We start from the raw sequence: 72,089 nt of genomic DNA on the forward strand, positions 1-72,089 counted from the left end.
TTGATAATAGAAGTAAATTGGAAAGTTGTTCAAAATTGTATGTTCTACCTAAATCATGAAAGAAAAATGTTGTGTTTTATGTCCCTTTATTTGCCTTTAACAATCCATTTCAAAGCAGCAAGCTGCCTGTCAATAAGGGTTGAATGCAGCCACACTAAATTGTTGGTGTTTGTGCTAGACCCGGTATACACAGACTAGGATCACACAACAGGTTCTTTAGAGAGAGTTTGTTTATTGATGCATTGAATCGCTTGATTACAAACCTGGGCACCAGCTTTAATCCCTTAAGAACCAACGACGTACAGGGTACGTCCTACAAAACAATTGTCCTTAACAACCAAGGACGTACCCTGAAACATTTTTGGACATAAAGTGGGAGAAAGGAGGGAGGGAATTTCGATCTAAGGGATCTGGGAGGGGATGGGGGTTGTTTATTGAGAGGTGGAAGCTAAACTACGGAAAAATATGGAAACATTCCCAAAAATAACAATTTTATGGAAAACTGAGTACTGGCAGACATCTGCCAGTACCCAAGATGGCACACAGTAAGGTAGTGGGGGAGGGTTTGAGAGCTGTTTAGGGGGATCAGGGAGGTTGGGGGCTAAGGGGGATTCTACACAGCAGAATATGAAAATATGTGGAAAAAAAAATGTAAACATTTTTAGAAGATACCTTTTATTTTAGTACTGGCAGACTTTCTACCAGTACTTAAGATGGCGGGGACAATTGTAGGGTGGGGGAGGGAATAGAGCTATTTGGGAGGGATCAGGGGGTGGGATGTGTCAGGTGGGAGGCTGATCTCTACACTAAAGCTAAAATTAACCCTGCAAGTTCCCTACAAGCTACCTAATTAACCCCTTCACTGCTGGGCATAATACAAGTGTGGTGCGCAGCGGCATTTAGCAGCCTTCTAATTGCCAAAAAGCAATGCCAAAGCCATATATCTCTGCTATTTCTGAATAAAGGGGATCCCAGAGAAGCATTTACAACCATTTGTGCCATAATTGCACAAGCTGTTTGTAAATAATTTCAGTGAGAAACCTAAAATTGTGAAAAATTTTACTTTTTTTTTTTTTATTTGATCGCATTTGGCGGTGAAATGGTGGCATGAAATATACCAAAATGGGCCTAGATCAATACTTTGGGTTGTCTTCTAAAAAAATATATACATGTCAAGGGATATTCAGGGATTCCAGACAGATATCAGTGTTCCGATGTAACTATTGCTAATTTTGAAAATAGTGGTTTGAAAATAGCAAAGTGCTACTTGTATTTATTGCCCTATAACTTGCAAAGAAAACTCAGGACAACATTTAGAAACTATTTAGCATGGGTGTTTTTTGGTGGTTGTAGATGTATAACAGATTTTGGGGGTCAAAGTTAGAAAAAGTCTGTTTTTTCATTTTTTCCTCATATTTTATAATTTTTTTTATAGTAAATTATATGATATGATGAAAATAATGGTATCTTTAGAAATGGTGAGAAAAACGGTATATAATATGTGTGGGTACAGTAAATGAGTAAGAGGAAAATTACAGCTAAACACAAACACTGCAGATATGTAAAAATAGCCTTGGTCACAAACGGTCAGAAAATGGAAAAGTGCTGTGGTCCTTAAGGGGTTAAACAAGGTATCTTTATCAATCTTATGTTTCTGGGAGCTTAGAAATGCAAGAAGCTGGTTTTCATTATGTTCGTTTCATATTATGGCCCTGATGCTCGAAACATTCACAGTGTGGATACATATTTAAAAGGGGTCCATCGCGGGACTGAGATTACCAGTGAAGTATTTAAAACGGCTGACATCAGTGTCTGAAGGAAGTCTCGCCAAGAGGCATTTTACTATTCAACTCAGTGGGGGTTCAATCCTGGTGATATAGTCAAAGCAGCATTGCCACCTACATTTAAGATGTAATGTAAATGATCCATTTACACAGTATTGTATGGCAATACAATTTACATGTGTCAACAGAAACTTTTCTTACAATATTGGAAATATGATATCAATAACACACCTATAGGAGCTTAGGGGATTGTGAGTATATGATAGATATATAGCAATTATTATTTTTTTCTGTATTTTATTGTATAATGAACTAATATGTAGTAAAATATTTTATTACATATTGTATATTTTGCCTTTAGAGTGTTCTTTTCTTTAAGGAAGATTTTGCTTTCACCTTATTAATATTTCATAGAAGACAGTAACCTCAACTTCTGTTTTTATTTATGCACTGCAGATATAAGTTCTCACTGTTCTGAACGTGCTATACTTATATATAATATTGCAACGGCACTGTAACAAACTTGTTATATTTATAATATTGCGACCGCACTGTAACAAACGTGTAATTAATATAAAACACGCTTGTTACAGTGCGGTCGCAATAATGTTAAGTTAAAGCTGGTTATTTTTATTTTGCAGCTAACAGGATGTGTGTGTCTGTGGATGTGTATACCTGATCCTTATATAATGATTTTTAACAAGCTGCTAAACCAAACTCCCACTGTTTTTGGTGGACAATAGCACTCCTCACAAGCATAAAAAAATGTTTATTTCTTAGTACCGGAAAATCTGTTTTATTTATTAAAAAACAAACAAACTGTAAAGCAATTGTCCAAGTTCTGAACATAAACAAAACCTAGAATTTAAGTTATTTGTTTGTTCAACCATAATTTACTTATTATATATTGTTTTTTAGAGGACAAATATGGCTCTCTTTTAAAAAATGAGATTTTGAAATGTTATGTTTTCAAGCAATTTTACTGTGAATATCATAATCCTAATAGATTTTACTGCAATAAAACACCCATATACATATATATGATGTTATTTTGGTATAATATATTTCTTTACCTATATATATATATATATATATATATATATATATATATATATATATATATATATATATATATATATATATATATATATATAAATATATATATATACAGGGAGTGCAGAATTATTAGGCAAGTTGTATTTTTGAGGATTAATTTTATTATTGAACAACAACCATGTTCTCAATGAACCCAAAAAACTCATTAATATCAAAGCTGAATAGTTTTGGAAGTAGTTTTTAGTTTGTTTTTAGTTATAGCTATTTTAGGGGGATATCTGTGTGTGCAGGTGACTATTACTGTGCATAATTATTAGGCAACTTAACAAAAAACAAATATATACCCATTTCAATTATTTATTTTTACCAGTGAAACCAATATAACATCTCAACATTCACAAATATACATTTCTGACATTCAAAAACAAAACAAAAACAAATCAGTGACCAATATAGCCACCTTTCTTTGCAAGGACACTCAAAAGCCTGCCATCCATGGATTCTGTCAGTGTTTTGATCTGCTCACCATCAACATTGCGTGCAGCAGCAACCACAGCCTCCCAGACACTGTTCAGAGAGGTGTACTGTTTTCCCTCCTTGTAAATCTCACATTTGATGATGGACCACAGGTTCTCAATGGGGTTCAGATCAGGTGAACAAGGAGGCCATGTCATTAGATTTTCTTCTTTTATACCCTTTCTTGCCAGCCACGCTGTGGAGTACTTGGACGCGTGTGATGGAGCATTGTCCTGCATGAAAAACATTTTTTTCTTGAAGGATGCAGACTCCTTCCTGTACCACTGCTTGAAGAAGGTGTCTTCCAGAAACTGGCAGTAGGACTGGGAGTTGAGCTTGACTCCATCCTCAACCCGAAAAGGCCCCACAAGCTCATCTTTGATGATACCAGCCCAAACCAGTACTCCACCTCCACCTTGCTGGCGTCTGAGTCGGACTGGAGCTCTCTGCCCTTTACCAATCCAGCCATGGGCCCATTCATCTGGCCCATCAAGACTCACTCTCATTTCATCAGTCCATAAAACCTTAGAAAAATCAGTCTTGAGATATTTCTTGGCCCAGTCTTGACATTTCAGCTTGTGTGTCTTGTTCAGTGGTGGTCGTCTTTCAGCCTTTCTTACCTTGGCCATGTCTCTGAGTATTGCACACCTTGTGCTTTTGGGCACTCCAGTGATGTTGCAGCTCTGAAATATGGCCAAACTGGTGGCAAGTGGCATCTTGGCAGCTGCATGCTTGACTTTTCTCAGTTCATGGGCAGTTATTTTGCGCCTTGGTTTTTCCACACGCTTCTTGCGACCCTGTTGACTATTTTGAATGAAACGCTTGATTGTTCGATGATCACGCTTCAGAAGCTTTGCAATCTTAAGAGTGCTGCATCCCTCTGCAAGATATCTCACTATTTTTGACTTTTCTGAGCCTGTCAAGTCCTTCTTTTGACCCATTTTGCCAAAGGAAAAGAAGTTGCCTAATAATTATGCACACCTGATATAGGGTGTTGATGTCATTAGACCACACCCCTTCTCATTACAGAGATGCACATCACCTAATATGCTTAATTGGTAGTAGGCTCTTGAGCCTATACAGCTTGGAGTAAGACAACATGCATAAAGAGGATGATGTGGTCAAAATACTCATTTGCCTAATAATTCTGCACTCCCTGTATATATACACATATATATGATTGTTCATGTTTTCATCTATGTGTCTGCAACGGACTTCAATGCACTTGTTTATATGTCTATATATGTATACATATGTATTTATGCGTATATTTGTCTGTAAATACATATGTACAGTACACATATATATCAGTGATGTGCAGTCACTAGAGGCAGGTGAGGCAGCGCTTCACCTCTCATATGGACAAAAATATATTTTTTTTATTGGCTTTAAAAAAAAATTGCTATTTTTTCCCCCCCAGCATTTTTTTTTTTCACAGCTACATGTTGTGCAATGGAGAGGCACAAGCAGGTCTACCCACCATTACACAACATGCTGCGCCATCTACTGGATGAAAGTTTTTAAGATCATTGCATGGCCCATAACTGCTAATTTGAGGCAGTCCTATTTGGGCTGAACCAATCCAGTGAGAGGCATTAGTAAGTGGAACTTAGGGTTGGGGCTGGATGTTAAATCATATAAAACAAAACAAAAACGGAAAAAAAATACTTTCATTTATTTTGTTGCTGCCCTGTTCAGCTGTAAGCTTTTATTTAATAAAAAAGAGAGTTCTGTACTACCCCTCTAAGTGTAGTGGAATGTTCCACTGTCACTTCCTTAATACAGAGCAGCCAGGAAGAGATGCAGACTTGCAGTGTTTTAGCCACATTTTATTAAAGTAAGTTCTGCCACCTTAGATTTTGCTGAAAGGGATTCTGTTAGTGAAAATTATAATTTAATGAATGTGGTTTAGTGTTTTTTTTACTCTTTTACAGCAGTTTAAGGATCGTTTTTGTATTTTGTTTACTCAAAATTTACACCCTGCAGCTTGCCTCTGTACTTCACACTAATTTATAGTCTCACTTCATGAACTCTCTGTAGCTCTGCTGTTTTATTACTTAAAAATGCAGTGGTCCCTCTCCCCCCCCCCTTGTGTGTGTCTCTCTCTCTATCTATCCATCTCTCTCCTTAAGTGTCGTTCTCCCCCATGGTCTCTTTCTCTCTCTGTCTCTCTTCCTCCCCCTCTCTCATCCCTTATGTGTCTTTCTAACCCTCTGTGTGTGATTGTGTCTATCTCTCTTTCTCTAACCCTCTGTGTGTGATTGTGTCACTCTCTCTTTCTCTAACCCTCTGTGTGTGATTGTGTCTCTCTCTCTCTCTAACCCTCTGTGTGTGATTGTGTGTCTCTCTCTCTAACCCTCTGTGTGTGATTGTCTCTCTCTCTTTCTCTCTCTAACCCTCTGTGTGATTGTGTCTCTCTCTTTCTTTAACCCTCTGTGTGTGATTGTGTCTCTCTCTTTCTCTAACCCTCTGTGTGTGATTGTGTCTCTCTCTCTTTCTCTAACCCTCTGTGTGTGATTGTGTCTCTCTCTCTTTCTCTAACCCTATGTGTGTGATTGTGTCTCTCTCTCTTTCTCTAACCCTCTATGTGTGATTGTCTCTTTCTCTCTCTCTCTAACCCTCTGTGTGTGATTGTCTCTCTCTCTTACCCTCTGTGTGATTGTGTCTCTCTCTTTCTCTAACCCTCTGTGTGATTGTGTCTCTCTCTTTCTCTATGCCCCTGTGTGTGATTGTGTCTCTCTCTTTCTCTAACCCTCTGTGTGTGATTGTGTCTCTCTTTCTCTCTAACCCTCTATGTCTCTCTCCCCCTGTCTCTCTCTCCCTCTCCCCCCCCCGAGTGCTTTTCTGTGTTTCTGTCTACCTTTTATTTATTTAATTAATGAATTGGTAGTGCCACCTGATGGTGTGGCTTTATTTAAAGGGGTGGGGTCAAGCACCCCACCATCTTTAAATTTCACCAGCCGCCACTGGATCAAGACATTTTTATATTTACTGAATAATGAAATAATCTATAAGCATAATTTGCAGCATTAAAGTAAAAAGTATGTTTTAAACATATATTTTAATGGGCATGGATTTCTAGATCTCATAATCAGATCAAGCATTTTGTTATCTGGCAAGAGTTTCTGTTACAATCCTTTAGACTAAAAACATAATTTATGTAAGAATTTACCGGATAAATTCATTTATTTCATATTGGCAAGAGTCCATGAGCTAGTGACGTATGGGATATACATTCCTACCAGGAGGGGCAAAGTTTCCCAAACCTCAAAATGCCTATAAATACACCCCCCCACCACACCCACAATTCAGTTTAATGAATAGCCAAGACATGGGGTGATAATAAAGGAGCGAAAGCATCAACAAGGAATTGGAATAATTGTGCTTTATACAAAAAAATCATAACCACCACAAAAAGGGTGGGCCTCATGGACTCTTGCCAATATGAAAGAAATGAATTTATCAGGTAAATTCTTACATAAATTATGTTTTCTTTCATGTAATTGGCAAGAGTCCATGAGCTAGTGACGTATGGGATAGCAAATACCCAAGATGTGGAACTCCACGCAAGAGTCACTAGAGAGGGAGGGATAAAAATAAAGACAGCCAATTCCGCTGAAAAATAAATCCACAACCCAAATAAAAAGTTTTAATCTTTATAATGAAAAAAGCTGACATTATAAGCATAAGAATAAAACTGAAACAGCTGTCTGAAGTACTTTCTACCAAAAACTGCTTCTGAAGAAGAGAAAACATCAAAATGGTAGAATTTAGTAAAAGTATGCAAAGAAGACCAAGTTGCTGCTTTGCAAATCTGATCAACAGAAGTTTCATTCTTAAAAGCCCAGGAAGTAGAAACTGACCTAGTAGAATGAGCCGTAATTCTCTGAGGCGGGGATTTACCCGACTCCAAATAAGCATGATGAATTAAAAGCTTTAACCAAGATGCCAAAGAAATGGCAGAAGCCTTCTGACCTTTCCTAGAACCAGAAAAGATAACAAATAGACTAGAAGTCTTTCTGAAATATTTAGTAGCTTCTACATAATATTTCAAAGCTCTAACCACATCCAAAGAATGTAAAGATCTCTCCAATGAATTCTTTGGATTAGGACACAATGAAGGGACAACAATTTCTCTACTAATGTTGTTGGAATTCACAACTTTAGGTAAAAATTTAAATGAAGTCCGCAAAACCGCCTTATCTTGATGAAAAATCAGAAAAGGAGACTCACAAGAAAGAGCAGATAATTCAGAAACTCTTCTAGCAGAAGAAATGGCCAAAAGGAACAATACTTTCCAAGAAAGTAATTTAATGTCCAGAGAATGTCCAGAGAATGCATAGGCTCAAACGTAAAGCCCTCAAAACCAAATTAAGACTCCAAGGAGGAGAGATTGACTTAATGACAGGCTTGATACAAACCAAAGCCTGTACAAAACAATGAATATCAGGAAGATTAGCAATTTTTCTGTGGAACAGAACAGAAAGAGCAGAGATTTGTAATAAATCTTTCTAGATACAGATTTACGAGCCTGCAACATAGTATTAATCACTGAGTCAGAGAAACCTCTATGACTAAGCACTAAGCGTTCAATCTCCATACCTTCAAATTTAATGATTTGAGATCCTGATGGAAAAATGGGCCTTGAGATAGAAGGTCTGGCCTTAACGGAAGTGGCCAAGGTTGGCAACTGGACATCCGAACAAGATCCACGTACCAAAACCAGTGAGGTCATGCTGGAGCCACCAGCAGTACAAATGAACGCTCCATTATGATTTTGGAAATCACTCTTGGAAGAAGAACTAGAGGCGGAAAGATATAAGCAGGTTGAAAACTCCAAGGAAGTGTCAATGCATCCACTGCTTCCGCCTGAGGATCCCTGGACCTGGACAGATACCTGGGAAGTTTCCTGTTTAGATGAGAAGCCATCAGATCTATTTCTGGAATCCCCCACATCTGAACAATCTGAAAAAACACATCTGGGTGAAGAGACCACTCTCCCGGATGTAAAGTCTGGCGACTGAGATAATCCGCTTCCCAATTGTCTATACCTGGGATATGGACCACAGAAATTAGACAGGAGCTGGATTCCGCCCATGCAAGTATCCGAGATACTTCTTTCATAGCTTGAGGACTGTGAGTCCCACCTTGATGATTGACATATGCCACGGTTATGACATTGTCTGTTTGAAATCAAATAAATGGCTCTTTCTTCAGAAGAGGCCAAAACTGAAGAGCTCTGAGAATCGCATGGAGTTCCAAAATATTGATTGGTAATCTCGCCTCTTGAGACTTCCAAACCCCCTGCGCTGTCAGAGATCCCCAGACAGCTCCCCAACCTGAAAGACTCGCATCTGTTGTGATCACAGTCCAAGCTGGACGAACAAAAGAAGCCCCTTGAACTAAACGATGGTGATCTAACCACCAAGTCAGAGATAGTCGAACATTGGGATTTAAGGATATTAATTGTGATATCTTTGTATAATCCCTGCACCATTGGCTCAGCATAGAAAGCTGAAGAGGTCTCATGTGAAAACGAGCAAAGGGGATCGCGTCCGATGCTGCAGTCATGAGACCTAAAACCTCCATGCACATAGCTACTGAAGGGAATGATTGAAACTGAAGGTTTCGACAAGCTGAAATCAATTTCAGACGTCTTTTGTCTGTTAGAGACAAAGTCATGGATACTGAATCTATTTGGAATCCTAAAAAGGTTACCCTTGTCTGAGGAATCAAGGAACTTTTTGGTAAATTGATCCTCCAACCATGTCTTTAAAGAAACAACACTAGTTGATTTGTGTGAGATTCTGCAGAATGTAAAGACTGAGCAAGTACCAAGATATCGTCCAAATAAGGCAACACCGCAATACCCCGCTCTCTGATTACAGAGAGTAGGGCACCGAGAACCTTTGAAAAGATCCTTGGAGCTGTTGCTAGGCCAAAAGGAAGAGCAACAAATTGGTAATGCTTGTCTAGAAAAGAGAATCTCAGGAACTGATAGTGATCTGGATGAATTGGAATATGAAGATATGCATCCTGTAAGTCTATTGTGGACATATAATGCCCTTGCTGAACAAAAGGCAGAATAGTCCTTATAGTCACCATCTTGAATGTTGGTATTCTTACATAACAAATCAAAATTTTTAGATCCAGAACTGGTCTGAAAGAATTCTCCTTCTTTGGAACAATGAAAAGATTAGAATAAAACCCCAGACCCTGTTCCTGAAAAGGAACTGGCACAATTACCCCAGATACCTCTAGGTCTGAAAAACACTTCAGGAAAGCCTGAGCCTTTACTGTGTTCACTGGAATGCGTGAGAGAGAAAAAATTCTCACAGGCGGTGTTACTTTGAAACCTATTCTGTACCCTTGAGAAATAATGTTCTGAATCCAATGATTTTGGATTGAATTGATCCAAACATCCTTGTAAAATCTTAGTCTGCCCCCTACCAGCTGCGCTGGAATGAGGGCCGCACCTTCATGCAGACTTGGGGGCTGATTTTTATTTTTTAAATGGCTTGGATTTATTCCAGACTGGAGAAGGCTTGCAATTGGAAACCGTTCCCTTAGGGAAAGGGTCAGATTTCTGTTCCTTATTTTGACGAAAGGAACGAAAACGGTTAGCAGCCCTAAATTTACCCTTAGATTTTTTATCCTGAGGCAAAAAAGCTCCCTTCCCCCCAGTGACAGTTGAAATAATAGAATCCAACTGAGAACCAAATAATGTATAACCTTGGAAAGAGAGAGAGAGCAACGTTGATTTACAAGTCATATCAGCATTCCAATATTTAAGCCATAAAGCTCTTCTAGCTAATATAGCTAAAGACATATATCTTACATCAATTCTAATGATATAAAAAAATGGCATCACAAATTAAATTATTAGCATGTTGAATTAACTTAACAATGCTATACACATTATGATCTGGTACTTGTTGTGCTAAAGTTTCCAACCAAAAGGTTGAAGCAGCAGCAACATCAGCCAAAGAAATAGCAGGCCTAAGAAGATGACCTGAACATAAATAAGCCTTCCTTAGAAAAGATTCAAGTTTCCTATCTAAAGGATCTTTAAAAGAAGTACTATCTGCCTAAGGAATAGTAGTACGTTTAGCAAGAGTAGAGATGGCCCGATCAACTTTGGGGATCTTTTCCCAAAACTCCAATCTATCAGTTGGCAAAGGATACAGTTTCTTAAACCTTGAAGAAGGAGTAAAAGAAGTACCCAGTCTATTCCATTCCCTAGAAATTACATCTGAAATAGCATCAGGAACTGGAAAAACCTCTGGAATAACTACATGAGGTTTAAAAAACCGAATTTAAACGTTTACTGGTTTTAATATCAAGAGGACTAGTCTCCTCCATATCTAATGCAGTCAACACCTCTTTTAATAAGGAACGAATATACTCCATTTTAAATAAATATGAGGATTTGTCAGTGTCAATATCTGAGGTAGAATCTTCTGAACCAGATAGAGCCTCATCAGAGATAGATAAATCAGAATCCTGTTGGTCATTTAAAAATTCATCAAAATTTATGAGAAGTTTTAAAAGACCTTTTATGTTTATTAGAAGGTGGTATGACAGACAAAGCCTTCTGAATGGAATTAGAAACAAATTCTCTCACATTACCAGGAATATCCTGAACATTAGATGTTGAAGGCACAACAACAGGTAATGGATTATTACTAATGGAAATATTGTCTGCTTTTGAAAGTTTATCATGACAACTAGCACAAACTACAGCCGGAGGAACAGTTACCACAAGTTTACAACTTTGGTAGACCCGACATCAGGCAGCAGGTTTCCAGTAGTAGATTCTGATACAGGGTCAGATTTAGACATCTTGCAATATGTAATAGAAAAAATAACATATAAAGCAAAATTATCAATTTCCCTATATGACAGTTTCAGGAATGGGAAAAAATGCAAACAAAATAAGCCTCTGGAAACCAGAAGCAAAATGAAATAAGGACTTAAATATTGTCAAAAATCTGGCATCAAGTATGACGCACAACTGACAAAATATTTTTTGGTGCCAAGAACGTCTGCAACAAACACGACGCAACTACGTGAAAACTCTCAGCGACAACTAAGACGCCGGAAATTACGAAATTGCGTCAACAAACGTAATTCTCGCGCCAAAAAAAGTCTTGCGCCAAGAATGACGCAATAAATTGTAGCATTTTGCGCTCCCGCGAGCCTAACAGCCCGCAATTTAAAAAAGAAAGTCAATTTGAAAAATTTTCAGGTAAGAAAAAATGTTCTTTTTATATATATATATATATATATATATATATATATATATATATATATATATATATATATATATATAAATGCATTTCCCAAAAAATGAAACTGACAGTCTGTAAGAAGGAAATATACTGATTAACCTGAATCATGGCAAATATAATTAAAAACATTATATTTAGAACTTTACATATAAAGTGCCAAACCATAGCTGAGAATGTCTTAAATAAAAGGAAAACATACTTACCAAAAGACACTCATCTACATAAAGTAGATAGCCAAACCAGTACTGAAACGAGAATCAGCAGAGGTAATGGTATATAAGAGTATATCGTCGATCTGAGAAGGGAGGTAGGAGATGAATCTCTACGACCGATAACAGAGAACCTATGAAATAGATCCCCGTTAGGATGACCATTGTATTCAATACTCCCTTCACATCCCTCTGTCATTCACTGCACTCTGAGAGGAACCAGGCTTCAGCACGCTGAGAAGCGCATGTCAACGTAGAAATCTAGCACAAACTTACTTCACCACCTCCATAGGAGGCAAAGTTTGTAAAAACTGAATTGTGGGTGTGGTGGGGGGTGTATTTATAGGCATTTTGAGGTTTGGGAAACTTTGCCCCTCCTGGTAGGAATGTATATCCCATACGTCACTAGCTCATGGACTCTTGCCAATTACATGAAAGAAATCAGATGTTTACTAAGTTGACAAGTTTTCCAAGACACCATTTAAAGGGACATGAAACCCATATATTTTCTTTCATGATTTAGAAAGAGCATGCAATTTTAAATAACTTTCCAATTTACATCTAATATCTAATTTTCTTCATTCTTTTGATATCCTTTGTTGAAAATAATATCTAAATATGCTCAGTAGCTGCTGATTGGTGGCTGCACATAGATACCTCATGTGATTGGCTCACCCATGTGCATTGTTATATCTTCAACAAAGGATATCTAAAGAATGAATCCTAGCCACTGCCTCACCAGCCTCTGACGTCACTGATATATATATATATATACCGGTATATATATACGTACATACATATACATCTTTAGACATATATATGTATGCATCTCTATGTTAAAGCCCTTTGCCTGCCTTTTTTTTCTCTCTAACACCTGACCTGAGACCTTATATCTTTGAGCCCTTATAGCTTTTTTGTGCAATATTTTTTGGGAAATAATTTTTATTAGCTGGCGTTATTATGAGTGCAACTGTACTTTTTAATGTATTTTTTATGTGTTTTGTGACACTTTTTTGTTTTCGCAAAACTGTTATCCAGAGCTTTGAGGTCGTGATAACCCGACGCAAGTTAACTTCAATTGCGCTCAAGCAATAACATTTACTTTCAACTTGTAATATGAGCGGAAAACCAGCCACGCACAAACACCCCCAATGCAACCCTTATCGCTGTTAATGTGCCACTTGTAATCTGGCCCTAAATGGGGCGAAGGCCTGTGACAGGTGCTCAATGACAGAAAAATAATATTATAATGCCTCCGTTTTTCAGAACTTCTCCATTGCACGAGCTGTCATCATACATTATATGTGGAAAACAATGACCTATTGTAGATGATTCTGATACAGGGGGAAAAAAAGTGGAGGATCTCCCTGATTTGCCTTCTGCACTGAAGATAAGAGGTGCCTTGCTGATGGTAGCATTAATATAGAAAGCACAAAATGAATAAGATTTTAACGGGACAAGTTCAGGAGCTGACACATTTATATGAAATTTGTAGCAAACCAGAATATTTAGAAGAGAGATCAATACTATATTTTTAGGAGAAAGTGAGAACTTTATATATGGATGCATACAGAAAAAACAAATATTTATAAGCCAGGAATAAAATTTTATGAGCCACGTCTTCCTAAATTTGTCAAACCTTGGCTACTTGATGCGCTAATAAAGGGGTAAAATAATGTGTCCCTAAATATATGTGACAATATGGCTATATGATTCCACAAATGTTCCTGGTGACGTTGACAATACATAACATCACTGGCAGTACCAATTATAAGCATGGGAGACAAATGTATGGAATTATGTAGAAGTATCTGCAGACGTATTCAAGTAACGCATATATATATATATATATATATATATATATATATATATATATATATATATATATATATATATATATATATATATATATATATGGCTGCTGCTGCTCTATGTCAGTTACAGGACTGTAGCTGATTTTTTGCTTTTTTTCATGTTTTTACATGCAACTGATTTTAACATTTTTTGTACCCAATAAAGCTGTGTTTTTCAATTTTTAAAAATTGCCATATTATTTCTTTTTTCATATGGTCTGGAGATGCGGATTAGCAGAGTGTATATATATATATATATATATATATATATATATATATATATATATATATATAATTAAGTGTACTAACTTCAGTCTGTATATTTAAAATATGAATCCCTTCCAAGTACATTTTTAAATAATAAAAAGTATAGTATATATGTATATATATATATATATATATATATATATATATATATATATATATATATATATATATATATAAAGTATACTGCAGTCTGTATATTTCAATTTCCAAGTACATTTTTAAATAATAGAAAGTATACTGGGTGGTGGCTTGTAGGAAATGCTCTTAAAGGGACAGTCAAGTAAAAAAAATCTTTCATGATTTAAATAGGGCATGTCATTTTAAACAACTTTCTAACTTACTTTTATTACCAATTTTGCTTTGTTCTCTTGGTATTCTTAGTTGAAAGCTAAACCTAGGAGGTTCATATGCTAATTTCGTAGACCTTGAAGGCCACCTCTAATCTGAAAGCGTTGAGTTTTTCACCACTAGAGGGCGTTAGTTTGTGTGTTTCATATAGAGCTCAGGCACGTGAAGCTGCTAGGAGTGACCACTGATTGGCTAAAAATGCAAGTCTGTCAAAAGAACTGAAATAAGGGGGCAGTTTGCAGAGGCTTAGATACAAGGTAATTACAGAGGTAAAAAGTGTATTATTATAACTGTTGGTTATGCAAAACTGAGCAATGGGTAATAAAGAAATTATCTACTTTTTTAAACAACAAAAATTCTGGAGTTTACTGTCCCTTTAAAGTCTTCATTCTTTTCATAATTTTTTTTTTTTTTTTAATTGTACCAAGGTATTCTAGAGCTGGAGAATACATTAGTAAAAATCTCTCTTATTTGTGCTATTATCATGCTATGCCCTCCAAATATATGACAAAATAACCAATGAAGGAAACCCGTTTTCCACACTACTTTATAAGGCAAACGTCCAAAACCACATCTCCCCGATAGTCCACCAAACCTTATTACATGCCCTCAGGAAAATAATGAGATATGGCTGAGAAAATAATTTAGAACGCCAAACTAAGATTTTACCCATTTTACGTCATCTTAGTGCGCACCATAGGTTTGTCTAAAGTGAGGCTTGAAACACATCTTTGATTACAGTGATTTATTGTTTAAGTACTGCCTGCCAAATACATCGTGATACATTGGGTTAAAGAAAAAACATATATCTATTATTTTTCCGTTTCTCCTCTATATTATCTTACTCCGTCTAAAAGAAGCGCGTTAAATATAATTACTCAAGAAGCGATTGAATAGCCTTCATGACGCATGCGCAATTCACTCTACCATAGAGTCGCTGTCGGCACACAGACTTCCTCATACTGTCATGGCGGCCAGTGCAGCGGGGCTGATGGCTTCATGGCAGCTATCGCGGTACAGTGCTTACCACGTTCTTTTAATTATATTTCCTCTACTGCTGTGTGCTGGGGCGCAGGGCAGTGTCTGCAGGCTGAAGGTGAGCAGTCATTGTTTTGTTAGGCAATAGAAAGTGTAATCTGCAAACTGTTTGTCAGTGTCAGGCCTCAAAGACAAGCACCACATAGTGATAAGACAGTGCAGGTGGCTTGGTGACACCCTATTAACATTTTTATATATGAAAGCAGAAGTATATCATACTGGCGTAAGTACTTTTGGGTACTCAGGCAGTAAAATGGTAGCATTATTTTTATGTTCCTTGTCTGTTAAATAATATATGATGATAATGTATGTTATTTAGCTGTTTGCCTTTATGATATTAGGCTTAGCTTTTGATTCTTTACCATTTCTGATGTGATAATGGGATCATCGTGTATAACTTTAAGCACGTACAGTGTGTAGAAAACCATATAAAGTTAAAGGGACATAAAACCCAACATTTTTCATTCATGATTCAGATAGAATATACAATTTTACATTTTACTTCTATCCATTTTGATTCATTCTCTTTGTATCCTTTATTTAAGGTGCAGTAAAGCATTACTGTGAGTTAACTAAACACATCAGTAAAACAATGACAAGAGGTATAGATTTGCTGCCACCAATCAGCAGCCAGCTCCTGAGCATTTCTATATATCCTTTTCATTAAATAATACCCAGAGAACAAAGCAAATTAGATGATAAAAGAAAGTTGTTTAAAATTGTATGCTTTATCTGAATCATGAAAGAAAATGTTTGGGTTTCATATCCCTTTAAAGAGATAGTAAACCTCAACATTTTTCTTTTATTATTCCATTAGAACATACAATTTTAAACAACTTTCCAATTTAATTCTATTATCAAATTTTCTTCATTCTTGTGTTATTCATTGCTGAAGGGACAGCATTGCACTACTGATGGGAAGCTGAAAATATCTATTTAGCCAATCACAAGAGACACGTGTGCAGGCACTATTTAGCAGCTCCCACTAGTGCGTATTCGTCTTTTAACAAGGGATACTAAGAGAACGAAGCACATTTAAAAATAGAAGTGAATTTAAAAGTGTCTTAAAATGACATGCTCTATCTGAATCATGCAAGTTTAATTTTGACTTTCCTATCCTTTTAACTCTGTTGTACAAAAATGTGTTTTTGTTTGATTTTTCTTTGTTTAAGCGCAGAAGCTTTTTAAAGTAACTTGGATATATTTCTATTGTCAAAATATTTAACACATGCCAATAAGTGGTGCATCTTACTTAGCAATGAATGGGTTAAAGGAGTAATGCAATCTTAGTTTCTGTTATGGATGTAAACAGCTTTTTTTTCCATTGATAGTGTGATAAACGCTAACTGTCCATACGTATTTCGGGGATATCTAACTTTTTTCAAAATTAGTCTAAATTTCTCCGGTATCTTTCAGAAATGTATTTATTAGCACTGTACAGATTATCATTGGTTGGAGAAAATAGATTAGTTTGTCAGTTGTATGGGGGCTATGGACTGCCTTTGCAGCATGTTAAAAGTAACAGATATAGGCATCAAGTCATATGTTTGGTTGCATATAATAAAATACTTACAACATGTATTTAGGCCGAGCGCCAAGGTATAGCCTCAGGCTGGTATACAAAGACCTCCTAGCTGGTCTGAATAATGAACAAATATTGATAGTGGTGTATACAGCGCCTAATTAGGCAAGAGGCTTAATATTCAGTGGTGAATCCAGGTGTAGAGTAAATATAGATAAATATACATATAGGTACAGGTATATGATGGAACAGTTTATTAGGTGCTGTATACACCACTATCAATATACTAAAATACTGCTAGAAGCTGTCATGTATGCCTGTAAATATAGTAGTAAGGCAACACATTGATAAATCCTATGAATGCGACTAGGTTTTTTTTTTTTAATATATAGAATTTTAGTCTGAAAAAGATGTATAAAATTATTGAAGCTTGTATACTACTTTATGAAAAATACAAGTTGAAGAAAATGCATTCTCATAAAACCTGTCTGATAAGAAAGATAACAAATGCCTCAAAGAAGTTTCATTCTGTCACTGGATTAAGTTAATTTAGGCACTGAGAGCTCTGCTACCTCCAACAATTTCAGATCATACTTGTCTCATATTTTTTAATCATGTAGTGGTCATGCTTCCCAACTAGACTACCAGGGATCATTGATATGTAATAAAATTAATAACTAAAACATTTGTAATGCATAGGAGTGGGAAGACATGACATAAGGGTTTTTTTTGGTCAAGCACACCACAAAAAGACTGTTTGCAACTTAGCACACACATTGTGGGAGTGCTACCAAGGTGACCAACAATTATTAAAATTACAAAACAACAAGAAAGTGTAGGTGCACATCCTACCACTAGAGTCCACATATTTATAGCATATCTAAATATATACTTCTATTTGCTAAATATACTTGCATTGTTCAAATTAGATTGGGAATAAACATCGACTTATATTTATGTTGCAAAGAATATTATCAGATAAATATGCTTTTAAATAAAAATGGGATCTTAGTCACACAATATGATTATATTCTGCTAAGCCAGTCACCATTTACAAGGTGTCCCATAATAGACTGGTCCTAACACTAATCAGTGTCCACACTGCAGCAAACCATGTCTACACAGACATGCTATAATTTTACCCCCCAAAATCTTCTGCCCATTTACCAATTAATAGTGGGAAGTGCAGAATATTAAAATTATTGTGTGTAATCAATTTCATATATTCCCTTTAATCTATTTTAGATTACTATGTCAATAGTTGCAGATGCAGCGTGTCTATATGGATGTCCAACTGTTAGTGCAAGTCAGTCAGTCTTTTAAACCTCCAAGTGGCTCTTATATCCTCAACATCACACTGTAACATCAACCTTTCATGCAAGCAATCCTTATACTTTCTGTGTACTTTCCTTTAAGTCTCTAGATTGTAAACCAGGTATGCACAGAATTTGTGGAGAAAGAAACTATTTTTTTGAATTGTGTCAAGGGAACCAATCTACTATAGATAAGAAAATATTGCTGGGCAATATTACTGTTATCTTCTTTATTTGTGTATTGTTCTAATGAAAGGGGTATTGTATTCCTGTGTATAAATGTTATGTATTTGATACTCCTATTCCATGCTTCAGAATAAGAAACCTCTATCAAATTTGAATTGGGTGAGGCTGATAATAGATATGTTTCTGAGAAAATACTCTGTATCATACATCTTCTCCAATGATTAAAGTGAATGTAAAGTTTTATAAATTAGTGCCCGGTTTTTAAAAACAGTGGAACTTTCATTCATGAAAGTTTTTATTGCAGCGCATTTTTTACAAATACTTACCTTGCTCTTCAGAAAAGCCGGATCAGAGGTCCCCTGCTCGCAGCTCCTCTGTACTTGCGTCACTAATGACGAAACCGGCTTCCTCCAATCATGGCTCCCCCCCCCCCCCCCCTCAGAGCGTCTATCTCGTGAGGCCACACCATGATTGGAGGAAGTTGTCGTCATTGCTGTGTAAGTACAGCATAAGCGGGCGGGGGATCGCTGATCCTGTCTCGCTGAATAGAAAGGTAAGTATTTGTAAAAATATGTTGCAATGTAAACGTTCATGAATAAAAGTGCTCCTATTTTTAATAATATTTTTAAAAACCTGGCACTAATTCATGAAAGTTTACATTCACTTTAAGAAGTTAAAATAAGATAGACCAGCTTCTCCTAAAGTATTAATATTTCAAGCATTTTTAATAGGTTGGAGATAGCAGAGAGTCAGAAAGCTGTGGAACAAACTTGGAACTGGAACATTCTTTTGAACTTGGTGAGTTAGATCTTTTACATATTTCTTACTTATCCTGTAATTAGCATCTAACTGCGATTTGCCTTAATATGTTACTAGTGATTTTCTTAAAGTGACAAAGTACTCAAATGTTATATTGTGTATTTGCACGTTTATATATTTTTCTTGATTATAGGGCGTTTATAGTTGAAAAAATGACATGCTCTAATTCGTTAGAGCATGTCATTTTAAAACTAGCAACCCTGCATGTGTATGTATATAACACCCACAAAGTAAAGCAGAAAACTGCTGGTCCAGAGTGTAAACTACAGCGGACCCAGGTGTCGATCACAAAACTTTAGAAAAACGTATCAAATTATTTATCTAAAAAAATCTTGCTATAGTTTAATGGTGATTTTTCTGACGAATATCATTAGATAAGTGTTTCTAAAGGATTGTGGTCAACTCTCCAATCTGCAGTACTAGTTGCACAGCTGGGTCTTGCGACTAGCAGTGTTGATTAGGTCAGTTTCCACTGGGGGCCAGCAGTTCTGAGTGGCTCCTGAGCTATATTTTAAAGGTATAGTAAACTCCAAAAATGTTGTTTGTTTAAAAAGATAGATAATTCCTTTATTTACTATTCCCCAGTTTTGCATTAACCATAGCCTCCGAGTCCTTATCTCAAATCTTTTGACAGACTTGCATTTCAGGCAATTAGTGCTGACTCTTAAATAACTTCACATGCATGAGCACAGTGTTATCTATATGAAACACATGAACTAAAGCCCTCTAGCTGTGAAAAACTGTCAAATGCAAAGGCGGCCTTCAAGGGCTTAGAAATTGGCATATGAGCCTACCTAGGTTTAGCTTTCAACTAAGAATAACGAGAACAAAGAACATTTGATGATAAAAGTAAATTAGAAAGTTTTAAAATTACAAGCCTTGTCTGAATCACGAAAGTTTAATTTGGACTTTACTATCCCTTTAACTGTATTTACAGGGTTTCTCGTTTTAAAAAAAAGTTTAAGTAAAAGCTGTTTGCATTTAAAGTGTAACTAAGTAATGCATGATTTACAACTGAGTCCTGGGACTCTAATACTGACTGGCTGATAGGGGCATAATTGTTTTATTCCTCCACAGGAACATCCTATTTTAAAAAAACAAAAAAAACCACTTTTAATACATTTTGAAGTCTCTCTTATATGAAACAGAAAACCTTTTTAGTGTTATGTTTTCATGGCAAGTACAGGATCAGATTATAATAATGTCAGCAATGTGTTCATAGTTTGTTCTTGATCCATTATGCACACAGTTATTACTCCAAAATAAATGAACAATTCATATAATTTATTTGAATAAACCTCTTAATTATTATTTTAACCACTCATTTATTAAAATAGATGATACCATCCAGTTCAAGAAGAGGGGGACCCTGCTGTTAAGTCCTACAGCAGAACAAAGTATTTCTGTTTCACAAAAGCAGCTAACCGAGGATGAGAGAAACAAACTGAGGGTAAGTAATATAATATAGTAACACACCCACACCATGAAACTATTTTTTTTTCTTTTTTTGTGCGTTTATTTGGCTCTGCAAAATAACATGTAAGAGGGAATATGAAATGTCAAAAAACGAGTGAATAGCCATTGATTTAATACAGGATATTTGCACTTCACTTTATGATAGTGGCTACCCTTTTTCTTTGTGGACTAAAGCCCAGATTGTCTTATCCAAATAAGGCAAATGGTGGGTGGAGTTTGGCTATTGAAAAATAATTGCATTACTGAGGATGTTTGTTTTATAAACATATAGCAAAGCAGACATTTCTTGTAATTACAGGGTGTTTTTTGTCCCCCTAAAAACAATAGGGACCAAAAGACCTTTTAGTGAGAAACCTCAAGATCCACTCAAAATTAATACACATTCATTCAAGCTAGCTTATAGAGAAAGGTATTGGGATTTCACTCAAGGCTCTTGCCCTGGAATGAGCTTTACCTAGCAGCAATAAAAAATCTTATCTACTACTGATGAGTTCTAATAGAAACAAAACCGCTTTCTAGTAGTGATTTTTGTATTTGCTGCACTCACCCCATTAGGGACTGATGTGTGTTAGTATTTGAAGCAAAAAGCCTGTATATCTTATTTGCATATCTTACCCAGAATCCTCTTGCGCATTGGTAACAATGTATATGGTGTTTTACTGGGTAAAGGCAAGCAGGGATACTTGCCTATATGTGCTAATTGCCTGTGCAATCATTTCTATTGATTTAAGAATGTAATAAGATATTAGGTGCTATTGACATCCATGTACTTTACATTTTTGAATGGTTCATTTATGTACTATATATTTGACACTGGGAGTTTGGCATTTGTTTTATTTTTTGACCTCTTGACAGGATATTGCAAATTTGAATGGCCTCTATCGAATTAGAATTCCTAGAAAAATCGGAGTTTCTGAAGAGCTGACTGATTATGTTACATCCTTTGTTCGTGCAGTGAGTAGCTTTCTTTACTTTTTTGGTTAATTGGTAAATATTTATTGTTAATGAGAATATATAAAATAATTCAATCGATACACAAAAAAAAAAACAGAACTGAAATTTTTTTTATTTTTTTTTATATACACAGTGTTCCATGGTAGAATCACATCTTTCCGATCAAATTACAGTTCATACAGACATATCAGGAAATATTATTGGAGTATCCATAGTGACATTTCCTGGATCCTGCAATGGCGTAGAGGTTGAAGATGTAGATTTAGAACTGTTTAACACAACAGTCCTAATTCAACAGCCCATAACAGCAGCAGTGTGAGTTTTGAGCTCAGAGCCTCAATGCATCAGATAAAAAAATAAACGATTATGTATTTATGTCATGTATTTATGTTCTCCAGACCCGAAACTGCAACATTTATAGAACGTCTAGAGATGGAGCAAGCACAAAAAGCTAAGAATCCTCAAGAGCAGAAGTCTTTTTTTGCTAAATATGTAAGTTAAAAGTCAGACATTTATTGGAAATCTGCTTATTTTATGTATCATGCCTCCCCCCGTATCAAACTAATATCTTTAATCTTTTGTAAAAGTAAAAAAGCAATTGGTTTTTGTCCCCAAGAAAACTACGTGAGCTGAAGGTTGAAAATATATATAAAATATACTAAGTGGGTTATTTATGACTACCTGTTTTATCTTTCCCTCCTCACAGTGGCATTTAATTCTGGGAGGGGCAATATTGCTAATGTTAACCAATTCGGCGAAAGCCCCAAGGGAACAAGGACAACAGGCCTGAGGACTTGAAGTAATTCATTTGACAACTCCTCTTTACCCCCTTCTTTAATGCTCTTCTACTTATCTGTGCTTACTTTCTTTGGGCTCTGAGTCATTTGTACTTAAAGTAGAGATTTAGTGGTAGAGAAATATAAAAAATAAAATAAAATCCACTACTATTTGGAAAGTAAAAAAAAGTACTAAGATCCCACCCCTTGACTAGTAACTAACCAACCTATTTCTCAACTATGAATCCAAATTATCTTTTTATATTGTTTTCTCCCCATTAGCTCTGGCAAAAAAGTATTGTTTAATTTGGAGTAAATGTTTCAATATGCTTTGTAGGAGAGACCCATAGTTTTTAATATGTTTATACGGCATATGCATAAACAGTTGTCTTTTTATATCTGTCTCTTAGAGAGAGATTTGAGCACACTAATCAGAGCTTTATAACCATAGTATGACCAAAGGGAGATTACTGCTGCATAGTTCTCAGTTAATTTTCCAAATTCTTCTCTGTGAAGTAGAAATATAGATGAGGTAAAGGAAATCATCACTGTAGTAAAAATAATGCACTAAAATCTTGCTTTGTATTGCGGTTTATTAATATGCATTACTACATTTTATTCCACATTTGGAAATCAGTTCATTGCATGTTCATTTTTTTTTTTTTTTTTGATTACTTTTTTATTTTGAGGAATGATCACCGGGGACATGTTGCACATTTTAACCCTTTGAGTGCTAAGCACTTTCCCACCTGGGTGCTAAGGTTTTTTTATTTTATATATTTTTTAAAATATATATTTTTTTTACTTTATTTCAGATTACCAAGCCTGACATACAGGCTTCTAAGCAGCAAGCCCCCTGCTCCTATATTTAACATTGTTAATGTTAAATAAAGTTGTGCGGTGACGTCATCACGTTATTGAGCGTGACGTCACCACGCAAAATGGGAAGCTCCGGCGATGCCTGGCATTATGCAGCACCGATCGCCGGGGTGGGAGCCCCCAGATCTCCCTCAAGTTGGGAGACTGCTTGTGACGGCTCTGAGCCATCATTAGCACCAGAGTGGGAAACTGTGACGGCTCTGAGCCGTCATTAGCACTAAAGGGGTTAATATCAGTGGTTTTAAAGTGATTGTAAACTTTACATGATTTTAAAATCGGGTCTGGAATCTTAGCGTTATTTTTGATGGACTTTAATTGATCAGCCGGAGCGTGGGATATTTAAATGGCATGGCTAGATTAAAAAATAAATTGCAGAACATCTTTATTAGAAGTGATCAATTAAAGTCCATCCCAAACAGCTCTTAGATTCCCGACCTGGTTTTAAAACACGTCAAGTTTACCATCACTTTAATTCCTTCTTCATTCGTAGAAGAATATTTCTTGCTTCTTTCTGCTGTTTTATATACTTTTGATGGCTGCTTTTATTTTTGTGGCAACATATGTGCCCTCAGTAATTTGGAGTAATTCTTACAATGCAGTACAAGTACAAGTACTCAGAGCATTGCTGACTATTTTTCTATTCCTTTTGGTGATGGATTTCTTTTCACTTCTCTTTCTATGCTCACCATGGTAGTCTAGTAGAGAGAGATGAGGGTGGTGGGTCTCGTGATTGTATATAGAATGTATTGTGGCTAGATTTTGGATTAGATTGTAAGCATTAGAGCATGACTTGTTAGAAGGTCTTGCACCTTCTGCTTCTTGTGCTGCTTTATTTTTCATTAAAAAGGATGGTATGTGATTAAATTATGCCAGACTAAGACTATGAATACTGTTGTGAAATGTGTGACTAGTTCAGCTATAATTGTTGTAGCAGTTGATTCAAATCTCAAACACTGAAAGTCATGCAGTCAATCGCTTTTGATTCATTGGGTTAAAGGAATAGTCTAGTCAAAATTAAAACGTTATGATTCAGATAAGCATGCAATTTTAAGCAACTTTCTAATTTACTCCTAATATCAATTTTTCTTCGTTATTTTAGTATCTTTATTTGAATGGAAGCTTAGAAGCCGGCATATTTAAGGTTTAGCACCTGGGTAGCGCTTGTTGATTGGTGGATACATTTATACCAATCAGCGCTACCCAACTGCTGAACCAAAAATGGGCCGGCTCCTATGCTTTCATTCTTGCTTGTTCAAATAAAGAGAACAAGAACATTTATTATAGGAGTAAATTAGAAAGTTGCTTAAAATTGCCTGCTCTATATGAATCAGGAAAGTTTAATTTTGACTAGACTATTCCTTTAAGTACTGATCACGAGGGAAGTAATATCTCACATGAACTTTTGGTGGATATACTTATGAGATTCAAATTTGTCTACTGATTTAAAGTATTTTAATATGATTTTTTTTTTTTTAGTTTTTTTTTTTTTTAGTTTTTTTTTTTTTTATCTAATCTGCAACCACAGACATCCCTTAAGATAATTTTAATGGTTTATATAGTGATCCGTCAAAGGACCACTCAATGCAGAAAAAGTGCATAATAAAAAGACAATGATTTAACACCTACTTTCAAATAAGCAGATTTATTATTTCTCCCATTTTCCGTCCCCCTGTATCATGTGACAGACATCAGCCAATCACAGACTAGTATACATACAGTTGTGCTCATAAGTTTACATACCCTGGCAGAATTTGATTTCTTGGCCATTTTTCAGAGAATATTAATAACAAACTTTTCTTTCACTCATGGTTAGTGTTTGGCTGAAGCCATTTATTATCAATCAACTGTGTTTACTCTTTTTAAATCATAATAACAGAAACTACCCAAATGACCGTGATCAAAAGTTTACATACCCTTGTGATTTTGGCCTGATAACATGCACACAAGTTGACACAAAGGAGGTTTGAATGGCTATTAAAAAGGTAACCATCCTCACCTGTGATATGTTTTCTTGTAATTAGTGTGTGTGTATATAAAAGGTCAATGAGTTTCTGGACTCCTGACAGACCCTTGCATCTTTCATCCAGTGCTGCACTGAAGTTTCTGGAGTCATGGGGAAAGAAAAAGAATTGTCAAAGGATCTGCGGGAAAAGTAGTTGAACTGTATAAAACAGGAAAGGGATATAAAAAGATATCCAAGGAATTGAGAATACAACACTAACCATGAGTAAAAGAAAAGTGTTTGTGTTATCATTCATATTCTCTGAAAAATGGCCAAGAAATCCTAAATTCTGCCAGGGTATGTAAACTTATGAGCACAACTTGTACACCCTGTGAGCTTGTGCACATGCTCCGTAGAATCTTGTTCCCCAGAAAGTGTGAATATAAAAAGTCTGCAAAATTTGATGGAAGTAAATTGGAAAGTGTCAAATTGCAAAGTGTCTTAAAACTGCATGCTCTTTCTGAATCATTAAAGTTTTTATTTTGACTTGAGTGTTCCTTTAAACATGTTTACTTGTCAACTTTTTTGCAGTGGATGTACATTATTCCTGTTGTCCTGTTTTTGATGATGTCTGGAGCTTCTGATGCCGGCAACCAAGGAGGCAATGGGGGAGGAGGTGGTACCGGAGGGGCAAGGTGATCGCTTGAGATGGATTTTTTTTTTTATCTTTAAATCTTCTCATACAAAATACAGGAGAGTACAGAGTGCACAGCAACACTTGTTTTTATGTCTGTGGGGACTGGAATATTTTTCACCAAGCAAAGGAGTACTTCTTTTTTTTTTTTTTTTTTTTTTTTATGAAGTATTGACCTTCAGTAATTCGAGGGTTTATCAGTTTAATTTATTTGTCTGATTGTTTTTGTAGATATTTGATGGATCTGCCGCATTATGTACAAATACTATTCTAAATGAATTGCTTGTGTAAATAATTTGTTGCTGTATCAATCAATGAAGAATGTTCATTTCTTTATTATATTTTTTGTGCATGAAAAATATTGAACTAGCATAGATACATTTATGGTAAGGACCCATAAAAATATGCAATCATATGTTAAGGCTATGAGAAATGTTCCCCATATACATAAGCTCCTTGTATCTCTGCAGGAGGAATAATTCTGTCTGACATACAGAGCAAAATGAAGAGACAGTAAAGTAAAAAATAAACATTCATGGGTTAGCTAGAACATACAATTTAAAGTGACATAAAACATATTGAGATGTGCATATCCTAAAAGGGCTAATTGGGTAAACATAGTTTGCATAAAAAAAATGTTTAAAAATTGCTGGCAAGTATTTTAAAAAATAATCAAAGTGAGTTACATAGCTATGCTGTCCGGATTAGTCTGATCCGCCCCCTTATCAGTGTTTAGCATCAGAAACACAGGCATTGTATTTTAACTGAGTTCACAGCAGCTTATTAGCTTCTAGGCATGCTCAAGCAGATGAGTGTTTAAAGTCTTCAATTCTACCAAACAAAGGTGGATATAGATGCAGCCATAAAAGGAATTGTATGGGGGGGGGGGGGGTTAGACCTGTACAATTCGGAAATTGGGAGCTCTGGAGCGTGCATGTGTCTTTAGCTCTCTGTTTCAGTAGAGTTTGCAACAATATAAAACACTTCTACATTGTTGCTAAACAATGCAGCCATCGAGAAATTAAAGGGACAGTAAAGTCAAAATGAAACTTGTATGGATTGGATAAAGCATGACATTTTAAACCACTTTACAATTTACTTATTACAGATTTTGCTTAGTTCTCTTGTTATCCTTTTGTTAAAGAGTAATCATAAGTGAGCTCATCTGGCTGCAGTGTTTGCAACAATGTTTATGGCAATGTTATATATAGTTGCAATCACAGCTGACACAGACACTCTGACAGCAGAGTTTGCAACTATGTATAACATTGTTTTAAGCATTTTTGCAAACGCTTGCTGAATGGCTTGGGACACATGCATGCGTCTGAGCTCAGCTAGGATTACTCTTTAACAAAGGATACCAGGAGAACTAAGCAATATTGATAATATAAGTAAATTAAAAAGTTGTTTAAAATTACATGCTCTATCTGAATTACGAAAGTTTAATTTTGACTTTACTGTCCCTTTAAGACACACCAGCACTTATATTACATAAATTTACTATTCAACAAAGGAAACCAAGAAAATGAAGCAAATTTGATAACAGAAGTTGTTTTTAAAATTGCATGCCTTATCTTAACCATGAAAGTTTAATTATGACTTTGCTGTCCCTTTAACGTTATAAAGCAGGGATGGGGAACCTTGGCCCTCCTGATGTTTTTTAGAACTCATTACCCATGATGCTTAGGCACTCTGAAGTCCAGTTGAGCATATTGGGAAATGTAGTTCTGAAACATCTGGATGGCCAAGGTTCCCCTAAATGAAGGAAATCTAAAATGTGAGGGTTTCATAAAACTAGAAATCCATCTTCAAATATCTGCTTAGATGACAGGATTGAATATATTTTTATCTATGCACAGAATGGATGTTCTTATTGTTTATTCAAGCTGCATTTTAAATTGGTAAAAAGAAATTTAGACTTAAAACAAATACTTCCTGTTTTCAGCTGGGGTGTTTTTTGTTGTTGTTTTTTTAAATTGATGTAAAGCCTCTAATTTTGTGCTTTATCAAACGTTTATTCCAGATAAAAGGACATTATCCCTTTTGATCATTCTACACCAGTGTCATTCTTCAAGGACACAATGCACAAAATAGGTTACCATGTACTTGCACTTTTGATCTGATGCTGTCTTAACTGAATAGTTTCAGGGTTCATTTTTAGTTTTTACAATACATCAACATTCTATTTATTTTTATCTCTGTTGTGCTCTTAACTGTTTTCAATAAAACAGCCCAGTACAGTATCTACTATAGTTTGTGTGTTCTATAGACTTGGGTATTCCACATACACCGTTATGGAATCTCCTTTTCACTGATCATAGATTAGTCCATGGTTTCCAAATTCCAATCCTCAGGACCCACTCATAACCCTGATGTTTAAGGTTACCTTAGATGATAACAGATTAGATGATTACAATAGAGCAGCAGCCGATTAGTTCACCTATATTGGTATAGGTCTGAAAATTAGGGTTACCTTAGATGAGAGTGGATTAGATAATTACAATAGAGCAGCATCTGATTAATTCACCTACAGTGGCATAGGTCTGATAATTAGGATTAATTAGTGAAAAAAGCGAGATAAGGTCTGTTACACCGCTACAGTGTTAGATACACATATGGCAGTGGAGTGCTCAAGCTTGAGCAATTGTATCCGCATGAAGTCTGACAGTCCAACCGTCACTATATACACTTCACAGATACACACAGAATAGTATAGCAGAGTTTTAGCCACCAATCACAGTGAAATTGTAACTTATTGTGAAGAGTCCATACCGCTTGTCATCAGTCTGTCGCATAGGTAGTCCTCATCAACAGGTCCCTGGAGCGATGTCGTCTGCTTCCTATCCTCCTAGGGGGTTACCAGACACTTGCACTTAGTACGGGCAATCACCGCTTTCGCATTACGCTCTGTGGCTAAAATCCTCTCATTCGTCAGAGAAATGCTTCTGACCAATCCCCTGCAGGATACTCTATCCAGGCATGCTCACTCACAGCCAATCAATAAGTACAATCCAAGCATTCAAGGAGCACCGAAATAGGAGTAAAATTTAACTTTTATTCATATACAAGTTAAAAGTGGGGCAAAACACAAACCCTGGGGTAAAACAGTAAAGTCCATAAGTAAAGATACAGGCTGATGTGTTTCGGCTTGTGCCGTATTCTTAGCCTCTTGATAAAACTCTAACTGCAATTAACGTTTAAAAAAACATTACCTGCTTGCCTATTGGTTAATGGTTTTCAACACCTTTAAAGAAATTAACCCAATCAGGCACTTGTGGGATATGCTTCCGGTCCTTCTATCATTTCCTTTAGTATCTACCTTACAGTCAAAAAAATACATTTATGTATATTATCAAGCAAACAACATAAGGTTACATATTCAAATGCAATTGTCAGCTTCCAGACTCGGTCATAAGCAACCTGGGGTCCCTAGTACTTGGACTTCTAAGAAGAATCCGGACAAATAGCATGAAATTACAACACATATACAAATACCTAGTCAGTTCTCATTTGGTCTGTTCTATAAATCCTAATCCAAGGTTCCGTTTTAACCTTACACTCTATCATGTGTATATTGTAATATATACCAGAAATCTATTGTCCCTACATGGGGTGACCCTTCCCCCCCCCTGATTCACTTTCCCTTCATATTGACTGATATACTCTAAATAGCCCCCTTTACCATGACATAAATGTTGCATAGTGTGGCAAAAGCAATGCAAAATAATCATAGCAATACTAGCACTCGGGTTTCCCTTGTTTCATTGCTATCCCCACTGCTACCAATGGAAACTGGTCTGGCACCTTTACAGATTTTCTATTCTACCAGAAATTTATTAGATCAAACTCTGAGTTCAGGCCTCTTGGAATCCTGGGGCGAGATTACATATGCAGCGTAACTGCTGAAACCTGCACCGCCCTTAATTTCACCTTTCACATTGGGGTATCACATATAAACTGCCGTAAATCGGATAAATTAGTGATGTCCAGAAATGTGCGTAAATTCAAATTTCTGAAGTTGCCAGTGACTTAAGGCATTTTAGAAACTGCCGGCGCCTAAGACAATGAAAAAATATATATCAAATCTCCAGTAAAAGTCTAACACGCTTCCCAAAAATAAACCTGGCACATAAAAACCCCTATATCTGCAATCCCCCCCACATCGCAACTAATAATAAATGTATTAACCCCTAAACCGACGACTCCCCACAACGCAATATGCCTAAGTAAACTATTAACCCCTAATCCGCCATTCACCCACATCGCGATCTACCCAGTAAAAGTATTAACCCCTAAATCCGCCAACCCCAACATCGCAAACTACCTAATAAATGAATTAACCCACATCGCAACAAACCTCATAAATCTATTAACCCCCTAATCCGCCAAACCCACAACGCAATAATCCTAATAAATCTATTAACCCCTAAACCACCAAACCCCCACAACGCTAGTACCCTAATTAACCTATTAACCCCTAATCTGCCAAACCCCCACAACGCAAATAACTAATTACTAAGCCCCCAACCTAACACCCACTAAATTAACTCCAAATTACATAAAATAAATTGCTAAATTATAATTAAAATAAAAAATCCTAACAGTACTTAGAACAATAAACCTAAGATTAAAATAAATTAATCTAAAATTACCAAAAATAAAACATTACAGAAAATAAACAAAATTATCCCCCCCAAAAATTAGACCTAATCCCTATGAAAATAAAAAAAAAACCCTAATCTAATGCTAAACTACCAATAGCCCTTAAAAGGGCATTTTGTAGGGCATTGCCGTAAGTTAAACAGCTCTCTTGCATTTTAAAAAAAATCTAAGTCCCCCCCCCTAACAGTAAAACCCACCAAACCCCCCGCCCCAAATAAATAAATAAAACTTAACGCAAAAAAAAAACTTAACTACCCATTGCCCCTAAAGGGGCATTCAGCAAAAAATTTTAAAAAAAATCCTATCTCTAACTCCCAATAGGTACTCACTGTTCCTGAAACCTTCTTCCAAGCAGCCTACATCTTCATCCAGGACCAAGCCGGTGCGCAGATGAGCGCGGAGCAGGACCGGCGACCGCAGGGCCATGGAGCGTGGATGATCCTCTTCGACCAATCGCCTCCGTACACTGAATAGTGAATTCAAGATACGCGTTTAAATATGGCGTCCCTTGCATTCCTGTTGGCTGATTTGATTCTTCAAATTCAAATCAGCCAATAGGATGAGAGCTACACAAATCCTATTGGCTGTTCAAATGTTTTAGCTTTTTTATTTTAACTGTAAGTTAGTATTTTTTAATTTAGGTAGTTGGGGTTAATTTAGGGGATTAGGGGCCTTAGTAATTTAATAAATTATTTGAGTTTAGGGGGTTTGGAGAATTGGGGATTAATAGATTTATTAGGATTATTGTGTTGTGTGGGTTTTACGGATTGGGGTTAATTGAGTAAAATTTCTAAATTTTCGCTGCGTAAGTCCTTGCGCTGAATATGTGATACCGATTTGCGATGTGGATCTATGTTTGCTATTGGGAGTAAAAATTGCGGGCGACACACGACAGGTGAAATATACGCGCCGCATTTATATGCAGCACCTTATGGTATATGTGATACCAAAACTGCATAAAAACAGTCATCGCCGGCTTTTGTGGGCGACAATCTTGCCCCTGGTCTTTAACCTAAAGATCCAAAAGGTCTCCCTCTCCGCCAGCCTCCTAGCTCTAGTGCCCCCTTTCTTCAAAGGTAGCACTCTCTCTAAAGACCAGGATTCCAGGAGGCCTGAACTCAGAGTTCGATCTAATACATTTCTGGTAGAATAGAAAATGCTGATACACCTGCCATTACTGTAAAAAGTGATGTTAAAATGATTGGCAAGCACTTGGATATTGACATGTATATGAGGAAGCCTGCTGGTGTTATTGCTCTCACAAAAATTAAAAGTAAGTTATACTCTTAGAAATGGAAACTATACATATGACATATTTTGAGTAGAAATTAAGTGCTCCAGACTCACGTAAAATAAGTATTCTAAATCCTACTGGCAGTGTTCTCCACAGAAAATGTTGCCAGCTGGGTGGCATTATGAAGTAGCCAGATGGGGGTAGTGTAATATTTTCTGCTATCCAAAGCACATTAATTGCATAATTTAACAAAACTGTATTTGTGCAATAAAAATTTAATATTTGTAATATCTGCTAATTATAGCTTAATATTGGCTAACATTTTAGCCGGGTAGATTGTAAAATCAGCCGGGTGGTGCACCCACTAAACAAATCCTTGGGAGAACATTGTGTAACTGGTATCATACTTGAACATACACAGTTATATAAACATGAAGGCTACAGTACCACTGACAACACTGTAGGAGTGCACTTAGCAGTCTGATTACACCCATGCAGCGATGAAGCCCTTTTTTTGCACATAGCCGTTTTATGCTCTCAGGTCAGTCTTAGCTTAAAGAGATATTGTACTATAAGATCTTCTCTACTTTAACCCCTTAAGGACCGGGAATATTGTAGAAAAACTTGCCCATAATACCTGGGAATGTTTAGAATTTTTGCTATCACTCTGTTTAAACGGACATAGAGCCTTGTGTGTGTGTGGGTTTTTTTTTATGTACCTATAAATATATATGTTTAGTAGGCAACCCAAGGTATTGATCTAGGCCACAGGCTTTCAAACCTGTCCTCCGGCCTCCCTAACAGGCCACATTTTGTGGCTATCTGAACTAGAGCACAGGTGAAATAATCAGCTGATTAGGAAATATGGTTATTTTACCTGCTCTCTTCCAAGGTTATCCAGAAAACCTGAACGGTTGGGGAGGCCTGAGGTCGGGTTTGAAACCCAGTGATCTAGGCCCATCTTGGTATATTTCATGCTACGGTTTCCTGCCAAATGTGCTCATATAAGAAAAAAGGGTAACTTTTTCATAGACTTTGGGGTTCACATTGAAATTATTTACACACAACTACTGCAGTCCTAAAACAAATAACTGCTTCTATAACAGAGGGACACACATGCACAATATAGCACACATCTTCCACCAAGCTCTTCCAATCAGGAACATTTGGAAATGGGCCTGCTTTTGTGCATGGTTTAAAATGTAGATTGAATGTAACTTACAGTTTGGACAAATATTATTTAAAATGTTAGTTTTTCAAGTAAGGGTATGATTGCTCACTAGATCATTATCGATACCTTGCTACCTTTCAGTAAAAACTTCAAATTTAAAGGATCAGTAACTACGGTAGATTTGCATAATCAACAAATACACAATAAAAAAAAAAGACAATGCAATATTTTTACTTCCTTTTTATCATGTGACAGCCACCAGCCAATCACAAATGCATATATGTATATTCTGTGAATTCTTGCACATGCTCAGTAGGAGCTGGTGACTTGAAAAGTGTAAATATAAAAAGACTGCACGTTTTGTTAATGGAAGTAAATTGGAAAGTTGTTTTTGAAATTGACGAGTGTCCCTTTAATGGAATACAGTTTATAGTTGATATCCTGCTTTTTTACATGGCCTTAGATGGAGAATCTCTGAAAAATAAAGTAGACTTGGCAGAATATGGATAGGGGCTATTCACACACTGGTTTCAATACCTTCAGCACATCCTCTCCAACTATCCTGGCAAGAGAAATATTGTTAGTGAAAGACTCCCATTTGAACATTGTGCTCCAGGAATTCTACTACAATACTTAAAATGATATGCATCGTCATGTATTTCAACATTGGATATATATTTTAACACTAAAATAAGCTGCTAACCCCTTACGCCCCTCACCCCCAGCACAACCTACACTATTAACCCTAATCTGCCAGAACCTAAAGATCTAAACTTTTAACCCCTACTCCGCCATAAGCCCCCTAACCTATTAACCCCTACACTGTCACAGCCCTAATGCAATAAGTCCTCTAACCTATTAACCCCTACACTGTCACAGCCCTAATGCAATAAGTCCTCTAACCTATTAACCCCTATACCACCACAACCCTCCAAAGCAAACTACTCCTACCATACTTAAATACCTAATCCCCCCCCAACTCTAAGCTAAAACCCCGACTAAATTTACAAAGAATAACAAAATATAACAGTACAGAAATAAAAACACTACCAAAATTAAAAACCTCAGTTATGCATAAGGCCTCCTTTAAAAAAAAAAAAAAAAAAGAAATTTAAAAAAAACTAAACCAACACTAAAAGTTACTATGACAATAGCATTTAGAAGGGGTTTTTGTAGTGCATTGCCCTATACATAGCTCTTTTTCAACTTAAAACTACAACCCAATCTACAATAAAAGTTCCCCCACACTAATCTTAAAAAAAAAAAAAACCCTAAGTTAAAAAAAACTTGGCTCCTCTTCATCACAACTTTGTATATATAGACATAAGGAATTATGAATCTTTACACTCTTAGTTCTAATTCTTTGTGATATCCTGTCTGAGGGCTGACATCCCAGGATGTTCCAACGCTCTACTTGAGAATCCCTGATCTACTGCACTGTAGTTTTAATTCTTACAGTGATGGTGAATTTTAGACTTTAAAGTGATATGAAATGGTAAAAAAAAAGTTTAAAGCAATCAAAAGAATGTTATAATAAAATAATTTACGTAATCACCTGTTATCTATTTTTCTAGCATTTAAAATAGATAATTTTTACAAACCCCCCTTTGGGACTTAATATATACATCCTATCACTGGGGTCTACCTGGGTAGGAGTATGGCGGATTTTATGGACAATACACATGCACAGCTATTGCGGCTGACATAGCCACTTAAGTCACCGTCCTCAAAGGATCAGACCAACTCTCTCAATGGCAGCGAGTGTCATGGAGCGGCGAATGTATTGGTAAAGTATCCAGTGCAGGAATCCCCCTAGTATTAACAAGCCGTGCAAAATATATATTATATTATAAGATGGATCATCTTCATTATAATACAGTGCTCATGTAAATGACATAATAGTTCAGCGCATGCGGTAAGATGCAAACACAGCGGATACTTTATATGCAAATTAGAAGTTATAATTGAATGCATAATTTTCAAGTAAAACAGCCCTTTTTCTTGGGCTGTCTTATTGGGGGGGGGGGGGGGAAGTTATTTAATACTAAAGCAAAGCTTCGTTTTCAACTAAAAAGTGAATTTTATTCATGGCTTGATGTCAGATTTGTTCCAAATATCCAATGGCACCAGACAGGGATGTCCCTTGTCACAACTCCTTTTTGCATGCATAATTTAAACCTTGGCCATTACTTTTAGATCTAACAATGATATATCAGGAATCTGAATAAACAATTCCACGCATAAACTACTACTATATGCAGATGATGTTTTAGTCTTTCTCTGACCCTATCTCCTCTATACCCCATTTAATTGCAGAGTTTGACACATTCCATCATGCCTCGAATTTTCTCATTAACAAATCGAAATTGGAAATGCTCACCGTACATTGTGATTCTCATCAGCTGTCCCTTTTGACAGAGAGGTGCCCTTCTCGTATTCATGCTAAAAATTTGAAATAGCTAGGAGTCTTTATAGCCCCCTCCACACAGGTGATGTTTAGATCTAAATATGAAAGCTTGCAAAGAACCATAATAGCAGATCTTTCCTCTTGGAGATCTAAGGGCGTTTCCTGGGTTGGTAGAATCAATTCTATCAAAATGAACATTCTTCCTAGAGTATTATATTTGCTGCAAACTCTCCCCATACCCTTGCCTAAGGGTATCTTCACTAGAGAATAAGATCTTTGATTTTATCTGGGATAAAAAAGTGAGAATTAACAAAACCTTTATGTTTCTGAGGGGGGTTTGGGAGTCCCTAACCTAATTAAATATAGACAAGCAGTCTTTCTACAGAGGATGGAGGATTGGTTTAATAATCACCAGCACAAAGCATGGGTGTCCCTAGAATGTGATTTAGCAGGAAAATCCCACCTAGGTACAATATGCTGGCAAACAAAACAATACCTGGCCACAGATTTTAAACAGAACAACATTTTAATGTGTGGAAGACGTTTATGATAGAATACCCGGGTCTCACTTCACAATTTCCCCCTCCCACAGAAAATGCAGAACTTACCACATCGATAGTGCAAAAAATCAAACACCTTGATATACCTATGAGAGCTTTAATGATTGCCCATATTGGAAATGAGATAAAACTTTTTACCCAAAAAGAATTAATAGACAAAGGTCTGGTATTTTTTAATAACTGGTTTATTATTCATCAATGTCATTGCTTTATTTCTAAACACCTTGACAGACGTAATTTATTCCGACCACTCACCCCCTTTGAATCTGTGTCACTCTGAATTCCCTAAAAGAAGGACTTTGTCATTAATATATTCGTTATTACAAAAACCCTCACAAGGTTATACCTCTTTTCTCTTGCAAGGTGTATCCAGTCCACGGATTCATCCTTACTTGTGGGATATTCTCATTCCCTACAGGAAGTGGCAAAGAGAGCACACAGCAGAGCTGTCCATATAGCTCCCCCTCTAGCTCCGCCCCCCCAGTCATTCTCTTTGCCGCTCTAACAGAAGAGCATCTCCACGGGAGTGTAAAGTGAATGTGGTGTTAGATAACAAGGACTGGGTTTTTACTCAAACCTGTTTGTGGTTCCCAAAAAGGAAGGAACTTTCCAGCCAATCCTGGATCTAAAAATTCTAAACAAGTTCCTCAGAGTTCCATCATTCAAGATGGAGACCATTCGAACAATCTTACCTATGATCCAGGAAGGTCAATATATGACTACCGTGGATCTAAAGGATGCGTACCTAAAATTTTGGAACTAAGTGCGATATTCAACTTGCTTCAGGCATGGCCTCAACTAGGGCCAAATTCATCAGATTTCAGTCGGACAACATCACGACTGGCGTACATCAATCATCAGGGGGGAACAAAGAGTTCCCTAGCTATGAAGGAAGTCACCAAAATAATCAGGTGGGCGGAGGATCACTCCTGCCAACTATCTGCAATTTACATCCCAGGAGTAGACAACTGGGAGGCGGATTTTCTAAGTCGTCAGACTTTTCACCCAGGGGAGTGGGAACTCCACCCGGAGGTTTTTGCTCAGCTGACCCAGCTATGGGGCATTCCAGAATTGGATCTGATGGCGTCCCGTCAGAACACCAAACTTCCTCTCTACGGATCCAGGTCCAGGGACCCCAAGGCGGCATTGATAGATGCTCTAGTAGCGCCTTGGTCTTTCAATCTGGCTTATGTCTTTCCACCGTTTCCCCTTCTCCCTCGTCTGGTAGCCAGAATCAAACAAGAGAAGGCTTCGGTAATTCTGATAGCGCCTGCGTGGCCACGCAGGACTTGGTATGCAGACCTAGTGGACATGTCATCTGTCCCACCATGGACACTGCCAATGAGGCAGGATCTTCTAATACAGGGTCCATTCAAGCATCCAAATCTAGTTTCTCTGCGGCTGACTGCTTGGAGATTGAACACCTAATTCTATCTAAGTGTGGTTTCTCTGACTCAGTTATAGATACTCTGATTCAGGCTAGAAAGCCTGTCACCAGGAAAATTTACCATAAGATATGGCGGAAATATCTTTGTTGGTGTGAATCCAAGGGTTACTCGTGGAGTAAGATCAGGATTCCAAGGATATTGTCTTTTCTCCAAGAAGGATTGGAGAAAGGTTTATGAGCTAGTTCCTTAAAGGGACAGATATCTGCTCTGTCTATCCTTTTACACAAGCGTCTGGCAGAGGTACCAGACGTTCAAGCGTTTGCTCAGGCTTTAGTCAGAATCAAGCCTGTCTATAAACCTGTGGCTCCGCCATGGAGTCTAAATTTAGTTCTTTCAGTTCTTCAAGGGGTTCCGTTTGAACCTTTACATTCCATAGATATTAAGTTATTATCTTGGAAAGTTTTGTTTTTGGTAGCTATATCTTCTGCTCGAAGAGTTTCAGAATTGTTTGCTTTGCAGTGTGATTCACCCTATCTGGTGTTCCATGCAGATAAGGTGGTTTTGCGTACTAAACCTGGTTTTCTTCCTAAAGTTGTTTCTAATAAGAATATTAACCAGGAAATCATTGTTCCTTCTCTGTGTCCTAATCCAGCTTCAAAGAAGGAACGGCTATTACACAATCTTGATGTGGTTTGTGCTTTGAAATTCTATTTACAAGCAACTAAAGATTTCAGACAAACATCATCCTTGTTTGTTGTCTATTCTGGTAAGAGGAGAGGTCAGAAAGCGACTGCTACCTCTCTTTCCTTCTGGCTGAAAAGCATCATCCGATTGGCTTATGAGACTGCTGGTCAGCAGCCTCCTGAACGAATTACAGCTCATTCCACCAGAGCTGTGGCTTCCACATGGGCTTTCAAGAATGAGGCTTCTGTTGAACAGATTTGTAAGGCAGCGACTTGGTCTTCACTGCATACTTTTGCCAAATTTTACAAATTCGATACTTTTGCTTCTTCGGAGGCTATTTTTGGGAGAAAGGTTTTGCAAGCAGTGGTGCCTTCCGTTTAGGTTACCTGTCTTGTTCCCTCCCTTCATCCGTGTCCTAAAGCTTTGGTATTGGTATCCCACAAGTAAGGATGAATCCGTGGACTGGATACACCTTGCAAGAGAAAACAGAATTTATGCTTACCTGATAAATTACTTTCTCTTGCGGTGTATCCAGTCCACGGCCCGCCCTGGCAATTAAGTCAGGTTAAAAGTTTTTGTTTAAACTACAGTCACCACTGCACCCTATGGTTTCTCCTTTTTCTCCTAACCGTCGGTCGAATGACTGGGGGGCGGAGCTAGAGGGGGAGCTATATGGACAGCTCTGCTGTGTGCTCTCTTTGCCACTTCCTGTAGGGAATGAGAATATCCCACAAGTAAGGATGAATCCGTGGACTGGATACACCAGTAATTTATCAGGTAAGCATAAATTCTGTTTTCTTTCATGTAATTGGCAAGAGTCCATGAGCTAGTGACGTATGGGATATACAATCCTACCAGGAGGGGCAAAGTTTCCCAAACCTCAAAATGCCTATAAATACACCCCTCACTACACTCACAATTCAGTTTTACAAACTTTGCCTCCTATGGAGGTGGTGAAGTAAGTTTGTGCTATTCTACGTTGATATGCGCTTCTCAGCATTTTGAAGCCCGATTCCTCTCAGATTCCTCTCAGAGTACAGTGAATGTCAGAGGGATGTGAAGGGAGCATCACCTTTTGAATGTAGCGGTTTTCCTTACGGAGATCAATTTCAAAGGTTCTCTGTTATCGGTCGTAGAGATTCATCTCCTACCTCCCTTTTCAGATTGACGATATACTCTCATATTCCATTATAGAGCTGCAACAACTAATCGTCATAATCGATTATGAAAATAGTTGTCAACGAATCTCATAATCGATTAGTTGGTTTGCAATTAGTTGGTGTGTGCACAATACCAGCTGCTTCACTCTGATGAGCTCCTGCACCTGGTATTGTGTTTTATTGTTATGCCCTTAGCCTAAAGGATGTCTACAGACGTATACTTTTCACTTTTTCAGGACAGTATACATTTACTACTACTCCTGGCTTATGTGCAACCCAGATATAATAGTCCATCATTTGGATTGTTTATATTAAATCAAGTGATTTGGGACTATGCTTTGCATTATATAGTGCTGAGCTTATTTACACCTAGCCCCTAGATTGATGGGTGTTATTTTAATTGATGTGCACTATTATCTGTTTGCACAATTATTAGCGGATTGCTTGCTATTGCTGATTATATGTACTGTATAAATAAATGTGTAAGGCTTTGTCCTGTTATTAACCCCTTATTTTCCCCTAACCTTTATAGCTGGTTATTTACCATTGCATATAGATATTAAAGACTTACTTTATTGAGAGGCTCCTTGCCAAAGTGGAAAACCCTTTGCATTGGTGAAGAGCTAACACAGATAAATATCCCACTTTGTGCCTCTTCTCTGCTGCAGGAAATATAGCTGCAAACAGAGAACCAGCCTTAGCCAGGAACATGTCGAGATTTTTGCAATTCAATGCAAAGTTTCTGAAAGAGTGAATAACAGAATGTTAAAAACAGTAATAGTTTACCTGTTTCTAGTTCTAACTCTTTTCAAACACTTTGCGGTTTTGTTTTACTTACTTATAAAACTGTGCTCTGCTGCTTAAAAATTGGACTAACAGTTGTGTTAATGTAAAGTTTTAGTCTGAAGTTTATATTTGTAACACTCAGTATGTGGATTTTATTTAAAATGTAGGAAACTATTATTGATTCTTTTTTTTTTTTTTTTTTCCAAAAAAGCTTTATTGGCGAAATGTGATAAATACAAAGCATTGATAAAAGTACAGTATGTTACTCAAATTTTTCATAGATCTATACACTTGTACAATATCACACTTGAGGCATTTCACAGTTAATAACAAATGGTTCAGATCAAACAGCATAAAAAAACTTCATCAGATACTATAGAAATGTATACTGACTATATTGCATAGACATTAGACTTCAACTGTTTAGTGATAATCGTTATTGATTTCAGTGAAAATATAGGAAGGTAGTCTAATCACCCAGGTACGGATCTCAGGATAAAGAAAGCAGTGAAGTGATTGGCCCACGACACATAGTCATGGGCAGAACTGTGTTCCGCACAGGGGCAAGTGTGGGGGCAGGAAGTTAGAGCGGGGTAGGGAGGGGTGGTAGGCTCAATTTAAGTGGGAAGAATGGAGAAAGGGAGAAAGGAAGAGAGAAAAGAGAAAGAAAAAAAAAAAAAGGGGGAGGGGGTATGTTGCTACTATGGTTTACAGTGTCTATTATGATTATTTTTCTAATTAATCAGATTCCTCTACCCTCCCAGGTCAGCAACATCATTTCGTGTGTGCATAGTTTCCCAATTTTGAGATAATGATACCTTTCAAGTCTCAGCAGGTCGGTGACTTTGTTTTTCCATTCCTGAATACTAGGGATGGTCTGCTTTTTTCAGTAAATGGGGATTAGGCTCTTTGCTCCATTGAGCATTAGTAAAAGAAGCAGGTATTTGTCTTCTCTAGAAATCTTTGGTAGTTGGTGATAGAGCAGGTAACTGGGGTTAGGGGGGATGATGATTTCAAGGACCCTGCTCATTTCAGCCATTATGTCATTCCAGTAAGGTGTCAGCAAGGGACAGGACCACCAGATATGTAAAAGTGTCCCATTTTCCCCACATCCTCTCCAGCATCCCCCATTTGCATGTGGGTATATGTGCTTCAATCTTTGGGGGGTCAAGTACCACCTGCTCAGCAGTTTATACTGTGTTTCCTGGACCCTGGCCGACACTGACGCTCGCCTTGTTTTGTCAAAGATTTTATTCCATTCTTTGTGCCCTATCTCTAAACCCAGCTCACTTTGCCATGTCTGGGTGTATCCTGGTAAGTAGATGCCTCCACCTTGTTGTATTAGCCTGTAAAGTTGTGAGATCAGGTGGGTAGGGTGTGAGGTCGCTGTACACATGGTTTCAAAATGTGTTCTGCGTCTCGTCAAGTCTGGTCTCGCTTCGTGAGTGTCAAGGTAGTGTTTGACCTGGGCCACTGCAAACCATGAGTTAAAGACTTCACTGTCCCATTCGGTTAGTTCCGTCTGGGGTTTCAATTTACCCTGATGGAGTATATTATATATTGCTGAATCCCTAAGACCATAGGTCTTGTCCGGGAGATTAGCTCTCGGTAGGAACTCCATATCGGGATTTTCTCTAAGCGGAGTAACCGGCGAGAACGGGGTAGAGATGTGAGGGGATTTTTTAACCAATTTATCCCAACTCGAGAGAACCTCTGCTATCATGGGGTAGAGCCGAATCATGGGGGGTCTTCTATCGCGTGTGATCCACGCAAGGGCTCCAATGTTCCTTCTTCCTAATATCGTATTATCTATGTGAACCCAAGCCTTTTGAGCTGAGTTGTGACACCACTCCACCAATCTTTGGAGGGATATTGCGGCCTGGTACACCTGTAAGTCTGGTATACCCAGTCCGCCCCCGCTCCGCGGCAGGAAAGTAGTTTTCCTATTGATTCTTGGTTTCAGATCTCTCCATATGTAAGACTCCATGGCCGACTGTATCTGGTGGATAAGATGAGAAGCTGTGGATGAAGGGATGGTCTGTAGGATATAGAGCACACGTGGCATGACATTCATTTTGACCACTCCAATGCGGCCCAGCCAGGAGATGGTTTTATTTTTCCAGCTTGATAGATCTTTAAGGATCTCGTCTCTAATGAGTTTGTAATTCATATCCACAATATCCTTGATACTTGGTGTCAGATAGATGCCAAGATATTTCATTTTGCCGCATGCTATCTGTAGTGGGCAGTCGCCCTCTAGGGACCCAAACTCAGTACGGGGGATTGTGACATTCATGATTTCAGATTTTGTGAGGTTCAAGAGGAAGTTTGATACTTCGCCGAAGTGTGTGAATTCATCTAGGGCTGCTACTAGAGACTCTCCCACATCCGATATCATCAATAAGACATCGTCGGCATACATGGCGATCTTATGTACAGAGTCTCCTATAGAAATTCCCTTCACTTCTGGATTTGTTCGGATTTTGCTCGCCAGGATCTCAATTGTCAATGCGAATAGGAGTGGGGAAAGGGGACAGCCCTGTCTTGTCCCATTACGAATTAAAAAGGTATTGGAGAGTGTACCGTTTACCCTGACCCTCGTGTTTGGTGATGAATATAGGGACATAATCCCATTTATAAATTTAGGGCCAAAGCCAAATTTCTCCAATGTGTGTAGCATGAACGCCCAGCTGACCCGGTCAAACGCTTTCTCAGCGTCTGTGGAGACCAGGGCCAGCGGGGTTGCAGTGTTTTGGGCATATGTTATTATTTGAAGGACCTTGAGGGTGTTATCTCTGGCTTCCCGCCTCGGGACAAATCCCACTTGGTCAGTTGAGATCAGCTGTGGCAGGTATCTATTTAGGCGATTAGCTATGATCTTGATATCCGAATTCAGCAACGATATGGGGCGGTAGTTTTCTGGCTTATTGTCTGGCTTGCCTGGTTTGGGGATCACTGCAATATGGGCTTCTAGCATCGAGCTAGGGAGGACCGGCGAGTCTGACAGTTGGTTAAAGAGGATCAGCATTTCAGGTGCCAGAGCTTCCCTGTAAACTTTATAGTACTTGGCCCCAAATCCGTCCGGACCTGGGCTTTTATCGGATGTTAAGTCTTTAATGGCTTGTGTGATTTCAAGCAGTGTGAATGGAGATTCCAGAGCCTCCGAATCCTGTACTGAAAGTTTGGGGACATCCGCCCTCTCGAGATACTCAAGTATTTTTTGCGTTTCGCGTGCTTGAGGGGCAGGATCATCTCTTATGTCTACTGGTTTCTGTATGTTATATAGTGTCGCATAATAAGATCCGAAGGTCTCAGCGATAGATTTGCCATCTTCTTTTATTTCCCCGTCCGGGTGGATCATACTGTGCACATAATGCTTCCTCTTTTTCCGCGCTATGGCTCTGGCCAATAGTCGTCCGGCTTTGTCTCCCTGCTCAAAAAATTGTTGTCTTAAAATTAAGGCCGCCCTTTGATAGTCCACTTGAAGGAATTTCAAGAGGTCAGTTCTCGCCTGTATCAAAATCCTAGTCAGTGTATCATCTGTTGGCGCAGACTTATGCGCACTTTCCGCTTTTTCCACCACTAGGAGGAGACTGCGGTACATCTTTCTTTTCTTCCTGACTAATCTGGCTTTCTGCTTAAGAAAGAGGCCTCTAATTGTACATTTATGAGCCTCCCAGATTATTGCGGGTTGGGAATCCGAATCTCTGTGTATTTGAAAGAATTCTGTTAGTGCTCCCTCCACTTCCCGCTTGAAAACCGGATCATCCAACATGCGATCATCCAACTTCCAGATATAAGGCTTAACCGGTGTATTAGACCAAGCTACCGTGCAGGTGACCGGGGCATGGTCGGACCAAGTGATGGGAAGTATGTTACTGTCTGTGGTGATTGTAAGTCCTGTCGCGTCTGTAAACCAGTAGTCTATTCTGGAGTATTTTCTATGGGGGTGGGAATAGAATGTGAAGTTCTTAGAGGAGGGATGTTGTGACCGCCAGATGTCGTGCAATGCTGCGTCTCTGAGGTAGGATGACATACGTTTGAGAGCTCTATGGGGAATGCTGGAGACACCATCAGAGGTATCTAGAGTGGGATCCAGGGAAGCGTTTAGGTTTCCCCCCAGGAATAAAATGCCAGATTGTACTTCAAGCATCGTATTTAAAACCTTTTGGAAGAAAACCTGCTGAGATTGATTAGGACAGTACACATTAGCTAGTGTTATGGGTCTATTATAGATTGAACCTATGAGGATCAGATATCTACCCTCTGGGTCTCTGTGTGCTTGTGTCAGCTTGAAAGGCAAGTCTGATTTGAAAAGAATACCCACCCCATTTTTTTTCCGTGGGCCGGAGGCAAAGAAAGCCAAGGGATATTGTCTACTAAACCAACAGGGTTCATGACCCGAAGCAAAGTGCGTTTCTTGTAAGTAGACATCACCCCCTGTCTGTGTACATCTCTCAACACCATAGAACGCTTGGCTGGGCTATTCAGGCCCTTCACATTTATAGAGATCAGCTCCATAGGACGGGGCACTTTTCCCGAGTGAGAGGTCATCATTCTAAAAAAAAAAAAAAGGGGGGGGGGGGGAGTAGAGATGGAAAAAGTGAGTAAGTGGGGGGAGGGGGGCGGGAGGGAGGGAGGAGGTTAGTGTAGGGGTGGAGTAAGGTGAGGAAGGGGAGAGGGAAGAAAACGATTTATGTCACCTTGAGGTGAATTTGAGGATGATCCAACCTGTGTGTCACACTCCCTAAGGTGAGGGTAAACTGTATCTTATGAAACACAAATATAAATCAATCTAGTAAGTAACAAATGTAAACAACAAAAGCAGGGGTAGTGTTCCCTGCCGGCTTACACTACAAAAACATTTTTTTTTTTTTTGTTTAGAACAAACATTAACAGTAACAAGTGCATTTAAAAGGTGCATTTTTATGACTTTTTCTGCATTTCTTTAGCCGTAATTTATCATTAATAACCCCTATGGAGATCAAAATAAGAATAATTTCTTCTGTTAAGTGTGATCAGTCCACGGGTCATCATTACTTCTGGGATATTACTCCTCCCCAACAGGAAGTGCAAGAGGATTCACCCAGCAGAGCTGCATATAGCTCCTCCCCTCTACGTCACTCCCAGTCATTCTCTTGCACCCAACGACTAGATAGGATGTGTGAGAGGACTATGGTGATTTTATCTAGTTTTATTTCTTCAATCAAAAGTTTGTTATTTTTAATAGCACCGGAGTGTGTTATTCCTTCTCTGGTAGAATTTGAAGAAGAATCTACCAGAGTTTTTTTCTATGATTTTAGCCGGAGTAGTTAAGATCATATTGCTGTTTCTCGGCCATCTGAGGAGAGGTAAACTTCAGATAAGGGGACAGCGGGCAGATTAATCTGCAAAGAGGTATGTAGCAGCTTTTATTTTCTGACAATGGAATTGATGAGAAAATCCTGCCATACCAATATAATATCATGTATGTATATTTTACATTTGAGTATTCTGGGGAATGGTACTTCACTGGAATTACACTGTGTATATAAGACTTTAGCCTATTTGCAAGCAACAGGCTTTTTAATAACTCTTAATTTATGTTAAACGTTTTTGCTGGAATGTAAAATCGTTTTCATTTTCTGAGGTACTGGGTGAATAAAATGTTTGGGCACTATTTTTCCACTTGGCAGTTGCTTGATCTAATTCTGAGGGGGAGGGGCCTTTTTTTTGGCGCTTTTGCTACGCATCAAAAATTTCAGTCAGAAGCTCATTGTTTTTTCCTGCATGTTCCGGTTCATCTTACAGAACTCAGGGGTCTTCAAAGCTTGTTTGAGGGAAGTAATCTTCACAACAGAGCTGTGAGATTGTAGTTGACTGTGATTAAAAAAAAAAACGTTTATTCTTTGCTAATGGGAACAAGCCTTTGCTAAAATTGTGTTTTGTTTTTACAAAGTTTGATGCTGTAACCTTTTCAGTTTATTGATTTCAACTGTCATATATCTTTCTGTGCTTCTTAGGCACAGTACGTTTTTCATTGTATTTTACTTGAATAATATTTCCAAGTTGCAAGTTTAGTTGCTAGTGTGTTAAACATGTCTGATTCAGAGGATGAGACCTGTACTATTTGTGCTAACGCCAAAGTGGAGCCCAATAGAAATTTATGTACTAACTGTATTGATGCTACTTTAAATAAAAGTCAATCTGTACAAATTGAACAAATTTCACCAAACAACGAGGGGAGAGTTATGCCGACTAACTCGCCTCACGTGACAGTACCTGCATCTCCCGCTCGGGAGGTGCGCGATATTGTGGCGCCCAGTACATCTGGGCGGCCATTACAAATAACATTACAAGATATGGCTACTGTTATGACTGAGGTTTTGGCTAAATTACCAGAGCTAAGAGGCAAGCGTGATCACTCTGGGGTGAGAACAGAGTGCGCTGATAATGCTAGGGCCATGTCAGATACTGCGTCACAACTTGCAGAACATGAGGACGGAGAGCTTCATTCTGCGGCTGACGGTTCTGATCCAAACAGATTGGATTCAGATATTTCAAATTTTAAATTTAAGCTGGAAAACCTCCGTGTATTACTAGGGGAGGTGTTAGCAGCTCTGAATGATTGTAACACAGTTGCAATACCAGAGAAAATGTGTAGGTTGGATAAATATTTTGCTGTACCAACAAGTACTGACGTTTTTCCTATACCTAAGAGACTAACTGAAATTATTACTAAGGAGTGGGATAGACCCGGTGTGCCGTTCTCACCCCCTCCGATATTTAGAAAGATGTTTCCAATAGACACCACCACACGGGACTTATGGCAAACGGTCCCTAAGGTGGAGGGAGCAGTTTCTACTTTAGCTAAGCGTACCACTATCCCGGTGGAGGATAGCTGTGCCTTTTCAGATCCAATGGATAAAAAGTTAGAGGGTTACCTTAAGAAAATGTTTGTTCAACAAGGTTTTATATTGCAACCCCTTGCATGCATTGCGCCGGTCACGGCTGCAGCGGCATTCTGGATTGAGTCTCTGGAAGACAACCTTAGTTCAGCTACTCTGGACGACATTACGGACAGGCTTAGAATCCTTAAGCTAGCTAATTCATTCATTTCGGAAGCCGTAGTACATTTAACTAAACTTACGGCTAAGAATTCCGGATTCGCCATTCAGGCACGCAGAGCACTGTGGCTAAAATCCTGGTCAGCTGATGTAACTTCTAAGTCCAAATTACTTAATATACCTTTCAAAGGGCAGACCTTATTTGGGCCCGGTTTGAAAGAAATTATCGCTGACATTACAGGAGGTAAGGGCCACGCCCTGCCTCAAGACAGAGCCAAACCTAAGGCTAGACAGTCTAATTTTCGTTCCTTTCGGAATTTCAAAGCAGGAGCAGCATCAACTTCCACTGCTCCAAAACAAGAAGGATCTGTTACTCGCTACAGACAAAGCTGGAGACCTAACCAGTCTTGGAACAAGGGCAAGCAGGCCAGGAAACCTGCTGCTGCCCCTAAAACAGCATGAATTGAGGGCCCCCGATCCGGGATCGGATCTAGTGGGGGGCAGACTTTCTCTCTTCGCCCAGGCTTGGGCAAGAGATGTCCAGGACCCCTGGGCGCTAGAGATAATATCTCAGGGATACCTTCTGGACTTCAAATACTCTCCTCCAAGAGAGAGATTTCATCTGTCAAGGTTGTCAACAAACCAAACAAAGAAAGAGGCGTTTCTACGCTGCGTACAAGAACTTTTGTTAATGGGAGTAATCCATCCAGTTCCACGGTCGGAACAGGGACAAGGGTTTTACTCAAATCTGTTTGTGGTTCCCAAAAAAGAGGGAACTTTCAGACCAATCCTGGATTTAAAGATCCTAAACAAATTCCTAAGAGTTCCATCGTTCAAAATGGAGACTATTCGGACAATTTTACCCATGATCCAAAAGGGTCAGTACATGACCACAGTGGATTTAAAGGATGCTTACCTTCACATACCGATTCACAAAGATCATTACCGGTATCTAAGGTTTGCCTTCCTAGACAGGCATTACCAGTTTGTAGCTCTTCCATTCGGATTGGCTACGGCTCCAAGAATCTTCACAAAGGTTCTGGGTGCTCTTCTGGCGGTGCTAAGACCGCGGGGAATCTCGGTAGCTCCGTACCTAGACGACATTCTGATACAAGCTTCAAGCTTTCAAACTGCCAAGTCTCATACAGAGTTAGTACTGGCTTTTCTAAGGTCACATGGATGGAAGGTGAACGAAAAGAAAAGTTCACTCGTTCCACTCACAAGAGTTCCCTTCCTGGGGACTCTTATAGATTCTGTAGAAATGAAGATTTACCTGACAGAGGACAGGTTAACAAGACTTCAAAGTGCTTGCCGCACCCTTCATTCCATTCAACACCCGTCAGTGGCTCAATGCATGGAGGTAATCAGCTTAATGGTAGCGGCAATGGACATAGTTCCCTTTGCTCGCTTACACCTCAGACCACTGCAACTGTGCATGCTAAGTCAGTGGAATGGGGATTACTCAGATTTGTCCCCTTCTCTGAATCTGGATCAAGAGACCAGAAATTCTCTTCTATGGTGGCTTTCTCGGCCACATCTGTCCAGGGGGATGCCATTCAGCAGACCAGACTGGACAATTGTAACAATAGACGCCAGCCTTCTAGGTTGGGGTGCCGTCTGGAATTCTCTGAAAGCTCAGGGACAATGGAGTCAGGAGGAGAGTCTCCTGCCAACAAACATTCTGGAATTGAGAGCAAATGCCCTCCTGGCTTGGCCCCAGTTGACAACTCGGGGGTTCATCAGGTTTCAGTCGGACAACATCACGACGGTAGCTTACATCAACCATCAGGGAGGGACAAGAAGCTCCCTAGCAATGATGGAAGTATCAAAGATAATTCGCTGGGCAGAGTCTCACTCTTGCCACCTGTCAGCAATCCACATTCCGGGAGTGGAGAACTGGGAGGCGGATTTCTTAAGTCGTCAGACTTTTCATCCGGGGGAGTGGGAGCTTCATCCGGAAGTCTTTGCCCAAATACTTCGACGTTGGGGCAAACCAGAGATAGATCTCATGGCGTCTCGACAGAACGCCAAGCTTCCTCGTTACGGGTCCAGATCCAGGGATCCAGGAGCAGTCCTGATAGATGCCCTGACAGCACCTTGGGACTTCAGGATGGCTTACGTGTTTCCACCCTTCCCGATGCTTCCTCGATTGATTGCCAGAATCAAACAGGAGAGAGCATCAGTGATTCTAATAGCACCTGCATGGCCACGCAGGACTTGGTATGCAGACCTGGTGGACATGTCATCCTGTCCACCTTGGTCTCTACCTCTGAAACAGGATCTCCTGATACAGGGTCCTTTCAAACATCAAAATCTAACTTCTCTGAAGCTGACTGCTTGGAAATTGAACGCTTGATTTTATCAAGACGTGGGTTTTCTGAGTCAGTTATTGATACCTTAATACAGGCTAGGAAGCCTGTTACCAGAAGGATTTACCATAAGATATGGCGTAAATACCTATATTGGTGTGAATCCAAAGGTTACTCTTGGAGTAAGGTTAGGATTCCTAGGATATTGTCTTTTCTACAAGAAGGTTTAGAAAAGGGTTTATCTGCTAGTTCATTAAAGGGACAGATCTCAGCTCTGTCCATTCTGTTACACAAACGTCTGTCAGAAGTTCCAGACGTTCAGGCTTTTTGTCAGGCTTTGGCCAGGATTAAGCCTGTGTTTAAAACTGTTGCTCCGCCATGGAGCTTAAACCTTGTTCTTAACGTTTTACAGGGCGTTCCGTTTGAACCCCTTCATTCCATTGATATAAAGTTGTTATCTTGGAAAGTTCTATTTTTAATGGCTATTTCCTCGGCTCGAAGGGTCTCTGAGTTATCAGCCTTACATTGTGATTCTCCTTATTTGATTTTTCATTCGGATAAGGTAGTTCTGCGTACTAAACCTGGGTTCTTACCTAAGGTAGTCACTAACAGGAATATCAATCAAGAGATTGTTGTTCCTTCTTTGTGTCCAAATCCTTCTTCGAAGAAGGAACGTCTACTGCACAATCTGGACGTAGTTCGTGCCCTAAAATTTTACTTACAGGCAACTAAGGAATTTCGACAAACGTCTTCTCTGTTTGTCGTTTACTCTGGTCAGAGGAGAGGTCAAAAGGCTTCTGCTACCTCTCTTTCCTTTTGGCTTCGTAGCATAATACGTTTAGCTTATGAGACTGCTGGACAGCAGCCTCCTGAAAGAATTACAGCTCATTCTACTAGAGCTGTGGCTTCCACTTGGGCCTTCAAGAATGAGGCCTCTGTTGAACAGATTTGCAAGGCTGCAACTTGGTCTTCGCTTCATACTTTTTCCAAATTTTACAAATTTGACACTTTTGCTTCCTCGGAGGCTATTTTTGGGAGAAAGGTTCTTCAGGCAGTGGTTCCTTCTGTATAAAGAGCCTGCCTGTCCCTCCCGTCATCCGTGTACTTTTGCTTTGGTATTGGTATCCCAGAAGTAATGATGACCCGTGGACTGATCACACTTAACAGAAGAAAACATAATTTATGCTTACCTGATAAATTCCTTTCTTCTGTAGTGTGATCAGTCCACGGCCCGCCCTGTTTTTTTTTTTTAAGGCAGGTAAATATTTTTTAAATTATACTCCAGTCACCACTACACCCTTGGCTTCTCCTTTCTCGTTGGTCCTTGGTCGAATGACTGGGAGTGACGTAGAGGGGAGGAGCTATATGCAGCTCTGCTGGGTGAATCCTCTTGCACTTCCTGTTGGGGAGGAGTAATATCCCAGAAGTAATGATGACCCGTGGACTGATCACACTACAGAAGAAAGGAATTTATCAGGTAAGCATAAATTATGTTATTATACAAGTAAAAGAGAGGAAAAAGAAAAACCAACAGCCTGTACTTTTAAAGAGTTTTACCAACCACTTAACCTTTGGCGTATTTCAGTGACCCTGTCGCTATATTGTCAAAACCCAGGGTAGGCTAGGTGTTTCTCCTCCTCCTATCCATTCATAGGAGGCCAACTACTATAATTGTGTTTAAATCCTACTTGCTATCTGATACAATATCATCTATAGTTTTAATAAGCTATGTCTGTGGCCTCCTTGTCTAATACTAATTGGTTTTATGGGTTAGTGGGCGTACTCTGTATTAGGGCGTTTACTGTTTGGTAATAGGTTATTCAATGGGGAGGTTATGTCTGCGTCATGTTCCCTACTGACGGCTATTTACTGGATGCTGCATATGTTTTCCAATAGATCTCCTCTACCAGTCTATTCTCAATGGACTGTCAGTACTAGTTGGATTTCATTTTTTGAGTCAGCCTTGCTGAAGTATAGGAGTGAGGTATCTATCACCTTGCGGGGGGATTTCAGGGTTATCCTGATTCCGGCCAGCAAGGAGATCCAACCTACGCCCAGGTCTGAACTATGTGGAGGCTGTATACTACCGTCCATGTCTGTAAGGGTGCATTTAAACATTGGTAGTACAGTAATTATATACATTTGTCTAGTGATATTATCATAAACATTAGGTATATCAACCATAGGGGTTGTCATTAATTAAGCTACATCACAGAGATTAACGTCACAAGGTAATAACTTATCTGAAGCGACTCCCATTGTCCAGAATGTTGAATCCTAGGCCCATTTCTGGGGCTAGAGTCAGATGAATCATAAATTTTCAATACTGATATGAGAATGTTCCTTGTGCTCAGTCCTGTATATGTTGCAAGCCACTGGGTTCCCCATCAACTGGGCCCTCTGGGACCACAGGGGCTCTTACAGGAAGTCTTATATTAAGACCCAGTGCCTGGTTGAACGATGGGAGATCTGCTGGTGTCTTGAGGACATGTGTGGCATTATTTTTGGTGACTATAAGGCTTGTGGGAAAGCCCCATCTGTACGGGATTCTATTGGCTTTCAGAGTAGAAGTGACGAACCTCAGGTCTCTCCTCTTTTGGAGGGTAGTTGGACTCAAATCTGAGTATACCTGCAGTTCCACTCCTCTGAATTCTATTTGTTGCTTATTTCTGGCCAGTTTCAACACTTCTTCTTTTTCTTTGAAAGAGAGTAGCTTTAAGATGATGTCCCTGGGCGGCACCCGCCCTGGAGGTTTGGGGCGTAGCACCCTGTGTGCTCTTTCAATCTGGATTTCAGGCCCCTCCACTTCGTTTCTGAGGTATTTGACGAAATCCTGGATATATTCTTGTATGTCGGGGGGTTCTATTGTCTCAGGAACTCCCGCAGCCTGAGGTTATTCCTCCGACTGCGATTCTCAAGATCTTCTATTCTCTCCATTAGTGTATGCACTGTGCTCTCTTGTGCCTGCAGAAAGCTGGCTTGATGTTGGAGATCAGAGTTGAGTGTAACCTGTTTTTCCTCTACCTGAGTTACTCTGCGGTCTACGGTTGAAATATCTTTTTTTAGCTCTTGAAACATAGATTTAAAGTCCCTCATAGCCTCTTTTATATCTGCTTTTGAAGAGAGAAGTTTAAGGTCCTCTTTAGTTACACAGTTCTGATGATTAGGTACTGTTTCAGAGCTATGAATCTGTGCAGTCATATCCTTATGATGTGTCTCAGGTCTCCCTGAAGGAGTTGCTGGATCAGTAGTTATTAAGTAGCTGTCCATTATAGTGGTTTGAGAGTTTTTAGACGGCCTGGTATGTCTTTTACTAGACATCACATATGCACAATTGATCTGAGTAGTGTAAGGCTAGTGAGGGGTGGTGGGCCTGGTTACACGAGTCCTGCAATCAATTATTTCTCTGTGGGGCACTTGTTTTGTGTTGAACTGAGGTCACCTCTATTCATCATGTATTTTAGTGAATACTTCAGATAGTCTCCATGTCCCAGAGCGTTAATGTTTGAAAGGTGTCTGTTACCAAAGGCACCTTTCTGTACTATTACCCCAGAGCCTGTGTCAGTGTGTATACTACTTGTCAGGCCCGTTATTTTATCAGAGCAGTCTCCTATCATAAGGCCTATATAATTGCTTTGTCAGCCTATCCAGTGGTCATGGGGGCAATGTACACTCCACTTCTTCAGCCCCTCTTTCAGAACGCTTTGGGGAGCTTTCAGAGAAGAGATCGGTTAGGGGCAAGCGTGAACACTACCTTGCTATGGATCAGCAGCAATGTGTTCCTGCGCCGTGTGTGATCACCTCGTGGAGCCGGTGACGCGCCTCCGTCCCGGCCCGATCCTCTGTATTCCTCTGGGCCGGATTATCTTCTCTGCCCGGGATCGCTAGGCGGCTGACCAAGGTTAGGTAAGTAGGTATCCCCAGGCACAGCGTGTCGGCAAGCTCACCTAGCGCGGGCGTTGGGCCACGAGCTATCCGTGTCGGAGCACGCCGGCTCACCTCGGTTCAGATCGATACCGGAACCGTTGCAGTCCCACTTGTCCTGGATGCCACGATGGTCAGCACTTAATCCACCACCCGACCAGTGTGGCCAGCCGATAGACAGGGGTGTTTACATGCGGTGGGTGATTCCGGGTGATGGTAGGCCTAATCACGGCGGCACCACTCTTCGGCTCAGTGGGTATTATGTGAGGCCAAAATGTTTTCAAAGCATCTCAGGCCACTAAGCGTCGTCTCAGACTTTTAAAAAATGCATTTAGCGGTGTAGTATTATATTGTGGATGCACTTGTTTTAGTGTAAGCACGGCAGGGGCCTCAGAGCTTTTTTAGAAAGCAGTCATCTCCATCTATGGCTAGGCTCCGCCCCATCTATTGATTCTTTTTTTATCCGATTAGTCGATTAATCGATTATGAAAATAATCAGTTGCAGCCCTATTCCATTACCTCTACTGATAACCGTTTCAGTACTGGTTTGGCTATCTGCTATATGTGGATGGGTGTCTTTTGGTAAGTATGTTTTAATTACTTATGACACTCTCGGCTATGGTTTGGCACTTTATGTATTTATATAAAGTTCTAAATATATGTATTGTACTTATATTTGCCATGATTCAGGTTCATATCTGGGAAATGCATTTTTTAGGAAACTTTATTTCTTACTTGGGGTTTAGTCTTTTTTTAAATTTACTGTCATTTTAAATTCGCGGGCAGAATTAGTCTCGTGAGGGCGCAAAATGCCAAACTATATTGTGTCTTTTTTGGCGCAAAGTTACGTTCGATGACGCAAATTCGTAATTTCACAAGTTTGCGTCTTCATTGACGCGAGTGTCATTTCCAGATGTTATCACCAAAAAATTTTCTCTGTGCGTCATACTTGGCGCCAAATATTTTCATTATTTTAAACCCCATTCCTATATGCCTCTTGCCTTTTTTCTCTATCAGAGGGCTATGCAGAAATCACTGTTGGAATCCTGCTGACTGATATCAGTTCTACCAAAGCTAAGTACATTTGTTGTAATCTTGTGGAGATTATATCTCCAGCTATGGTTTGTAATAAGTTGTCATGATAAACTTTTACATGCAGAGAATGTGTATCAGTAATAGTACATTGCCTGTTGCTGTTCTGTTAACATCTAATGTACAAGATATACCTGTGAATTTATAAGAATTTATTGCTGATTCTATTCAGAAGGCTTTGTCTGCCATCCCGCCTTTTAATAAATGTAAAGGTCTTTTAAAACTTCTCATAAAGTTGATGAAATTTCAAATGACCGACAACATACTGAATTATCCTCCTCTGATGAGGATCTATCTGATTCAGAAGATCCTTCCTCAGATATTGACACTGACAAATCTACTTATTTATTTAAATGGAGTACATTCGTTCTTTGTTGAAGAAGTGTTGATTATATTGGATATTGAGGAGACTAGTCCTCTTGATATTAAAACTAGTAAACGTTTAAATTCTGTTTATAAACCTTCTGTGGTTATTCCAGAGGTTTTTCCAGTTCCTGATATTTCTGATATGATTTCTAAGGAATGGAATAGGCCTGGTACTTCTTTTATTCCTTCTTTGAGGTTTAAAAAAATGTATCCTTTGCCAGCAGTTAGATGGGGCTATCTCTACGCTTGCTAAACGTACTACTATTCCTACGGAAGGTAGTACTTCTTTTAAAGATCCTTTAGATAGGAAACTTGAATCTTACCTAAGGAAAGCTTATTTATTTTCAGGTCGTCTTCTTAGGCCTGCAACAAGTATTGGATCATGATTTGTCTAGCATTAACTTGATTCAGCATGCTAATAATTTCATTTGTGATGCCATTTTTTGATATCAACAAAATTAATGTTAAATCTGTCTTTAGCTATTTTAGCTTTGTGGCTTAAATCTTGGAATGTTGATACGACTTCTAAGTCCAGATTGCTATCTCTTTCTTTCTAAGGTAATAAATTATTTGGTTCACAGTTGGACTCAATATTTTCAACTGTCACTGGGGGGAAGGGAGTTTTTTTAGCCTCAGGATAAAGATCTAAGGGTAAATCTAAAGCTTCTAACTGTTTTCGTTCTTAAATAAGGAACAGAAACCTAATTCTTCCCCCAAGGAATCTGTTTTCAATTGGAAGCCTTCTTCAAATTGGAATAAATCCAAGCCATTTAAGAGATCAAAGTCAGCCCCCAAGTCCGCATGAAGGTGCGGCCCTTATTCCAGCTCAGCTGGTAGGGGGCAGATTAAGATTTTTCAAAGATGTTTGGATCAATTTGGTCCAAAATCATTGGATTCAGAATATTGTCTCTCACCGCCTGTGAGATTTTCTCTCACGCATTCGAGTGTGTTTCAGACCTGGAGTTATCTGGGGTAATCATGCCAGTTCCGTTTCGGGAACAGGGTCTGGGGTTTTATTCAAATCTATTAATTGTCCCAAAGAAAGAAAATTCATTCAGACCAGTTTTGGATTTAAAAATTTTGAATCGATATGTAAGAGTACCAACTTTCAAAATGGTGACTATAAGGTCTATTCTGCCTTTTGTTCAGCAAGGGCATTATATGCCCACAATAGACTTACAGGATGCATATCTTCATATTCCGAATCATCCAGATTGCTATCAGTTCCTGAGATTCTCTTTTCTAGACAAGCATTACCAATTTTTTGCTCTTCCTTTTTGGCCTAGCGACAGCTCTAAGAATCTTTTCAAAGGTTCTCCGTGTCATACTCTCTGTTATCAGAGAGTGGGGTGTTGCGGTGTTTCCTTATTTGGACGATATCTTGGTACTTGCTCAGTCTTAACGTTTTGCAGAATCTCACACGAATCAACTACTGTTGTTTCTTTGAAGACATGGTTGGAGGATCAATTTACCAAAAAGTTCTTTGATTCCTCAGACAAAAGTAACCTTTTTAGGTTTCCAGATAGTTTCAGTGTCCATGACTCTGTCTCTAACAGACAAGAGACGTTTGAAATTGGTTGCAGCCTGTCATTCCCTTCAGTAGCTTTGTGCATGGAAGTTTTAGGTCTCATGACTGCAGCATCGGATGCAATCCCCTTTGCTCGTTTTCACATGAGACCTCTCCATCTTTTTATGCTGAACCAATGGTGCAGGGGATTATACAAGGATATCACAATTAATATCCTTAAATCCCAATGTTTGACTTTCTCTGACTTGGTGGTTAGATCACCATCGTATAATTCTAGGGGCCTCTTTCGTTCATCCAACCTGGACTGTGATCACAACAGATGCGAGTCTTTCAGGTTGGGGAGCTTTTTGGGGATCTCTGATAGCATAAGGGGTTTGGAAATCACCAGAGGCGAGATTACCAATAAATATTTTGGAACTCCGTGCGATTCTCAGGGCTCTTCAGTTTCAGTTTTGGCCTCTGTTGAAGAGAGAACCGTTCATTTTGTTTTCATCAGGGTGGGACTCTCAGTCCTCAAGCTATGAAAGAAGTATCTCGGATACTTGTTTGGGTGGAATCCAGCTCCTGTCTAATTTCTGCGGTTCATATCCCAGGTATAGACAATTGGGAATTGGATTACCTCAGTCGTCAGACTTTACATCCAGGTGAATGGTCTCTCCACTCAGATGTGTTTTTTCATGTTGTTCAGATGTGGGGGCTTCCAGAAATAGATCTGATGGCATCTCATCTAAACAAGAAACTTCCCAGTTACCTGTCCAGGTCCAGGGATCCTCAGGCGGAAGCAGTGGATGCGTTGACACTTCCTTGGTGTTATCAACCGGCTTATAGTTTCCCGCCTCTAGTTCTCCTTCCAAGAGTGATCTCCAAAATCATCATGGAGCAATTGTTTGTGCTGCTGGTGACTCCAGCATGGCCTCACAGGTTTTGGTATGCGGATCTTGTTCGGATGTCCAGTTGCCAACCTTGGCCACTTCCATTAAGGCCAGACTTTCTATCTCAAGGTCCGTTTTTCCATTAGGATCTCAAATCATTAAATTTTAAGGTATGGAAATTGAACGCTTAGTGTTTAGTCATAGAGGTTTTTCTGACTCCGTGATTAATACTATGTTGCAGGCTCGTAAATCTGTTTCTAGAAAGATTTATTATCGAGTTTGGAAGACTTGCATTTCATGGTGTACTTCTCATAAATTCTCTTGGTATTCTTTTAGAATTCCTAGAATTTTACAGTTTCTTCAGGATGGTTTGGATAAAGGTTTGTCTGCAAGTTAAAAGGACAAATCTCTGCTCTTTCTGTTTTATTTCACAGAAAGATTGCTAAACTTCCTGATATTCATTGTTTTGTGCAGGCTTTGGCTCGTATCAAGCCTGTAATTAAATCAATCTCTCCTCCTTGTAGTCTTAATTTGGTTTTGAAGGCTTTACAGGCTCCTCCGTTTGAGCCTATTTTTTTGGACATTAAACTACTTTCTTGGCAAGTGTTTTTTTTGGCCATCTCTTCGGCTAGAAGAGTTTCTGAATTATCCGCTCTGTCTTGTGATTCTTCTTTTCTGATTTTTCATCAGGATAAGGCAGTTTTGCGGACTTCATTTAAATTCTTACCTAAGGTTGTGAATTCTAACAACATTAATAGAGAAATTGTTGTTCCTTCCTTGTGTCCTAATCCTAAGAATTGTTTGGAGAGATCTTTACATTACTTGGATGTGGTGAGAGCTCTAAAATATTATGTTGAAGCTACTAAAGATTTCAGGAAGACTTCTAGTCTGTTATCTTTTCTGGTTCTAGGAAAGGTCAGAAGGTTTCTGCCATTTCTTTGGTTTCGTGGTTAAAGCTTTTGATTCATCAAGCCTATTTGGAGTCGGGTCAAGCCCCGCCTCAGAGAATTACAGCTCATTCTACTAGATCAGTTTCCACTTCCTGGGCTTTTAAGAATGAAGCTTCAGTTGATCAGATTTGCAAAGCTGCTACTTGGTCTTCTTTGCATACATTTACTAAATTCTACCATTTTGATGTATTTGTTTCTTCGGAAGCAGTTTTTGGTAAAAAAGTTCTTCAGGCAGCTGTTTCAGTTTGATTCTTCTGCTTTTGATTTAAGTTTTTTCTTTCATTTATGAGAATACATTTATATTTTGGGTTGTGGATTAATTTTTTCAGCGGAAAATGGCTGTTTTTATTTTTATCCCTCCCTCTCTAGTGACTCTTGTGTGGAGTTCCACATCTTGGGTATTGCTATCCCATACGTCACTAGCTCATGGACTCTTGCCAATTACATAAAGGAAAACATAATTTATGTAAGAACTTACCTGATAAATTCATTTCTTTCATATTGGCAAGAGTCAATGAGGCCCACCCTTTTCTTATGGTGGTTATGATTTTTTTGTATAAAGCACAATTATTTCCAAATTCCTTTGTTGATGCTTTATTACTCCTTTCTTTATCACCCCACTACTTGGCTATTCGTTAAACTGAATTGTGGGTGTGGATAGGGGTGTATTTATAGGCATTTTGAGGTTTGGGAAACTTTGCCCCTCCTGGTAGGATTGTATATCCCATACGTCACTAGATCATGGACTCTTGCCAATATGAAAGAAATGAATTTATCATGTAAGTTCTTACATAAATTATGTTTTTATATAGCCAGATGGAATGAGGAACTAGACACTGAACTCTCCTTAATAGATGTTTTAAAAATATTTTCTACTGTTACTAAACTATCGGTATCTAGTAATCTTATAGAACTAAACGTTAAAATAATACAGAGATGGTATCTTACTCCTGTCAGGATTAATACATTATTCCCTTCGGCCTCTAATATATGCTGGATGTGTGGAAGAGCTACAGGATCTATGATTCACATTTGGTGGGCATTCTCATTATTATCCCCGATCTAGCTCTCTATAATTGATGCAACAAATTCAATGCTTGAAACTAACATACCTCCAGATTCCCTTGTCTGGTTACTCAACATTGTCCCTAACAAACTTCCATCATGCAAGAAAAAGTTGATTTTCATAGCCAATAATAGTTTGAAAAAACTGATAGCAAAAAATTGGAAATCCCAACTCATTCTGACCATGGCTGTATGGTATTCCCAATGTCAATACATTTTAAACCTTGAGGAATACGCATGTATGAAGGGTGGGAGGAAAGACACCTTCCTACAAATGAAAGTCACAGGGTGAAACTTTCATAAATAATATATAAATAAGATATATATATATATATATATATATATATATATATATGAGAAATATAAAGAAAGGATCAGCGCTCAGTTGTTCCACCAAAAGGTAGGTAAGATGTTACTGAGAAAGTGTGAATATATTTCTACACCTAGCTGTGAGGTATATACAGGTGAGATGTATGTGTACTCTGTAAGCTTGATGGGTGTAGGTATTTGAGCTGCTTGAACAAGTACGATACAGTGTACCCCTAACACTGACAAAAAAATAAAATACAAGCGAAATGTCGAAAGAAGTTCAGCGCTGCAAACACGTGGAATACAATGTTACTATGTCAAATTTACTGAATGTCTTTCAGATATGATAGACAATTGTTCTATCTATCCCACTGGTTCTATATGAACCGATTTAAGACAAAGTCCGGTGAATATAAAAGTTCAACAATAGTAGTGCAATGATTTGAATTGATAATACTAGGTGGAACTCAAATTACAACAATTGCAACAATGGTGCTGGGGGATAAGTGGTATACCCTTACCAGAGGGTACCTCAATCTTATGAGGTAATGTCAGCGCGTCTGTTTGGATTCTCTCCAGTCAGTCTTGGATTTTCCTCCTGTGTGTGAAAAGATCCAGGTCTTTACATTCGTGCCGACTTGTGTATGGTGCTTTCAATCTAGGAACTTCCTTGTTCTTTATATCACTGGCTTGGTATCTCCTCGTAGTATGGTGGTTCCGTCTGGACCTTGGCTCTCACCGTATTTAAAGGGATAAAGCAAAGAAAAGGAAAGAGCACATAGCGTGATACTGTATAATAAAAATTTATTACATACAAGAATGAGATAAGAAATGCACTCACATTCAACAACCTCAATCCTTATGAGGTAAGTAAGAACTTGTACATATATTTTTATACACCTTACACAGGTGTTGCTATGCCCGGTATCGTTATAGTTCACTTGGTGGTGGTTTAGACTTCACTCAGTGTGGACTGTTAGAGTTAAAACAGTAGTGGTAAAATAGGATACTGGTGGTTGATAGGGTCTGTCGCCAGGTATCGTGACAGTTCACTTAGTGGTGATTTGCACTTGATTCAGTGTAGACAGTATCCACACTGCAGCAAGACATGACTTGCTGCAGTGTGGATAGTGTCTACACTGAATCAAGTGCAAATCACCACTAAGTGAACTGTCACGATACCTGGCGACAGACCCTATCAACCACCAGTATCCTATTTTACCACTACTGTTTTAACTCTAACAGTCCACACTGAGTGAAGTCTAAACCACCACCAAGTGAACTATAACGATACCGGGCATAGCAACACCTGTGTAAGGTGTATAAAAATATATGTACAAGTTCTTACTTACCTCATAAGGATTGAGGTTGTTGAATGTGAGTGCATTTCTTATCTCATTCTTGTATGTAATAAATTTTTATTATACAGTATCACGCTATGTGCTCTTTCCTTTTCTTTGCTTTATCCCTTTAAATATGGTGAGAGCCAAGGTCCAGACGGAACCACCATACTACGAGGAGATACCAAGCCAGTGATATAAAGAACAAGGAAGTTCCTAGATTGAAAGCACCATACACAAGTCGGCACGAATGTAAAGACCTGGATCTTTTCACACACAGGAGGAAAATCCAAGACTGACTGGAGAGAATCCAAACAGACGCGCTGACATTACCTCATAAGATTGAGGTACCCTCTGGTAAGGGTATACCACTTATCCCCCAGCACCATTGTTGCAATTGTTGTAATTTGAGTTCCACCTAGTATTATCAATTCAAATCATTGCACTACTATTGTTGAACTTTTATATTCCCCTGGACTTTGTCTTAAATCGGTTCATATAGAACCAGTGGGATAGATAGAACAATTGTCTATCATATCTGAAAGACATTCAGTAAATTTGACATAGTAACATTGTATTCCACGTGTTTGCAGCGCTGAACTTCTTTCGACATTTCGCTTGTATTTTATATATATATATATATATATATATATATATATATATATATATATATATATATATATATAGTTATGGGGTAGAAACAAGCCTATACAAGAATTGACTGGTAGCTTGGACTTTTACACAGCTAAATGGAGTTTTCCTCTATATATACGGAATATGTACTGTAAATGGACTACTTAGACAAGAATGATCACTCATGTTTTGATATTATGGTTATTAATGCAAATTTAAGACAAAAATGTATAAGTTTCTGTATTTTTCATATCTAATGCCTTTTTGTGGAATGTATTGGAAACTTTAATAAAACTGTTTAAACAAAAAAAAATAAAATTTTTTATTGGTAACATCTTTAAAACTCTGTTATTCACTGTTTTATAATCCTTTAAGTATGTTGCATGGAAAAATATATTAGTGTACAAGCAAAACCGCATATTTTTTTTAAAAATGTGTGTGTGTGTGTGTGTATGTATATATATATTATAATAAAAGATTTATAATCCTACTTGGTATTTCCTGTTCCTCCGCCCCCCCCTTCATTTCCTCTTTTACCTGGGCTGTGACACAGAGAGCAGTCCCTCCCACTCTCTGCATAGACTTCCTAAGGATTTTCAAAGGGCTTGGCTTTCATTGGAATTGTCATTTCAAGAAAAGAAAAGGAAAAAGAGTTCATCCCAGTGGGCCTGCTGAACATTGTAGTAGAAGCATTACTATAGGCACAGATTTAACTCTTATCACGGATATATAAAAAACAAAAACCTACTCATATACTTTTTTTAAATGCAAAGATTACGTATATGTAATTTGATTAAAGGGATAGTAAACCCAAAAAAAATATTTTATGATTTGGATAGAACATACAATTTTGAACAACTTTCCAATTTACTTCTATTATGAAATTTGCTTCATTCTCTTGTTATCCATTGCTGAAGGAACATCATTGCACTTCTGGCAGCTAGCTGAAAACATCTAGTTAGCCAATCACAAGAGACAAATATGTGCAGGCACCAATTCGAAGCTGCTCCCACTGGTGTATATGTGCGTATTCTTTTTCAACAAGGGATACTAAGAGAACAAAGCACATTTGAAAATAGAAGTAAATTTAAATGTCTTAAAATTACATATTAATTTTGACTTTCCTATCCCTTTAAGTGATAGTAAAGTAACCCTTATTTTAAAACGTTATTTAATTCTTTGTTCAAAAATAGATATATGCTCATTCATGAACTGCTTACAATAAGACCTTATAGAACTGTTATCGTTATTTTTGTACATTTAAAATTGTTCACCTCTACGGCAGCCTCCATGACTTTTTCATTCATCTACCAGTGACGCTATCCAATCTGATCGGGAGCCAGATTTCAAAGTCTTGGAAAGGAAAAAAAAAAGGCTTTCGTATCTCTGCATGCATTATCCAGATGTCATAATCTCAGTTACACATTAATACGTGCGTGTTCACAATACAGGCATGCACAATTGTATGACAAGTTGAATCCAGCGACATTACACCCTCAAAATAAATATTAGAAATCTGCATCACTAAATATATTGTTTACTTTGTATCAGCTTTATTTCAGTAGCACAAGTGTAACACAATAATTCATGGGCGCACACAAATATGCTGATGTATGGAGTGGGTGGTAACAATATTATGTCACAAGCATGGAAGTGGTATGGGGGCGGAGGAAGCCAAGGACAATGAGAATTATAAATATATTTTATAACATTTATGGATCATATTTAAAAACATTTTTTTTGCAGTTATATTTATTTTAACAAGACTTAAATCTGTATATAATTTGGATTAATTTATTTTCACTTTAGCTAAAAGTTTACCATCACTTTAAAGCATATAACTTAATATCTCTGAAGTGCAGTCCACATAGCGGACTAACAAGCTATTCATTTTGACATATTTTTCTTTATTTTGGTAGTTGTATAAATCTTTTTATGCCAGATAATTTGTGTTTTTGATCTCTTAATGGCAACTTGTAGATTATGAGCTGCTTTTAAGAGATCAAAAACACAAATGAGATAATGCCACACAAAAAACTACCAATCAACAATCAGCTCCCAGTAGCTTGTAGCTGCTTCTGATTGTGAAATTAGACTGCAAAAAAATAGATATACATTGGCCACACTTATGCAATAACTTCTAATAAGCTTTCTCAGTGACTTTATCAAGGCTATTGTTACCACATGCCACTTTAGAATCCAATGATGGTAAAGGCCACCTGACAACAATTGTCCTTTTTTGCTTTGTGAAATCATTGTCTTAATTATGAAATAAGTATGACACCTCTAATTTATTTATATGGTGGACCAGAGCTTCTTTAATATATTCTTATGCATTGCAGTTATATAGGAATTGTAAAACTGAAAACTAAGAAGTAGAAATAGGTATAGGTAGCCCTCAATGGTTCGTTTTATACCCAAAAATACTGGAAATAAGAAAATTTCAAATTGCACTTCTAAAGGACATTTTTATATGTTTAAGTTTATTTACAATGTGCAAAGCTTTACAGAGAATAGGTTTCAATTTTGTCACAGAAATTAATTTTACACTCATAGCATTCTTTTAAGAACTTTAAATGTATTAATAATATAGTATTTTTATGTCTCTTTTTGAGGGAACTGAAATGTAACAGGTTGAGCTTCATTGAGTTACATAAGTAGATTCATTTTACACTTTTTTTCTCTTGTAAGATGTATCGAGTCCACGGATTCATCCATACTTGTGGGATATTCTCCTTCCCTACAGGAAGTGCAAGAAGTGGCAAAGAGAGCACCCACAGCAGAGCTGTCTATATAGCTCCTCCCCCCAGTCATTCTCTTTGCCTACTCTAACTGCTAGGAAGGGTAAAGTGAGTGTGGTGACAAAAATGTTAGTTTTTATTTTGTCAAGCAAAAGTTTTTTTTATTTTAAATGGTACTGGTGTGTACTATTTACTCTCTGGCAGAAAAGAGATGAAGATTTCTGCAGGGAGGATGATGATTGTAGCACTTTGTAACTAAAATCCACTGCTGTTCTCACAAGGACTGAGGAGTACAGGAAAACTTCAGTTGGGGGAACAGTTTGCAGGCTAAGCTGCTTTGAGGTATGTTCAGTCTAATTTTTTCTAGACAGACTGTGTTAATTCTAGAAAAGGCTGACAATATCCCCATGAGGGAAGGGTAAGCTGTATTCAGAGAATAGTTACTGGTGACACTGGAAAAAGGACTTTAATGGGTCTTTGTGGCTTGTTTAAGGGTTATTAACCCACATGGCTAGTTTAGGAAACACTGTTGTATTTCTTTTAGGCCCCATGACATTGAGTGAGGTGGCAGGGGCCTATTTTCGCACCTCAGTTGCGCAGTTTCTTTTCCTCAAAGACATCCAACTGCTTCTCAAGAGGGTCCTGCTGTGTTTGAGGGCTGTAAATAAGTTTTTTCCCCACAAATCGTTCATAAAGGGCAGGTAGGCGCCACAGCAGAGCTGTGGCAAGGTGCTGAACGTTTTTTACCGGTTTTTGACGTTTTGTCAATCCGGTTTTTACATTAAGGGGTTAATTGTTTATTTGCATAGCTGTGCAAAGTTACTAAGGCTTTATGCTGTAACAGAAGAAGGAAGACAGCGCACCTCCGACTCAAGGTAAACAGTTTTATTTCCACAAATAGCACACACTAGTAATGCAACTTACTAGAATAAAAGTAAAAGAAGCCTTCAATAAAAACAATTGAATTCAATGTTGTAAAGTCCGCAGTGATGGAATAGAGCACACAGGAAACGCCCAGCTGTTTTTCTCAGCGTGTAGTGAAACAGCGTGTAACAGCATACGTCACTAGGCGTCCTTCCAATTCCAGCTACGAATCCACAAGATGACCAAAATTGCTCAACGCGTTTCGCCGGTGACAGCCCGGCTTTCTCAAGGCTTTATGATGCTACTGTAAAAGTTTTGTTGAGTTTAATGCTTTTTTACACTGTTTTGCAGAGTTTGTGCAGCTTTTTTTCTCTTAAAGGCACAGTACCGTTTTTTTCTAAGTATTATTTACTTTGAATAAAGTGTTTTCCAAGCTTGCTTGTTTCATTACTAGCCTGTTTAACATGTCTGACACTAAGGAAAATCCTTTTTTAATGTGTTTAGAAGCCATTATGGAACCCCCTCTTAGAATGTGTCCCACTTGCACTGATATGTCTATAAATTATAAAGAGCATATTTTAGCAATGAAGAATATAGCAATAGATGATTCTCAGACAGAAGGAAATGAGTTTTTGACATCTAGCTCTCCCAAAGTGTCACAAACAGTAACGCCTGCACAAGTGACGCCAAGTACCTCTAATGCGTCAAATTCATTTACTTTACAAGACATGGCCACAGTTATGAATAAAACCCTCACAGAGGTTTTTTCTAAACTGCCTGGTTTACAAGGAAAGCGTGACAGCTCTGGGTTAAGTAAAGCTGAGCAGTCTGACGCTTTAGTAGCCGTATCTGATATACCCTCACAATGTTCTGAAGTAGGGGTAAGGGATTTGTTATCTGAGGGAGAAATTTCTGATTCAGGAAAGACGCTCCCTCAGACAGATTCTGATATGACGGCCTTTAAATTTAAGCTTGAACACCTCCGCTTATTGCTCAGGGAGGTATTAGCGACTAGATGATTGTGACCCCATAGTGGTTCCAGAAAAATTATGTAAAATGGACAGATACTTAGAGGTTCCTGTTTACACTGATGTTTTTCCAGTCCCTAAGAGGATTGTGAATATTGTTACTAAGGAGTGGGATAAACCAGGTATTCCATTTGCTCCCCCTCCTGTTTTTAAGAAAATGTTTCCCATATCTGACACCATGTGGGACTCGTGGCAGACGGTTCCTAAATGTACAACTATACCTATCGAAGACAGTTGTGCTTTCAAAGATCCTATGGATAAAAAATTAGAGGGTCTCCTGAAGAAAATTTTTGTTCATCAAGGTTTTCTTCTCCAACCTATTGCATGCATTGTTCCTGTAACTACTGCAGCTGCTTTCTAGCTCGAGGCTCTTCAGATGGAGACTCCATTAGAGGATATTATGGATAGAATTAAGGCTCTTAAGTTGGCTAATTCTTTCATTACAGATGCCGCTTTCCAGCTGGCTAAGTTAGCGGCAAAGAATTCAGGTTTTGCCATTTTAGCACACAGGGCGTTATGGCTTAAGTCCTGGTCTGCTGATGTATCATCAAAATCTAAACTTTTGAACATCCCTTTCAAAGGAAAGCCCTGAACTGAAAGAGATTATTTCAGACATCACTGGAGGGAAAGGCCATGCTCTCCCTCAGGATAAGACAAATAAATTGAGGACCAAACAAAATAATTTTCGTTCCTTTCGGAATTTCAAGGGTGGTCCCGCTTCAGCTTCCCCTGCTGCAAAGCAAGAGGGGAATTTTGCCCAATCCAAGTCAGTCTGCAGACCTAACCAGACTTGGAACAAGGGCAAACAGGCCAAGAAGCCTGCAGCTGCCTCTAAGACAGCATGAAGGGGTAGCCCCGATCCAGGACCGGATCTAGTAGGGGGCAGACTCTCTCTCTCTCTCTCTCTCTCTCTCTTCACTCAGGCTTGGGCAAGAGATGTCCACGATTCCTGGGCTTTAGAAATTGTGTCCCAGGGATATCTTCTGGACTTCAAAGACTCTCCCCCAAGGGGGAGGTTTCACACTTCTCAATTGTCTGCCAACCAGACAAAGAGAGAGTCATTCTTACGCTGTGTAGAAGACCTACATACCATGGGAGTGATCCGCCCAGTTCCAAAAGCGGAACAAGGGTTAGGGTTTACTCAAACCTGTTTGTGGCTCCCAAAAAGAGGGAACTTTCAGACCAATCTTGGATCTCAAAATTCTAAACAAGTTCCTCAGAGTACCATCATTCAAGATGGAGGCTATTCGGACTATCCTACCTCTGATCCAGGAGGGTCAATATATGTCAGGGTATTCACTATTGCAAACCTGTCCCTTTAATTCTGACTCCTCTTCCCCTATTTAAGGCCCCTCCTCTCTATGCTCTTTGCTTGGTAATTTTGAATCGTTACTCTATGTGACTTGTCTCTGAAGAAACCTAGCCCATTCCTCTATCTGAGGGGTTTACCATATTGCTGCTGTGAAAGCTTGTCAGACTTCCTTACACATCTGATACTTTGAGCCGGTCTGCCTTCCCTGCCTCTTACGGTACCATAGGAACCAAAGGATCAGCTCTCAGTTTCCCTGCCTGCTACACCGGGTGCCTGTGACGTCACACCCGGCATCTCATCGTCTCTGCAGCGCGTGTACCGCGCTGTGTCCCTCCAGCAAACAGTAACTCAGTAAGCAGTATCGCTTCCATCAGGCTCTCACTTTGCCTTCTAACCAACGAACAGGATTTGGTCTGTATATTTACTTATTACCTGGGATATCAGTGTCTCTCTATTCTGCAAACTAATTACTGCTATTTCATTGACTGTTATTAACACCATACTGCTGGATAAGCTTTAACTGCTTTACTACTGCATACTCTCCTTGAACTGTTGCTTGCATTATTAACTCTTGCTGTGAACTTAATTCAGTGACTGTTTTTCATTAATACTAACCTAAGCTCGCAAATGCAATGTCTATCAGCAAACCTTAACATATCATTGTGTCTGCATAACTTAACTACTTAAGTGCTGTATATCTGAAAAGTATCTCCAGCAACAACTCTGGATTTGGATTCAATTGTAATTCTTATATTATTTAACCCTGGATTAGTTTGCACTCCTGTATTGCCATATTTCTCATGCATCTCTAACCATTACTAATCTACCATATCTCTTCAAATTCATTTTGGGATAATATCATCTGCCCTTCTAACACTATAACATTTCATTACATAAGTCTCTCAGTATTTTGTGTCTGCTATTTCACATTTATCCTCACTAGCTATCTGCTAGATTATTTTGCTATCTTATTTGTAGATACATCTCCTATGTGTTGAAATACATATACTCTTGTATCTTGGTTGCGTGACGGCTCCGTTTTCACTCTGTACCCTGCAGTAGTGAACCTCAGTTCAATGAGCATAACTGGATTCCTGTAAGTTAAATCTGTGTGAATCCAAGGTTTGGTGTGAGGCTGAGTGGTCCTGCTATAGCGGATACTAGGTACCAGAACTTATTTTCCTCCTGTTCTATCAAAATATACCACATTACATCACATAACATCACATATCATCACATATTACCAAGCCAAAGAAAAAGTACCTCTATCCTCTATCATGGAGTTGAGTGAGCTTTCCAACAGAGTGGGTTCACTAGCCCAAAGTATGGATAACATGTTACAGGGGTTAAGAGAGATACAAATTGAGAAACAGAATATTAGAAAATTTATCAATCAGCATATGGCAAATAAATCAACTACTTCTGACACCACACCTGAGCCTGTTGTAAGTCCACCAGAGAAATTCTCTGGGGACAGGTCTATGTTCAGAGACTTTAGAAACTCTTGCACTCTCATGTTTACGTTGAAACCTAAGTCTTATCCTACTGACAGAATTCGTGTCTTGACTGTGATTTCATTTCTGCGTGGAGAAGCTAGATCTTGGGCCAACGCCTTCTACGAAACTGATGATCCCATACTAAATTCTCTTGATTCCTTCTTTTCTGCAATGTCCCTTCTATATGAGGACCATAATAAGCAGAATACTGCTGAATCTGCTCTAAGATCCTTACGCCAAGGGAAAAGGATGGTGGAGGAATACATATCGGACTTCAAAAGGTGGGCTCCTGACACCTTGTGGAACAATCCGGCTTTAAAAAAATCAATTTCGGTTGGGTCTCAGTGATTCATTAAAAGACGAACTTGCTAGAGGTATCATTCCAAATAACCTCGAGGATCTCATGACTTTATGTATTGGTATTGACCGAAGACTCAGGGAAAGAAAGTATGAAAAATCCACAACAGATAATACTCCTAGGAAATACACCCCGTATCACGCAACTCCCTCTACCCATGCTCTTAAGTATGTTGATGAACCCATGGATGTTGCTGTGATTAGAGGGCCACTAAAGCCTGAAGAGAAAGCCAGACACAAATTGCTCAATCTCTGCCTATATTGTGCTGAAAAGGATCATGGCGTAAGAGATTGCCCATCTCTCCTTCGTCAAAAGAAGGGTAAGAGAGTAAGATTTAAGCACACTGTAAATATGGTTAGTAATAGTTCACTTCATTTATCAATCCCTCTCTCGTTACAGTGGGATCAGCAGAAGACAGACGTACAGGCCGTAATTGACTCTGGGGCATCTGGGAATTTCATAGATTTAGTTTTTGTTGTTAAACACAAAATACCACTAATAAAAAAGAGTGTTGCACTAGCCATCCGTTTGGTTGATGGTTCCTTTTTTAGTTCTGGTCCCATCTCACACCATACAGTTCCACTTACTGTCACCTCAGCCTCAGGGCATACAGAATTGATGTCTTTTGATGTTTTACCAAGTTCTGTCTATCCTATGATACTTGGTATTCAGTGGTTGTCTAAGCATAACCCCATTATATCCTGGACAGACTCTACTGTAGTTTTTGATTCTCAGTATTGCAAGCAATTCTGCATTGATTCACATACACTTTGTCACATTACCGTAGACACATTACCTGATTGTTATAAAGAATATGCAGATGTTTTTGATAAAGTTGAGGCTGCTACACTTCCACCACATAGAAGGTATGATTGCCCTATTGATCTCATTCCTAACTGTACCATTCCTTATGGTCATATATATCCTTTATCCCAACCAGAGTTAGAACACCTTAAGGAATATCTAGATGAAAATCTGAAAAAAGGGTTTATTCGTCCATCCACTTCTTCTGCGGGTGCTGCAATGTTTTTTGTGAAAAACAAAGATGGTAGTTTACGCCCCATTATAGACTACAGACAACTGAATAAATGCACTAAGAAAAACAGATATCCCCTGCCTCTCATTCCTGAACTAATTGAACGTCTTCAAGGTGCCACCATCTACACCAAGCTTGATCTTATGGGTGCATATAATTTGATCAGGATGAGAGCAGGGGATGAGTGGCTAACGGCTTTCCGTACACGATACGGACTTTATGAATACACAGTAATGCCGTTTGGGCTCTGCAACGCCCCAGCCACTTTCCAGTGCTTCATAAATGATGTTTTCCATGACCTTTTGGATGTATGTATCGTTATCTATTTAGATGACATTCTCGTCTATTCAGACACTTTTGAAAACCATCTAAATCATGTAAAATTAGTTTTATCTCGTTTAAGGCAACATCATCTCTACGCCAAACTAGAAAAGTGTATATTCAATACTAACTCTATTTCTTTTTTGGGTTACTCTATCTCCCCTAATGGGATTACCATGGAGACCAGTAAAGTAGAAGCTATACTCAAATGGCCAGTACCTTCTTGCAAAAAAGATGTCCAGAGGTTTCTTGGATTTGCGAATTTTTATAGAAAATTCATTAAAGACTTTTCACATATTGTCAAACCTCTAACTACTTTAACTAAAAAACACATCAGGTTTTCATGGGATAGTAAAGCTGAAGACTCATTCACCACCCTTAAGAATAAATTTACTACAGCCCCTATTTTGCAATTCCCAGATCCCAGTTGTCATTTTACGCTTGAGGTTGATGCTTCTGAATTTGCTATAGGAGCTGTCCTGTCTCAGCGGGCCTCCCAAGAACAGCCATTACATCCTGTTGCTTTCTATTCGCGTGTCATGAGCTCAGCTGAGATAAACTATGGCATAGGTGATAAGGAATTGCTTGCCATTAAATCCGCATTGGAATTCTGGAGGCATATCCTGGAAGGCACAAAACACCCTATCACTATTTATACAGACCATCGTAACTTAGAGTATTTAAAGACTAATAAGACCTTGACTTCTCGTCAAGTTCGTTGGAGCCTTTTCTTCTCACGTTTTGACTACGTGATCACCTATCGTCCAGGTTCTAAGAATTTAAAGGCTGATACCCTCTCTCGTATACCTTCTAAGCCACAAGACCATCTGGCACCTGCCTCAGTGATACCTGCGGATAGGATTATTTGTTTAACAACTGATTTCTTGGAGACCCTAAAGCAGCAACAGAAGGAGGATTCATTAATAACGCACCTCAATTTGGATAAACATTCTGATGAGCTGTTTTATCATCATGACCGTTTATATGTACCCAAGGTTCTCAGGAATCAGGGTCTGGCAGCTGCACATGACTCCTCTTTAGCAGGTCATCCTGGCGTACATAGGACCCTACATATCCTTTCTAGGAATTATTGGTGGCCTAAAATGTCGGATACCATCAGGCAATACATCAACACTTGTTTTCTTTGCATTACCAAAAAACATCAACATAAACGTCCCTATGAAAAAAATGGTTGGGGAAAGGGGATAAATTCGGATGGCGCCACACTCTGGAATAAAGCTCAATATGTAATTAAAAATATGGCTGTGATGAAGATAATAATATATATAACGATGTTTCGATTCAATGAAACATAAGTAGTATATATATACTAGTGATAATTATAATACTGTTGTTATTGGTAATGCCACAGGATTACTAAAATAAAATAAATTAAAATAAAGATAGTGTGTCATATGGTTACACACAATACTGACCCATGTATAGCTAATAGTGTGAATATACAATCACATTGCCGTTATATTAATAATGCTCAGGGTCTCAAAATGTAAGAAACAATATTAG

At 38.5% G+C, this 72,089-nt stretch overlaps 1 protein-coding gene across 2 annotated transcripts; it reads left to right on the forward strand.

Moving 5' to 3' along the window:
* The first annotated feature begins 15,271 nt into the window (after positions 1–15,271).
* Positions 15,272–28,166, forward strand: EMC10 (ER membrane protein complex subunit 10). Of its 2 annotated transcripts, none has more exons than XM_053690858.1 (8): positions 15,272–15,420; positions 19,115–19,181; positions 20,540–20,652; positions 21,534–21,632; positions 21,766–21,947; positions 22,031–22,124; positions 22,339–22,431; positions 25,821–28,166. In XM_053690858.1, the coding sequence occupies exons 1-7, from the start codon at positions 15,292–15,294 to the stop codon at positions 22,420–22,422; spliced, it is 768 nt and encodes a 255-aa protein (XP_053546833.1). In that variant the 5' UTR covers positions 15,272–15,291; the 3' UTR covers positions 22,423–22,431; positions 25,821–28,166. The 2 variants fall into 2 exon arrangements, with proteins under 2 accessions (XP_053546833.1, XP_053546832.1); XM_053690857.1 differs by lacking the exon at positions 22,339–22,431 and having other exon boundaries at positions 25,821–25,924; positions 27,947–28,166.
* Positions 28,167–72,089: the final 43,923 nt, after the last annotated feature.

Source organism: Bombina bombina, chromosome 8 (assembly GCF_027579735.1).
Source record: "Bombina bombina isolate aBomBom1 chromosome 8, aBomBom1.pri, whole genome shotgun sequence".
Taxonomy (NCBI): domain Eukaryota; kingdom Metazoa; phylum Chordata; class Amphibia; order Anura; family Bombinatoridae; genus Bombina; species Bombina bombina.

What these genes read in the sequence shown, in the direction of transcription:
- EMC10 (XM_053690857.1), top strand. Translation starts at nt 15,292, where the DNA reads ATGGCGGCCAGTGCAGCGGGGCTGATGGCTTCATGGCAGCTATCGCGG. An exon ending in TTACATCCTTTGTTCGTGCA is followed by an intron (nt 21,633 to 21,765) that starts GTGAGTAGCTTT and finishes TTATATACACAG; the next exon opens with TGTTCCATGGTAGAATCACA. An exon ending in CAGCCCATAACAGCAGCAGT is followed by an intron (nt 21,948 to 22,030) that starts GTGAGTTTTGAG and finishes TATGTTCTCCAG; the next exon opens with ACCCGAAACTGCAACATTTA.